This window comes from Phaseolus vulgaris, chromosome 3 (assembly GCF_051622355.1).
Source record: "Phaseolus vulgaris cultivar YP4 chromosome 3, ASM5162235v1, whole genome shotgun sequence".
NCBI classification, from domain to species: domain Eukaryota; kingdom Viridiplantae; phylum Streptophyta; class Magnoliopsida; order Fabales; family Fabaceae; genus Phaseolus; species Phaseolus vulgaris.
The window spans coordinates 34,786,211-34,858,299 of record NC_143500.1 but is presented as its reverse complement, the minus strand read 5'-3'; the positions used below and the strand labels follow the sequence as shown (position 1 = coordinate 34,858,299).

General features: G+C 31.5%; 4 protein-coding genes across 11 annotated transcripts; 1 reads left to right on the top strand and 3 right to left on the bottom strand.

The window, feature by feature from the left end:
* Positions 1–13,181: 13,181 nt before the first annotated feature.
* Positions 13,182–13,919, bottom strand: LOC137805564 (uncharacterized). The gene has a single exon (XM_068605509.1). The coding sequence runs from the start codon at positions 13,917–13,919 to the stop codon at positions 13,182–13,184; it is 738 nt and encodes a 245-aa protein (XP_068461610.1).
* Positions 13,920–16,846: 2,927 nt separating this feature from the next.
* LOC137807179 (growth-regulating factor 1) lies at positions 16,847–20,325 on the bottom strand. 3 transcript variants are annotated; one of them, XM_068607662.2, is made up of 4 exons: positions 18,848–20,323; positions 18,116–18,575; positions 17,264–17,733; positions 16,847–17,151 (listed from the first exon to the last, which is right to left on the bottom strand). In XM_068607662.2, exons 1-4 carry the CDS (start codon positions 19,032–19,034, stop codon positions 17,144–17,146), a joined length of 1,125 nt encoding a protein of 374 aa, XP_068463763.1. In that variant the 5' UTR covers positions 19,035–20,323; the 3' UTR covers positions 16,847–17,143. The 3 variants fall into 3 exon arrangements, with proteins under 3 accessions (XP_068463763.1, XP_090155600.1, XP_068463762.1); XM_090299474.1 differs by lacking the exon at positions 16,847–17,151 and having other exon boundaries at positions 17,250–17,733; positions 18,848–19,521; positions 19,947–20,325; XM_068607661.2 differs by lacking the exon at positions 16,847–17,151 and having other exon boundaries at positions 17,250–17,733; positions 18,848–20,325.
* A 3,480-nt stretch (positions 20,326–23,805) lies between these two features.
* Positions 23,806–38,619, bottom strand: LOC137807178 (uncharacterized). Of its 6 annotated transcripts, none has more exons than XM_068607659.1 (19): positions 38,060–38,619; positions 36,892–37,185; positions 36,400–36,588; positions 36,144–36,227; positions 35,563–35,622; positions 34,174–34,218; positions 33,256–33,455; positions 31,877–32,353; positions 31,434–31,560; positions 31,140–31,337; positions 30,910–30,996; positions 28,833–28,895; positions 28,232–28,306; positions 28,088–28,138; positions 27,668–27,745; positions 25,946–26,080; positions 25,504–25,611; positions 24,998–25,063; positions 23,806–24,171 (listed from the first exon to the last, which is right to left on the bottom strand). In XM_068607659.1, the coding sequence occupies exons 2-19, from the start codon at positions 37,177–37,179 to the stop codon at positions 24,103–24,105; spliced, it is 2,400 nt and encodes a 799-aa protein (XP_068463760.1). In that variant the 5' UTR covers positions 37,180–37,185; positions 38,060–38,619; the 3' UTR covers positions 23,806–24,102. The 6 variants fall into 6 exon arrangements, 5 of the variants coding, with proteins under 5 accessions (XP_068463760.1, XP_068463759.1, XP_068463761.1 ...); XM_068607658.1 differs by having other exon boundaries at positions 36,892–37,179; XM_068607660.1 differs by lacking the exon at positions 38,060–38,619 and adding an exon at positions 37,693–37,841.
* Positions 38,620–62,567: 23,948 nt separating this feature from the next.
* LOC137807177 (12-oxophytodienoate reductase 3) lies at positions 62,568–66,135 on the top strand. Its single transcript, XM_068607657.1, has 5 exons — positions 62,568–62,763; positions 62,889–63,029; positions 63,733–63,863; positions 64,319–64,501; positions 65,236–66,135. Exons 1-5 carry the CDS (start codon positions 62,702–62,704, stop codon positions 65,895–65,897), a joined length of 1,179 nt encoding a protein of 392 aa, XP_068463758.1. The 5' UTR covers positions 62,568–62,701; the 3' UTR covers positions 65,898–66,135.
* Positions 66,136–72,089: the final 5,954 nt, after the last annotated feature.

Sequence of the window (72,089 nt, the reverse complement as noted above, 5' to 3'; positions counted from 1 at the left end):
ATCTGGAACATACTTGTGCACATAAATCTTTATTATCAATTTATATAATTCTTAATTATATAATATATAGATTTGTGTTCCCGTATCTTATATTTTAGAGATTTTATGTATCTCCGTGTTCATGTCCGTGTCGTATCAATATTCGTATTTATGTTACATATCTATTCATTCATTCTAGTTCACGTTCTGTTTATTTGTTTTGTTTAAATTATTAGAATTCTTAGTCTATTAAGTAATTTTTATTAAATACTAATTTTATCAAATTAAATCACTTTCAGGATACCTATATATTTCATTGTTTATGCTCCTTCTTCCTATCTTTATTTGTTTTTTATGTTTTGTGTGACTATCATTTTGATTATTCATCTTTAGTTTATCAGATAATTTATTAAACTTATTTTTTCTCTTTTATTTTATTATTTGTTTCATTTTATTTGATTTTTTCTTTCACTACATAATTTTTTATTTTCGTTATCAACCGTTCAAATTGTTTAGTATCCAATAAATTCATTTACTCAAATTCTCTACATATATTATCCCTATTTACATTTACAAAAAATAATAGATATTAGAGTTTTCAAATTTTTTTAATAATGTGTAATTATTTATTTTATATAATTATTTAATTTTTTTTATTTATTATTTTATTTCAAAATTTACGTAGTTATAATTTTTTTATTGAAACTTAGTATGAAAAAAAAATGTTTTTTAACATTAAAATCTCATGATATATTTTCTTTGATGGATTTTATTGTTTTAAGAAAAATAATATTTAATTAATATTTAAAATAATGTAAAAGTGAGTACAAGTACAAATATTAGTATACCTACTATCCATTAATGACTAAGAAATTTGGTAAAAAAATTATTCCAACAAAAATAAAGATAAAAGAATATAGATTTTAAACCAGAAATAGATGTAATAAAACTCACTCATTCTACCATTATGATTCTTAATCTTGAACAATACCAAAAAGATTAGTCTTAAAAATAATATTGAGAAAAGAAATAAAAAAAAATAGCAATTTTATCCTTGTTGAAAAATAGGAACAAGTCTCCTCCCATCACTTTATTATTAAGACAATAAAATTGAACAATATTTATTGTTGTTAAAGTAAAGTTTACCCTTTTTGGTACCATCTGTTTGACATTATGTTTAAATGGCACAACAAAGTATATAAAGTCAATTAACAAGATCATACTGATAAAAGAAAAACACAAAACTTCTTCACTTAGTCTGCATTAATAGTAGGATTGTGAAGCAGATGAAGCATTAAATTGTATTATTAGAAGAGGATTTGTTTCACCTAACTTGGCCATGAAAGAATTGGGTTAAGGATATTGAAAACACAACACAGATGAGTGAAATCTGAGAGATAAGAAGAAAAAAAATAAAATGAGAATTGAGAAAGAAGAGTTTGATGAATGATTATTATGTTTGAATTAAGAATTAGATGGATGACAGTGAGCATGAGGATGGAGTATGGAAGGTGATTGTTTGAATGTCGGGTAGTGACTGACTGGTGACTGAGGAGAGTCAGAGGAGATGGTTGAATGGAAAGAAAAGGGATAATAAGTGTACCTTTCTTTGCCTCTTTCCCTACTCATTACTGCTCAACTTCTTTCACCTCTCAGCTCACACACCACTCTGCACTCTTCTGAACCCTTCTGCACCTGCACCTGCACCTGCACCCTGCACACACTCTGCACTCTGCACTCTGCACTGCAACACACTATTTACTTGCTTACTTACCCTTTTTTTTTGCACCAATACAACATCACTCTCCCACTCACTCACCCCACCACACATCACAACTCTTTTTTCCTAAAGCTGACTTTCTCCACTTCCTTTCATTTCTCTCACTCCATCACTAACCACCTCATTAACAATCATCACACTCATGCTTCTTTTTTTTCACAACTATATACCATTATATCTGATCAAGATTCCAAATTTTCACTTTCTTATACATACACCTTAATATCTTAATAAGTTAGTATTAGATTATTCAGTCAAAGTATCTTAGATTTGTTAACACATGTGTTTGATGAATATGAATTATGTAGTTTTATTTAGTCCTTTACATGAATAAAAAATTTGCTTTCGTATGACCGAAATGGCAGGGACATAGTAAAGTTAGATTATGTTGTTTGGTGTTGTTACTGATATAGTGAGGAAAAATTCTTCTATCACTTTTTTTTTGGAGAGAAGAGAACGGAATCATCTTTCCCTCATGCACTTTCCAGGGCATTATTAAAAGAGAAAAATTTGTACTTGCTTTGTCACTGGGAATATAGTGCTCAGAAGGGCGTGGAAGAAAATGTCATAGATGGATTATTTATGCTTCTTTTATATACATCCTAAAATTATGGTATGTTAGGAACAGGATTTGACTTTTTTTTTATTTAACCACAAATGTGTGTAATAGGTAATTAGAATTGGGTTTTGTCTAATCATATAATACAAAAGAACAAAAAAGAAAGTGATTTATGGAGTTAGTCCTTTTGGTTAGACAGGTGAATATTTGTAAAGAGTAGGCAGTGTCCAAGCTTCTCCACTGACCCTACTCATGTGGTAGCACTTTTCCAGATATTTATTAATTTAATAAATAAATAAAGAATAATAGAACTTGGAAAGTAGAATATTCTCTTATTTAGCTGTTTCTTTTACCAGAATTGCAAAATATAATGATATTTTTATGCAAACCACCAGTTCTCATATATGAAATTAATGTTTTAAACATGATATTATGATTAAATTTTGGACTAATTTTTTACATTTTAATTGCATGCGTTATTATATGAAATTCCATTCATTCTTTAAGTTTTTTCCCCTCAAACAAAATTAACTATAGTGATAAAAGAGCACCTGTTGGATTATTATTTCCGAATAAAAGCCAACTACAAGTTGATTTGTTGGGTTACTCTAACTATAGTGATAAAAGGAGCACCAATGGATACTTATTCAAATTGTGCACCAATCTCTTTTAGACTTTGTCTTAGACTTTGTCGTGAGAGAGTGGAAAGTTGAGGGTGTGGGAGAGTGGAAGTGTGAAAAAAGTTGAGGTTATTTGGATTGAGGTAGGTTAGATTGGATGTGTAAAGAAAGGAAAAATATTATTTGACACCTACTTTTTGCATTGCTCCAAATTACATCTTCCATATTATAAAGGTTATGTGATGTGAAAGGGTATTTTTGTCAATTAAAAAGGTGTAATTTGGAGCAAGAGGTGTCAAAGTATCATTGCTCGTAAAGAAAATTTATTGAAATATGTAAGTGATTGGATGGTTGTAAGGATATTTTGAATTATTTTTAATTGTATAAATTGTAAGATTACAAATTTACCCTTGTGTATAAAAAATAAAAAATAAATGATAATTACTTTATACACATTTTATTTAATTAAAATAATTTAAGATTTTAACTATAAATAAAAGAATAAAATAATGTAGAATTCAAATAAATAAATAAAATATAAATTTAATTAATAATTAAATTATTTTTCAATTTATTATTTTAATATTTATATTATTAATATTAATAATACTTTTTTAATTATAAATATATTTATATTTTAAGGTATATAAGTATTTTTATTAAAAATATATTTAATATTTTTTTTATTATGAATATATTAATATTTTTTTTGGATATTTACAGTTTAGTTGAAATAAAATCAAATTAAGTAATTTAAATTATTTTCTATTAAAATTGAATTCTATTATTTATATTTTTAGAATTTAAATATTTAAATGGATTTTTTTATTTTCATTAATAAATCAAAATCTAGATTATTATAATATATAATTGAATTCTATTATTTATATACTTTTAGAATTTAAATATATTTTTTATTCTTATTAAGGGTAAAAATGTAAATGCACAAAAGCCTATGTGGCTTTCTCTTCTCCCATTGCACTTTCTCTTCATCCATGAGAGGCACCAAAAAAGCTCTATCTTCTCCTTTCCGCACACCTCCCCCCTCACCCATCATTAGAAACAAACGTGTGGTGCACTCTCACATCTGTCCGCGTGAACAGTGCACCCCTCAATCCAAACAGGGGCTTAGTGTTATAAGAAGCAATTAGTTGTGGCACTATCATCCTGTGAGACAAAGTATATTACTACTTTTTTATGCAGCCTATCAAGCTATTTGGCTTGATTCAATTTTAAAGGAAATGGTAGTAGGCATTGAAAAGCCTATAAAACATTTATAAGGGAGCAAGTTAACAATGGAAGACTGAAATTAGTATATTGTTCTATTGGATTGCAATTAAGTATTAATTCAACCTCTAAAGAGAGACAAGTTTGAAAGACTAGAAGTTGTTGAGTATGCTTCCTAAATATTGATTCCTTGCATATTTATAAAAAAAAAAAACTTATCTTTAAGATCAGACGTTGATAGCAATTAACATTTCAAATCTATTCTTAGCATTCAAATATGTTAAGTGCTTAGAAGTACTTTCTAGTGAAATTTAACATTCTAGATCATGATAAACCAAGTATTACAAAAAAAACAATAGTATCAATAATTATCAAGAACATAATATTATGTTTAGATATCACCTAAATACATAAGAGTTTGAAAAGATTACTCCCAGTTCTAAAGGGTAAAATTAGCCACACATGATGACTGTTACAAGCACGGAGGGCAAGAAAAGAAGATTATGGATGCTTCTCCTTGATGGCTACATCCTCTAAGGTTTTCTAACACCTCCTATTCTCCCAATTGGATTACGATTCACTTAATGGTGTTTTCCTTTCAATCTTGCACCCTAGGGTTGTGCCTCAAGCCTCCTATTTAATCTAATTTGCTTGGGCTTAAGTGACTTCTTGCTCAGGCGTTAATGAGCTTGCTTGGGCGAGTAAAACGTAAAAAGGTCCAATGTTACTAGAGCCATCTTGCTCAAGCGAGATCCACTGGTGATGTGTTGGCTTTTTGCAAGTTTGGGGCAATTTTGGTGAGTGTTTGTGTGTTCCAACTTTCCCTTTTTAGCTTTGTATATTCTCCTTTTGCCCAATCATCTTCATTCTTCCCTAGAATATTGAAATTAACATAAATTTGGGAATAAATCATTCTTATTTAAATTAAAATTACAAAATATGTAAAACTGTATAAATTCATAAATTAGGGGTTATTTTATACTTATTTTAGCAATTAATACCCCATAAGTGCCTATATTTTAATATGAAATATACTGAAATTTGACACTTATCAGTAGAATATGATATCTTTAAGTACTTGAATTAAGGAGAAATATTGTAGTTAATTGAAGTAAAAGTCGGTTAGTTAGTTTGTACACTTAATTACTTTATAAATAGAGTAATGCTGTACAAAATATTCCACATTATTTTATCAAAAATAACAAAAGAAGAATTCTTTCTCTTCTATGTTTTGTTCATTCTTTCCTCCAAGAATATAGAGGTTGGATGAGTTTATAGCCTAACACCAAATAAGATTGGAGATTTGATCCATATGTGAAGAAAGAAAGTATTTAAATTGAAAGGTTCATTTAAGGTCAAGGATTCCTTAGGGTTTAGAGTATCTCGAGGGAGGATAAAATAAAATGTATGTTGGTAAATATTTATTCATCATTTGGAGGATGTAAAAAAGGTAAACTATGGGAGCTATTCTAGAGGCTAAAATATTAAATACTAATAATAGATGTTTTAACTTAATAAAAAAAGGTAGAAAAGAGGAATGGAGTAAGGGCAACAAATTATGGACCATCAAGATATAAAAGTTTAACATCTTTATTGATAGTATGGATGTGTTGGATGCTTCATTAGTGGGAAGAAGATAAACTTAGTATAAACATAATGATACTACTAAAACCAAAATTCTTAGAATTTTGGAGTCAAGAGAATGGTTAAATGTACAATCTAAATCAACAATATGTACTCAATAAAAGTGTTTATGATCATTGTACTTTATTCTTAAAAGCACATACAATGGATTGGAATCCTAAGCTATCTCAAGTGCTTGATGTATAGTTTATAATGATAGTTTTGAGGAACTGGTTAACAAATATTGGAAGATGTATCAAGTTTCATGAGGGGTCATATGTCATCATAGAGAAGATGAAGTTATTAAATTTTTTTTTGACAATATGAAATATGGAGGCCTTTAGAGATGTATCACAAAGGATTAGGTATTTTATTATAAGGATTAGTGAGCTTGATATGCTAGATGAGAATGATAGCCTAGATGAAGTTGGGAAAAAGAAAATGTAATAATTATTCAATGAGCTTAAGAAGATAGTTAAGTACAAGAAAAAAAAAAACAAGATTTGAATAATAGTATTGGGGGATTCAAATACTAGTTATTTTAATCATGGGTTAAGTATGTTTTTCTTCCCTGTATTATAACACGAAATGGATTTTTGTCCCTAGTCCAAACTTTAGACCTCTTAGGTACTTGTAGTAAGAAAACTATTGGATTGGGTCCTTACCAGTGTTTTTCTACGTAAAAATCAAATATCTAGCGTGCACTGTATTATAATATTATAGCATCCACGTGAGCGATGAGTCAACATGAAATATTTTAACATCCTAGTTCTCACTGGAAATAAAAAAAAACTATCAAGAACTCATTTCAATAGTTTCCTTACTACAAGTACCCAAAAGTTCTAAAATTTGGATTAGAGAAGAAAACCAATTTCGCGTGAAAGTACAGGGACGAAAAACATATATATATATATATATATATGTATGTATATATATATATGTATGTATATATGTATGTATGTATGTATATATATATATGTATGTATATATATATATATATATTATAAAAAGTTTTCATGTTAGACATCACTATGCAACTTGACATCTCAGCAAGGCTGACACCTCAAGTAACAACAAACATCTGCCATCACATGAAAAAAAATATTATTAAAAAAAAGAAAAAAGAAAGAAAATACAAAAATATGGGGGGACTAGACCAAAACCCATATGTTAACAAAAACGATACATAGGTAGACTATACCTATTCATAAAGAATTCTAAGAACAGACTATATGGAAGTCTATTATACCAATGAAATGATTCTCTATGAATAAATCCTAAATTAACCAACTTATCAGCACACACATTCCCTTCACGAAAAATATGAGTAACCCTAAACCTGATTGTCCCACGGAAATTAAGACAAGTATTCCTTCGATTACGACGAAACATTCACGAAGCATTAGTCCTAGCAGTAAACGCATCATAAACCAAGGCAGAATCACATTCAAGCCAGACATTAGTAAGCCCCATTTTTTTAGCTTCCTCCATAACATGTATAACTCCATAAAACTCAGCAACCAAAGCAGTCTGAACTTCAAGAAACGCTGAAAAATCACCAATAAATTCTCTCATACTCCCACGAAAAATACCTCCACAAGTAGCAAGACCAGGATACCCCTTAGCAGCCCCATCAATATTAATTTTAACCCAGCCTGGTGAAGGAAATTTCCATCTAACAGGAAGAGGACGAAGAACTTTACCACTACGAGTCTTAATACCAAAAAACTTAATCACGTTGAAATCCAACATATCATTCTTCATTGAAGCTTTAGACGAATTTCCCACTAGACAAGTTAAATCTTTAATTACCGAAATAGCCTTAGAAACCTCAATCTTATCTTGAAATCTAGTATGAGCCATATCATCCATATAGAAAAGGTTATCACAACAAGCTTAATCAATTTAACCAAAGGACTACCATCACTCTTAATAAATAAAAAGATCATCCTTATTAGAGAAATGAGAAGTAAGACAAATTTGTCGAACCCAACTCCAAATATGCAATGCGTTAGAACATTCAAAAAATAGATGTTGAATAGATTCCTCATGCTTTTCACAAAGCGTACACATAGAACATATATGCAAACCCTTATTCTGAATATGTTGATTTGTAGGAAGTCGCCCATGAATTTTTTTCCAGAGTACTATAGTTTTGGAAGGCGGAATAGATGAAGACCAAATAAATATACCCCAACCACATGGAACTCCTGGTTCCAAGAAAAAAGTCCTAGCCGATTTAAGAGTGAAACTACTAGAGTCATCTAAAATCCAATTAGGAATATCCTATTCCTCTCTAACCATGATATGATTAAAAAAATGAGGCATCTGCTATAAAGATAAAGGAATATTCCAATCACAACCTGTCCAAAATTGAGAGACTATATCCAGAATGCTAACATCATCAGATAACCCTGCAATATTTGCTAAAGAAGTAGTAGAACACCATTTATCATTACAGAAATTAATAAAAAAACCTGTACCAACAGTCCAAGAAGTATAGTCAAGTATGGTAGAATAAAATTGCTTAATTCCAAGCCAAAGAGAGGAGGATCTATAAACCGTTCTAAACACGTATTTTGATTTAAGAACCCTGATTTTCAAGAGTAAAGACCAAGGTTTGTTGCTATAAGCAAAGTTCCAAGCAAGCTTAAGAAGATATACATTATTTTCATGATGAAGATTAATAATATTCAAGCCTTCATCCTCAAGAGGTGAACAAATTTTCGTCCAATTAACGGTAGCGATACCTTTTTTCAGAATATCATCAGTCCAAATAAAATTTCGACACCACTGCTCAACTTGCTTAATAAGTGAAACAGGCCATTTATACATATTAAAACTATAAGCCAGAAATCCAATAATCACCGTATTGACCAACTGAATTCGACACATCATGCTAAGAGATTTACCTTTCCAAGATGCTAGCTTCAATTTAACTTTATCAGCCAAAGGTTGAAGAAATTGACACTTTGGAACACCAACAAAGATAAACACTCCTAAATAATTGAAAGGCAAACAACCATGATTACAAGAAAGAATATTTTGAATTTTGGTGACAAATCTTGGAGAATTATCCATGGTGAAGAAACTACTTTTAGAGTTATTAATATATTGACCAGAAAAATCACCATATGTTTTAAGAAAAGTACTCAAATTTCTAAGAGACTTAATATCTCTCCTACAAAAAATAAATATGTCATCAACATACAAAATATGAGAGGGAGTGAGATAACCTTGCAGACTGGCCATATTTAAAATCTTCTTATCATTCACAAGCTTAGAGATACCTCTACTAAGAACTTCCTTTGCAAGACAGAAAAGTAAAGGAGACAATGAATCACCTTGTCTTACACCTCGACTGCAGGGAAAAAAACCCACCAAACTACCACTTCTTCTGATAGAAAGCATAGCTGAACGGAGAATTGTATTAATCCAACCGACAAATGAGGGGTGAAAGCCAAAGCGTTTTAAAACTAATAATAAGAACTTCCAACTCAGAGTGTCAAAAGCTTTATGAATATCAACTTTGTAAGCCACATTACCTCCTCTAACCTTTTTAGAAAGCATGTTAATAGCTTCAGAGCAATACCAATGCAATCCTGAATTTGTCTACCCTACACAAACCCATATTGATTAGGAGAAATGATTATAGCAGCCACAAATGCAAGCCTATCCAGTATCTTGGAAATAATCTTAAATTTGAAATTAGCAACAACAATTGGCCTATGATCTTTAATGGAATCAACACCCTGAACCTTAGGAATAAGATATACCACATTACTGTTCATTTCAGGGAGAACCCAATTTTGTTTAAAAAACTATTGAACAACATTGCAAACATCTGTCCCAATAATTTCCCAGCAAGAATGATAGACAATACCACAAAAACCATTAGGACTAGGAGCACAATTATCGTTAAGATTAAAAACAACATTTTTTATTTCAGAAAAATCAGGACATTTAATAAACATCATATTCCCCTCAGAAGAAACCATCGTAGGAATATAAGTACCAATAAAATCTTCATATTATTATTATCCAGAACATTAGAAATAGACTCAGCATAAAGAGTTTTATAAAAGTCCAAAATATGATCCTCAATGATTTTAGGATCCTCTGTAACCTCATTATCAATCCGTAGACGATGAATCCCACTAGAATTATTTCTCCTTTTGACCACAACATGAAAAAAGCAGTATTTCGATCTCCATCCTTGAACCATAACATCTTAGCTCTTTCTTTCCAAAACAAATATTGACAGTGAAGAGCATGATCTTCTCCTTAGCAATCTTTTCTTGACACATCACTATCAGACAAACTAGCAGTCTCTAAGCTTTTTTGAATACTTAGGAGGATAGCATGCTTAAGAAGAACTACATTGTGAACATTACCAAAAGAATTTTTATTCCAGTCTCGGAGCTCAAGTTTCAACCTTTTTAACTTATGTTGCAAGATAAACATAGGACAACCAACAACCTTATTAGCCCAAGAATCATGAATAAGCTTCAGACACGAAGTGTCCTGAAGCCACATAGAAAAGAAACGAAAATTGCTAACCTTCGGCAAAGAATTACTAGCAAGACTAGCAAGAATAGGAGAATGATCAGAACAATTTTTTAACAAGAACATGATAAGTACAATAATCCTATTCATCCAGACACACTCCATTACATAAAGCCCTATCCAGTCATCTATGTATTATATGCAACCCTCTCCTTCCATTACACCAAGTATAACAAGATCCAGTAAAAGGCATACAAGAAAGGTCATTAGTATTAATCCAATCAAGGAATTCATTACAAGAAACCTGATTAGGAGCTATCCCCCCTTTACAATCATCCGCCGAGAGCACAACATTAAAATCTCCCAGAATACACCAAGGCCCTGTGAAGAAACTAAGATCTCTCCACAAAAATCGTCTAGTCAAGTATGTGTTAGCACCATAAACACCGGCAAAGCTAAAGATTTTATATGCAGAAGACAAGTTACAGAGATAAATTGATCATTAACCAAGAAATTTTGGACAAGGTTAGGAACCGACAAACACCAAATTTTAGCAACTTTATTAATAATAGGAGATGTAGCCACCAAATGCATATTAACATATTTGAAAAGGACGTCGAAAGCATTAATGTACGGTATCATGGGTTCAGCAAGAAAAACCAGGAGGGGTTTATGTAGTTTAAGTAAACTAATCAACATCTCCACAATTTTGTGGTTTCTGAGTCCTCTGACATTCCAGAAAAATGAAGAGACCTTCATTGCGACGTTGTAGAAAGAATTGCCTTAGTAGTTTTCCTGGATTTACCAATCCCCTTAGGTGGTCTCCCTGGTTTTCTTTTAGTGCGAACTGTTTCCTCCCCATTATCACTGGCATCCTCCTCCATCTCATTAGAGTCAGCCCAAAATTTTGAAACAACCTGATTTTCAATATGATCATAATTAATTCCAACAATGGTAGGCGAAATAGTTGATGCTCCAATATGAGAATCACCTCCCACATCTGTAGTTTCCAAACCATCAAGAGAGGAAAAATGATTTTGAAGGACCAACGATATTGCTTTAACATCCCCAAGATATTTAGCCTTCCGAGGGGAGGTATGAGGCGACTGAGATGGTATAGTCACAATAGTAGAGACCTCCACATTAGGAACTGATGCATTAGTATCTGCATGTGATCTAGCCCTCCGAGGAGAGGTAGTACGCAACGGAGATGGTACAATCACAAGAACATATACCTCCACATGATGATCATCAATAAGAGTTGTTGAATTTGACTCTGAGTCCTTGGCTTGCATAAGAACAAGCGAATCCAAAGTGGGAGTGGACAACCCCTGCCTGGGTGAGGACCTATTGATAGCTGTCGTTTTACTGTCAAATTAATATGATTTTAGCGTAGACTTGTCTAACACTAGAGAGATGATAGTATAATTGTGGACAAATGTCCCCAAGTCGTCTCCCAACGAATCCAATAGTAAAATCAGTTGATCAGGGTTTAAAATCTATCTGCAAGCAATAAAAGTTAGCAATAACAATAAAGATAAAAAAGGGGTTTGAGATAGTTGTGCAGAAAATATAAAAGAGGTTAAAATAGCAAATAAAAAGCGGTTGATCCCAAGTTCTTCCACCATTGAATTCTTCACAGGTTCTCTAAAGATTAATCTTTTCTCAATCCTCCAACAGAGCTAAACCAGATTGAACATGCGCCGATCTGATTCAACTGAAACTCACCAGTAAAGCATGCGTCTACTAGTTTAATCAATACCCACTTTGTTCCATGCGTATATTCCATGGGAATGCTTACCTCCTCTCTCTTGAATCATGCGCCCAAGAAATTAATTAGAACGATGCGAACTAACTAAGAAACCAAAGTTTAAGACAAGAAAGACTCTGAATCATGCGTTCAAGTACAACCTCTCACAAAAACTAGTTTTCCTGGAGATTAGACAATAAAAACAACTGCTATAGAGACTTAAAAATCGAAACTTTTATAGAACAAAACCTCAGAACTCAATGGGAAATTACAAAGGAATCAACCAAAAAAGTTTAGCCTTCCATGCGGAGGCAAAACAAAAGAATTATAAAGAAGAAAATAAACTAAGAAAACCCTATGAAACTCTTCTTTTTCTCCTTGATGCTTGTGTCCTTTTATAGGCTTTTCTGCTCCAAGGATCTTGGGAAAATATTGCAGTTTAGATTTTGTAAACAGTTTCCACTTTCCATAATTCTTTTTATTTTGCAGAAGATTTGCTTCCAATTATGTTTCTGGAATCTTGTAGCTTTTATTTTCCCTTTCTTCTCCTCAGAATATTTTTTTCTGTTTTGGTTCAAGAAGCAACTTGGACTTTTTCATATTTGGCTCATTCACAAAGGTAGATGCTTCAGATAATTTACCCTAGAAACACAAAATTACCAAAGATAATAGTTAAGGCCCAAATAAACCCAATTATATGAATATTAATTAAAACAATGAATTTATTTATTATTATAGTCCAATAATCTATGATTAAGGCTATTGTGTGTGAATAAATATATGTTCATCACCTATCATGATCTGAAGCATCCTCAAGAGGAGGCATATATGCAAAATCATCCTCCCCTCCACCTGTTTTATCAAGGTGACCCAAGGGTGACCCTACATTAACCCCACCAGTAGCATCAACTTTCAACTTCTCAATGAGGCCTTCCACGAGTTTCATCTCTGGATCTTTTTTTTTCTATATTCTTTACGTTGTTTAGGAATCATGGTCCTCCCTTGTTCCCGTTCATCGGAAGATGTCTTCTGAGAAGGTTTATGTTGAGGCCCAAGAACACGGCCCTGGTTATGGATCGCCCGACACTAAGCAAGCTCGTGCCCAATCATCTTACAATGAGAGCAAAATGGAGGGAGTCATTCATATTCCTCACCAGCTACAAAAGCAAAGTTTGGACGTTCAACCAAGAGTTGATCGGAAAGAGGGGACAGTAGATCAATATCCACCAGCACTCTAGCAAACATACCCCTATTCTTTCTCATAGTATGCCCATTCAAAGACAAAGGAGTACCAAAGCCTCTAACGATGGAAAATATTGTCCTTGGTTTCCAATACTCCAAAGGCAAATGGTAGATTCTAACCCAGGTATGAGCTTTGGTACTCTTCATGGTAGCTGGGACAAAGTCTTTTGTCCAGGAAAACAATCTCAATAAACCAAGAGATAACTTCAGGAAACCCAACTCGAGGGTCCATCGGATGCCTTCTATAGAAGCGAACTTAAACTCATAGAAACCCTTTCCAAGAGGAATTGCTTTCCATGGTCCAAGAGCTTTCCACACCAGCTGCAACTTTTTAGTTAAATCCAGGTGTGTAAGAGGTTTATCCCCTTTAGATAGAATAACCCGACCATGGAGATGGGTTTTGCAATCCTCAAGACTAGCCAAGTAATCTGCCTCATCAATCCGGACAACAATCATGTCACCCTTAATACAAGGAGTAGGTAGCTGGGACAAAGGAATGTCACATGAATTTCCCAAAGCCTGAGCAAAAGTCTTCCTTTGACCGGATATAGAATATACTTTTTTATCAGGACACACTTCCGGATCCATCAAACAAGCCCATGGAATGAGGAAACCCGCAGAGCCCTCCGTCATTTTAGAAGGCTAACAAGTTGTCACTAAGAACCTCCACAAGACACACGAAATAACGACCGCACCAAACCACCGCGCGAGCTAACCACTCGGCCGCCACGCGAACCACCACCTTTGCAATCACCGGACCTGTAGACGCCGCACACCAGCCCATCAACTGGCGTTGTCGCACAAACGCAAAACCGCACGCTGCCGCACAGGGCTCTAGCACCGCACTGCGTCGTCGTCTACAGCTCTCGCACCCAGCAAACCACCGTGTCGTTTACTGTAGCACCGCCGCACCTCCAGAAACACTATTTCGCTGCCTCCACGCACAGGTAACCCTAGGAGACATTCTGCTGTCGCCCACGAAAAACATATTTAACTCTTTAATTATTTGATAAATTAGAAGTAGGCTAAAAATACATTAAGGAATTATCCATTCAAAAGGAATGAGAATGAGGAAAGATTAAAAAAAGGGTTAATGAGGAAGTAAAAGAATTTCCCATGTAATTTTTTTTTGAAAAGGATGACATTAAACCTACTAGTATAAACCTACTGCTATGTATAATATAACTTTCTTACCAACTAAGTTTGAGGAAGAAGCAGTTAAGATGGAAATGTAGAATTATGAAAATAAGACATGTTTGACTGTAAAAAGATTGGTGATGATTTAGTAAGAGCTGACCACTTCATACTTAAAATCTTCAGTTATACTTTTTGAATTTATATAATATACATTTTGTATAATTATCAAAGTTAAGTGTTAAAAAATATCATTATTTATATAATTATATTATTTTTAAATGAGGGTTGAAAGTAATGTTTTTATAATTTTAAGGGGATTTATAGATTTCAAGATCAAGAAAAAATAATGTTTTAAATTAAAAACATTTTATTTAGTTAATATTTTTTTCTAGTCTTATTTTAAAAATTCTTATGTTTTAATATATGTGACAATATTTTGGTTTAAGTTCTTTCTATTTCCATTTTAAAGTGCCTTAATATTGGAAGAAAATTAATAACAAGAATTAAAACATAATTTTATTTAGAGAAATGATATTTATAAATTATTGTTTATACTCATTTTCTTACTATTTCATCTTTGATGTTTAGTAATAATTTTATATTATAATTTTTAATTGTATTAACTATTTTTCACTGTCATAAAAAATAATTACACCCGTACCAAAAACATTTTATTTAGTTAATATTTTTTTCTAGTCTTATTTTAAAAATTCTTATGTTTTAATATATGTGACAATATTTTGGTTTAAGTTCTTTCTATTTCCATTTTAAAGTGCCTTAATATTGGAAGAAAATTAATAATAAGAATTAAAACATAATTTTATTTAGAGAAATGATATTTATAAATTATTGTTTATACTCATTTTCTTACTATTTCATCTTTGATGTTTAGTAATAATTTTATATTATAATTTTTAATTGTATTAACTATTTTTCACTGTCACAAAAAATAATTACACCCGTACTACAACGAGTGTATTTCAATAAAAAAAGAGTTTGAAAATGAAAATAAAATAAAATATATATAAATATTGACCTACAATTTAACACTTAAGTTAGTGAATTTTTTATGAAAATATTAATTTATTTAATGAAAAAATTGAGTAAGTAGTTATCTAACATATATGACCTTATTATTATTATTATCATCATGTATTTATAAACTTTATAATTCTAAAATAAATATTTAATAATTAAATATAATTAGTTATAAATTCTTGAATATTATATATATCTATATATATATATATATGTGTGTGTATGTGTTATATAGTACTTGGACAATTGTTAATTATAAATAAATATATAATTATTAGTTGTCTATTTAAATAAACTCAGGTATGACACTTTTATGAAAAGATCTTTCACAATTTACTATATCTATATTCTGCTTGGCAGTTATGGATAGAGTGAGCTTGACTTTATTTTTTTCCTTTTTAAATATATCTTACAATCATGAATAATATATAATATATATATATACAATTCCCACTTTAATAAATTAATTTTTTATTTTTTATTTTTTTAATTTAAATTATTATATAATTTATTATAAAGAAATATTTTAATCATTTGTATTTTATTTTTTAATTTAAATAATTATTATATACCGTGTTAAATGCATATTTTTTCTGTATATTATTTCTATTCATGATGTGAAATACACTTTTTTGTATATCTTAACATAAATCTTATTACTAATAATTTCATTATATCTTTTATACATTATTTTTAATCTTTATAGGAAACTAAAATATAAACCTGCTTCTTCTAAACATGCCAATGGACTAATTTTTTTTGTTATTTATTATACACACCCCTTCAAACATTTATATATATATATATATATATATATATATATATATATATATGATCTAATTTATTTATTTTCCCTTTAAACCGTGGATTTTAAAAGTAATTATTATAAAAAAATTAACATTTTTTGACATAACATGTGAATTAAATAATATGAAAAAGCCTATGATAATATTTTGGAGGGAACGAAAATATGCAGAAAATAGAGGAAACATATATGGTAAGCATCTCCAGTGTAGTTTTTTATTTAACTGTCATCTCTCGTCTTACTATTTCATTGGGATGTTGTCCACAGAACTCAGGCACATGCACCCGACCTTAATCATTGAACCCCAGTTCTGCTCCTCAGCCATCAAAACACGAGCCAAATGAATTCAAGAACCACGACAAAATCACTTTTCCCAAACCTTTTCATTTTCTTTCTTCAAACAAACCTTGTTTCTTCATCACAATTAGAGTTAAAACTTTATCTCAATTATATATGTAATGAAAGATTTTGGTTTAGATTGCACAAGGCTACCAACAAGTTTGAAAGAGTTTAGAAGTGACAAACAAGCAAATCCCTGGGACCATAAAGCACCAAAACATTGTACTAAGCCAGAGAATGATGAATAAGCAAAAAAGGATGTGTCTTTGAGAGTTAGCTCAAACCAAGAAAAACAGAAAATGGAGGAGTCAATGAGAGAGAGAAAGAAAAGAAGATGGAAAGCAAATAGCACACAAACACATTGGATCCCTCCATGGAAACACATAAACTTCAACAACATTTGAAAACAGATAAAAAAAGGGGAGCAATTAAAGAGACCTCACAAATCACAACATAATTTGAACCCCACCATGTAAGTACATTATTGGTCTTTGATTCAAGTACAAGGACTGAAGGACCCCACTATTCAAAGCTTCACTCAACCATCTGCAAACACAAAAATGCAACTTATAAACATTTCCGTAGCCACTTATGACCCCATAATGAAAAAGAAAAAGAAAAAGAAAAGCAAGACACAGACTCAGTCATAGTTCATTACCTCGTTGGGTTGTTGAACTGAAAGTTGCAAAATCATGAGACGAAGTGGGAATGGAAATTGAAAGCTGGGTGGTGGATGATTTGTCATCCAAATCTAGCCATGATCCTCTGCTCTTGGGGGGCCATTCATCGAAGAAGCGATGAACAGTTTTCTGAGGTTCTTCTTTCCCAAGTTTCATGAAAGTTTCACACTTGATATCACTGCCAGCTCCTGATATGTAGCAACCCTGATCTTGCTGTGGCTGTTTTGAATTGTTGCCACTGAGGCTCTGAAGTTGCAAGTAGGAGTACTCGTTGTTGTCGTTGGACAAACCAGAGCAACTCCTCTGTTTTGAAGAGGAAGAGCTTATGGTCAGTGGTGTGAGTTGCCACGAATCTTCCATTGAGGAAGCAGAGAAGCTTCTCATTGTTCCAGAAGGTTCCGTGAAGAAGGCATGCTCATCCACTTCCTCTTTCAGTCCATACACATACCTGTTCCTTTTCCAAGAACAAAAGAAGAATCATTCACATATCACTCAATAACTAAGTACTCACATGTTGGTACATATTATAAAGATATAAAATGAATCAAATTTCTTTCTGTATGTTGGTACATTTATCTTAAACAAGGTTTTTTTTATAAGTGTTTGTAAACTAATCAGAAAACGAAGAATCATGTTAGTTTAGCCCAAAAAAATATAAAAACTAAAACTATAAAATTTCTTGGAAAACATGTAACCAAACATGATGATAGATGTTTGATTTATTTTCTGTTTGAAGTAGTTGTTGAGATGTTATGTAAAGAAGAGCTGTGCTATGTATGCATGCAAGTGTGGAGCAGTACAGCTTTTAGTTATCAGAAAAAAGAACCTGCCTGCAGTCAGTGTTGTTATTCTGAGAGCAAGAAGCAGTGTCGAGAAACAAGGGGGCACTGTTGTCTTGAAATGACAAAGCAACACCGGAAGAGGGTCTTGAGGGATGATGATAGAGGAAGGAGTGGGAGGAATGTTGAGGGTTGTGGTGATGGTAAGTGTCATGAGAGGACACGGAGAGAGAATGAGTGGTTGGGGAGAGTGCAGAACTGTTTTTGGTGATTGATAAGATTGTGGGGGTTGAGGCATCTGTGATTGTTGTTACTGTCGTTGGTGTTGTTTTCAAAACTTCCACAGGCTTTCTTGAACGGTTTTTCCCTCTGTGCATGTGCCTCTCGCAGTACTTTGAATCTGGATATGCCTCCTTTGAGCATCTCCATTTCTTCCCATCTGTTCTCCTACATCTCCCTGGCTCAGGGTCTATCTTCCTCCCCAACCCCATTGGCAAATAGTTCCACCCAACTGCATGCACACCAAACAAACTAACTCAAAACTATTCATTCAAAAAACCTCGCACTAACATCTACAAAAAGAAGGTTTTAAGACATCATAGCTGATGTTGCAAGAAATTATAGATAAATACGATTGCAACTGCATGTCTCGAAAACCTTGATGTTGCCACTAAGATGATTCTTTCAAACCTTAAAGTTTGGGGGTTTAAATAGTTTGTGTATGAAAGATTCTAAGTTTAAACTTTGTTAAGACTAATATGCAGAAATGTAAGATGGACTTACAGTGTTGAGACTGGTGAGGCAGGAGCCTTGAGGAGAGAGGAGAGTCCAAGTGGGTTCTTTTGATGGTGAAGAGAAGGTCAGGGGGGATGGAGATACCTGAAGCCATGTATTTGTAGATGAGGGCTTGGTGTTCAAGCTCTTGCCACTGGGAAGGAGTGAAGGGGAACCTGTTCCTTCCATTCATCATCAAGCAGAGGCAATGGGAAAGAACAGGAAAAATGAAAAGAGTAAAAGGGAATCAAAGAGAACAAAGGCTGATGAGTGATAGAAACAAATGAAACAGAAGCTATTCAGACCTCACAGTGTAGTTAAAGTGAGGACAGTTTCAGGTTCAGGCTCAGGTTAGGGAGAAATGTGAGGAGAGGAGATTGTTTCTGGGTTATTGCTTGTTGTTTGTTACATTTGCCCCTTGGTGTAGAGTAGGTATATTTATTTCAGGGACCATTGTGTTACAGTAATAAACTAATGGTTCTGATTACATAGCTGCATGCCAATGCACAAATGCACACACACACTCTCTTTCTCTTTCTCTTTCTCTCTCTCACACACAGCTCCTATTATGACTGCACCTCTCTGTTGCTACTGCTTCTGCGACTAAGCTGCCTCTCTGGCAGCCCTTGTCTCTGACATCTTTACGGAAATCCATAAACTAAAGGAGAGAGAAAGAAAAGGTCCTAAAGACAAAAGAGGAAATAGTTATTATTGGTATTATTGTATATGAAACTATTTAAGCGTTGGTGTCTGAAGCCAATGCCTGTCTGAGAAGATTGTACGGTTGGAGCTTTTACTGCTACTAACTCATTTACTTTTTCTGTTCCTTTACCTCAGACTCAGACCCTCCCACTTACAATTTGACCTTTTTCCATTCGAGAAATGTAGAAAATGAAAGATGCAGAGAGAAAACTAGAGCCCTACTCCTGTAATACTTTTCAATAAAAAAAGAAAACAAAATTGTTACATAGTTCACAGGTGTGTGGATATTGTTTAACTTGGGTTATTTTGTGTTGTCCTTTTGCTAGTTCCGTTGAAACAAGTTGGAGGTTCTGTTAAAGCAAGGGTACTTAGGGAATCCAAGTTCCAAATATTTATTTGTACTTACAGTGGTTAGTGCTCAGATGCTGAGAACTTTATTCGGTGACTTGGTATTAGAACTTGATCCTCCGTTTACCCTGGAAGTTGAAGATCATTCCCATAGAAAATTTACACAGAAAACAAAACACCAAACTTTATATGTTGATCCGTACTCAAAATGAAACGGCCCTCACATGCTTAAATATGCGATATGCCACCTTTTTTTCTGTTTTATGCAAGACAGAAGAAAATGGCAGAAAGGAGGATTGTTTGAGTTTCATCACCAGTATAAATTAATCAATGGAAAATTGTAGAAAACACGTGCTAACTATTTGGCGCTTCTAGTCTAAGCTAAGTACCACTGTGCCCTGATGGTCACTTCTTAAAAATAGCAGAACACTACAATATGAATGTAGATTGCAACGAAAAGCAGGTCAATAGTGTTGGCCTAGCTAGCCAAACATATATGGTCCAGGTCAGAAGGTTTGATGGAGCAAAACCAATCCAACCAAAAAGGGGACACATAACTACGCAACTAAAACTACAGACATAGATTGGCATCACTATTTATGTTGTTTGGTTGCATTAAAACCTTTGGAGCTATTCCTGTGTTGTAAATTTTGCAGTACAATTGCACGATTTTTATCCCCCTTCTAAACACAATTGCCTAAACACATTGTCTCTTCCTTTGTACAACACTTGATTTCAACAACCAAAACAAAAGAAAAATATCAGCATTGTGTGTACCTCTATGTACTTTTCTCTTTCTTGGCAGCCTGTTAACACTCAATTTTACCCCATATACCTTCATTTAACCATCTAAATCTTTTACCTCAATTTCTTTAGGTACTCAAACTTCCTTCAAATTCTAACAAATTTAAGTACTTTACTGGTTAACTGGCATAAATAAACACACCCTCTCAACATTGAGAGCCATATATAATTTATGTTGATGTCAGAAGCATGTTGAAACAAAAGATGATATTGCACATAACAAAATATTGTATTTTGTGTGGGTTAACACTTGCAAAGTGAATGTTGTGAGGTCACTGCTAAACTACACATGTCATGTAATTTTTCATCTTCAAAAAGAGTATTGTTTTGTACCATTAATGCTGTCAAAAGGGTAGAATATCCTTTGATAATTTCATGATATGTTAGAAAAACAGAATTTATTGTCCTCACCAAGAGTTGAAGAAGCTTTATTAATATTAAAATTTGAAATTGATGATGTCAGATAGATGATTCAATCATAACATTTATTAGCAAATATTAATGTAAGTTGCTACCCTTTTGGTTGGAAATAGTTTTCTTTTTGTCAAAATGAACAAGAAAAAAAAGTAAATCCTAACCCCACTCCAACTAACCAACAAATACATGTGTAAATCATTTATCAGAAAAATACTAACCAAAATTTATTAGGTTGTTGGATGTTTGACTCCATCTACCAACTTGCCAAATGTCAAGCGAAGCTTTTCCATTTTTGTTGTTTATATTTGACAGGTGATAACCAAGTGAATTACTAATTTAAGAGGAGGAGTGAACTGTTGGAAGATTTTAATGTTATATATTGCATTATACCCTTTAGTTTTTTTTTCAAACAAAATAACATTACATAGAACATGTTATTGATCAATATAATCTGTATGAGTATTATCTTTGTTTGTGTTAATTTGTACATTTAAGTCAAATAAAGGGGAGGCTTGGATTTGCAAAAGAAATTGTTAAAATATTTGATAAATGAGAAAAAGTGGCAGTGACACCTGTGCTTCTTGCATTATTTGTTTCACTTTATGAAAACAGAGAGGCTGGGTGAGGTCTATAAGCATGGCATGTACTTGTTTATGATATTTTGCACTGATAGTCATAGTCAATAAGTACAAATGCTTAATCAAGGCTCTACAAAACTACCAAGTTACTTGAAACGGTGACACATTTAAGAAGGAAAAGGTCCCAAGCAGGGACACATCAAATGTTTCCATTAATGTAACAGCCAGAAGGGCAAATCCCGGCATCTTTGCTGTAGCATTCTGGTTTAGAATCAAGCACAACTGAACTGCCACATCTTGGACTTGGACCACCCTCTTGCGTCCACACAAACCACGCTTTCTGAATACTGCTCATGTCCCCACTTCCCATTGCATTTCTATCTGTGCATTGCAAATTCAACATTTTTAAATTCTGCTCATTAAGACCTTCAATTTTAATGTAAAACTTTTATCTTCTTCTCATCTCTTTAAAGTTAGCATAAATCAATAGTAAGCAAATATTCTAGAGTAATGATATTCCCAACTAAGTATTCTGGTTTCAAAAATTTAATGTACGAAAAGTATCAGGTTTTATTACCCCCACCTACTTTTCAAACTAGTTTCCTCTCTTGGATTACCATGATTAGTTAAAGGCGTTACTTACAGATATTTATTATTAAGCTGTCTTGTCAAGGAAATCTATTTAGTGCAGTACATTTTATAAAAATATTTTCAAAAGTTTACTCTGTTTCATTTTGCAAGATTTCATCCAAACCAATAAGATCTTGGTAGAGACTGGTATTAGATTTGGATGACGTGATAAAAAAAAGTAAAATTGATTGAATTAAGTGAAAAAATTTAAACAAATATAAATAAGTAAAAAGTTTACATGTTTATATGATTACAATTTTTTCATAGTATCCAGAGATGCTTAGCACATGTATCATAATTGTTTGGAGTTGCTTCAAACAACAACTTTGTCATAGGAGGTAATCCACGTGGTCATTCAAATTGCTTAAATTTGTTTCTAGTTGCTTGTTGAAACAGCCATTATTTATAAATAAAACACACTGGTTTATCCTCTTTCTTGATGAGTCCTTATGAAGAATAATTGAAATGAAACACCAAAAAAATAAATCAAAACATGATGAATACGAGCATATCAAAATTGGAAAAATCATAAATAGATCAAAACCATGTAACAATCAAATCAAAACAAAAATATATATAGAAATGAAAAATCCAAACAAGAAAACTACTCTGGTGTGAAAGTTTGGTGTGAAAATTTAAATAAAAATAACTCCACTAAGGTGTGAAAGTTTGAGAAGATTTGGTGGATTGGATAGCGAGAAAGAAAAGGAGAGAAAGTGGATTGGAAAAAAAAGGAAGAAAGGAAGAGCTTAAAAAATGACTATTGGAGAAAATTAATGTTACAAATGGGTTGTTGGAATATGATAGTACAAAATGATTTCTACTTTACATATTCTCTGCATCTTCTTATGTTTTGTAGTGTGCTATGGATTTGAATCAACTTAATTATCAATATTATTACAATTTATTACAAAATTAATCATCTTCTACCGATAAAAATTCTGAATTGATAAAATTTCCATCATATAATGCAGAACCCATTTTGTCTATATTCCAAAGCGAAGATAGTATCAAACTTGATGGAAGAGGTCAAAATTTATCTATAAACACCTCTTTTAATATTATCACTGCCAAAAAACATAATAGTAATTGAATAATGATTGAATGAATTGAAAAAGTTAATTATTAGAGTTGATTAAAATGATCAGTAATTAATACAATGTTAGAAAACAAACAAAGAAACATACAAGCAATGAATATTTGTTCCAAGAGTACAGTCAAATGTAATATGTTACTTTTGAAGTCCTTTCAATATTAAGCAACTTAAAGATGACAATGGTTTCATTCCATCCCCAAAATAAACTCAAATTATGTCAAGAAAACTATCTCTGTCATCTAAAATCCACATCAATTCATCATCGCAAACGGAAATCTAGTGATCCAAACACACTTAACTCAACCATATTTAGCCAAAGGGCGATAAGATAATAAATTGCTACCTCTGCTATCAAGCTTTTTGCTATAATGCAAAACATTGGTTGCAATAGATTAAAATTTAAAATGAGATCAAACATATAGTATTGGTGTATGACCAAAAATAAACATTACATCACAGAGTAAATCCCCTGTAACCCTTTTAGCTTAAATACAAGAATCAAATTAATATTTACAAGTACCGCAGACGCATAAATAAAGCCTAAGGAAAAGGGCACAGGTACCGTTGTGGGGCCAGGGGCAAGGGAGAAAATTTAACTCAACATAGAAAAATTATACAACACTGAACTTGCGTTCAACCTTGAAGGGAAACAATAATATAATATTACCAAAATATTCTGCATGGCAGCTCTATTCCTTTTGTAAGAAAGAGAGAACAAGATCTGTATGTACAGAAAAAAGCTGTGTATCCACGAAAAGCTGTTTAGCACAAGGCAACAAAGGGGAGAAAATACAAAAACTGAATTAGTAGTCTGAATATAGTATCAAATACAAAAATGTTTATCTACTAAATAACGCAACTATGAGCAAAAAGATTATGCATATATTCATTTGGCTTTTAAAAGAATTGCTTCTCATTAAGCATATTAACTAGTGTTCTCACACGTATTTATGGTTTGTTGCATCAAATAACAAAAAAATAAGGTTTTGTTATTTGCTAGGGACTAGCACAAACCAATTCCCTAAGTAAAAACTGATTGCGCTAGAGATTCTAACCAAATGGTCCTTAGATTTCTACTCAAGGTTTTGAAACTTGCCAATGCAGCATGATTCTGAAGCACTAGAAAAATTGAAAAGAAATATCAGCTAGCAAGCAGGATCAACAGTTGAAAATCAAGTCAGATCCTGTCTGCAATACAACCACTCCCAAGCGTCTGCAACACTGTAGCTGATTAGGGAGGCCTAGCTAGTCCCTTAGATTGATTATTTCAGTTAAACTCACTTAACATATTCTACTTGTTCTTTGCTGAAAGTTAGTGTCTTCTCAACTTAAACCAGACAAATTTTAGCAAAATATCACGTAGACAGTGCAATAGTTGTGATCCAACAAAACAATAATCTGAATGTTTGATTTGAATAATATTTACATACTAAGTGCAAATTTTGGAGTAACGTTCAACGATAAGAAATCAGAGAGAATTTGCAAGTCAGTTCTGATCATTTTGAACTTCTACTAGCAAATTTGACTAAATTTTGCATACATAGTTAGCATAAGGTATGATTGTAAGCTCAAGAAGAAACAAACCTTCATAAAATGCCGATCCCGGTAAGGGAACGAGTCAATGAAACTCTCCTTCAGAAGCAATGATACCTGAAGATACAAACCATCGTTTCAGATCTTCCTAATATTTACTAAAATATGCAATTTTAAAAGAAGGCCAGTGTTTAAATTTCAGTAAAAAAAAATTATATTCTAGGACTTGGGTCATTCATACCAACAACAAAGACTATTATGAGCAAATTAAGGTAGCCATTGGAAACAGTTTCACTAAAAACTGACTATGCTTTCTTAGATCAAAGGAAGAATTATAAGTAAGAATTAACTTAAAAGTTAAAAATTAACCATTTCTTAACAGGAATTAACCACGTAATATATATTTGACCCCTTTTTAAGGCATAAAAGTAAGACCAAGTCCAGGTTGGTTCTAAATTAAAATTCTCAATCAAATCCTTATTTTCAGAGAGATTAAAACAATTAAAATAAATATCAAAATGAATAACTTAATTTGTTGGTGAGACTAAAATACAGACCTTATCGTCATTGGATTGTACATTAGTGATCGTGTGAGAACGGATGTTATAGCAAAGAGAATCTAAGTAAGATCTTAACACCGAAAGGAACCCCTTTGCAGCTTCAATCTGGAGGGAAATTAACACACATGAGAACAGATTAAAATGTTGAGACAGTTTGACATTGCCTAGAGTGACATGTGGAAAAAACCGAAAAATTAGAAATATCTGAGGATGCATAACTAATGCTGAACTGTTAAAAACCTGGATAAATTGTTTATTGCAAAATATTAAGTTGCTTTGACAAAGTACATCTAACCATGACTAATGTCTGTAATAATCATTAATCTAATCATGATACCAAAGGTGATCAAAAGTGGAGAATGAGAAAGGTGGAGAGCAATAAAGAGGAAATCAAGAACAGTAATAATGGATAAAGGTGATTTCATTAAAATGGGCACACCTGCACTTCCGTGCATTCATATACTGGCCTTCTCCTACCCAAGTAACTTTCTCCTACAAGAGTTGAATGATAAGGACGTAAAGAAGAGACTAGCTCTTTCTGTCTTGGCAGTTGTGGTAATGTTGGTGACTTCACCTATTCCAACATAATAGCAGTGTGATAAGAAACCATGTACTGATGTTATCAGATAACCACATGAAAAACAAATAATCGTGCTGTACATGATATAAATGGCTAGCTAGTAGTCTCACAATCATGGAAATAAAATAAAAAATAAAAAAGCAATGAGAAGAACTCTTTCTGTTATCTTCAAACCTGTGACAAATCCTTGGGAGCTTGGGATATAAAATCTGCAATATATCTAATACTTTACCTAAGCAATCCTAAGATTTGACTGTATGTAGCCTCCAATTTTTTAATTCTTTTTCTCCCATTACATGTTCAGCATATGAAGTATCATTTCACTATATCAAACTTGCAAATTAAATCATGAACTTACTAAAATTGAATATTGCCGCAACCAAATCTCATCAACCTAAACGGCACACTACACGGTCTAAGAAAACACAAACTTAAACTCCAAAGATATAAACACAACTTGAATAACGAGTCTTTTATGACCAACAACAGCAATCTAGCCTTCTTCCACTAGGTGGCCTTGCTTACTGGAACAAACAACACAATGATTTACCATACATCATGTCTATTAGAGATCCTTCATCAATAAGAGAAATAGTCAAATTATAATATATAAGTGGGAAGCAATTATCATTTACAAGCCGGTTTTCTGGATTGAGTAAGTCCTAAACTCACATTTTAAGAGAAATAGTCAAATTATAATATATAAGTGGGGAGCAATTCTCACTTACAAGCCAGTTTTCTAGGATTGAGTAAGTCCTAAACTTACATTTTAAGATAGTATCAGAGTCTACCATCACAACTATGGTTGGGTCTATCATGTCACTTGCTATCGAACAGCTACTAGACCACTTATAAAATATCTAGTTTCACACTCAAGATGCCTAGTTCTAAGCATAAGGAGGTGCGTTTAAGATTTCACATCAACTAGAGATATAATAAAATGATGAAATATAAGTGAGGAGTAAGTTTACCTTATAAGTCAATTTTGTGTGTTGAGTTAGCCCTAAACTCACATTCTAAGAATTTTTTTAAGCATTATTGGCCAGTAAATCCTTCTCAATGATTTTACCTATAGTTTGTCATGATCTCCCTTTGCCTCTAGCAATTAAGCTACCCTCCATTTCACTCTCCTCACTAGAGCCTCTACAAATCCCCTCCACACATGCCCAAACCACCAAAGGTGAGTTCTTGTCCATCTTTTCTACCATAAGTGCTACCATATCATATCTATTCTCTAATCCATTTGTAAAGGGAGAGAAATGAGAGACATTTGATGAATTCCATCTATTTGAATTACACAAAAGAACATATATTAATACTAGGTGTCATAAATACAAGGATAATTACAAGAACATACTGTTCTCTAATTAACATATTCTTTCCTATTTACATGATTACACAAAATGTCAATTTGCTACCAGATTTATAAAACTTGTATTTCACAAACAGAAATAAAAAGTGGCACAAAAGTAACAAACAATATATTTTCCTTCATTTCAAAAAATGACTTCATAAATGTAAGAAAAGATTATGCATACTAGTGTATCACAAATTGTTAAGATAAAAAGGATTTATTTTTACCTGGTTTCTATCGGCATCAACTAGAATAACATTGGTAAACTTTGACTGAACTTCACTGGTCTTGTTCCTGATACCAACCTAGAAATTAATTTTGTTGGCAGTCAGAGACATTACAAATGGTAGTATCAATTGAAAGATTAAAATAAAAAAAGAAAGTTCAACTTCAAACAAAATTTGAAAGTGCACTTGTATGGCAAATCTAATGTTTTCTTCCAATGCATAAAAAGCAATACTAAAGTTTGACCAGCTTCAAAGCAATATATCCAATATCAATATCCAAGTAATAAATTGACATGTGCAAGGGCAAGCACTGAGCCTGTATTTCAATGAAGAAAATAATTCAAACGCAAAAGCAACCTCATGGCCTTGCTTCAAGAGGATAATATTCTTATCAGTTAAAGCAAAGAATTGAATACTCACTACATAAGGGACAGGTGCATCTAAAAAGTCAAGCATGTCATTTGGTAAAACCTGGAAGAGCATGTTCTCGTCAAATACCATACGGTGAAATATACAAAGTAATAACTCATTCACTTTAACATGGTAAAGAGAAAGAAATCAAACTGGCATTAGCAGGCTTTGCCACCGGTAAGGCTGGATTAGGGGAATAACTGATAAAACTGAAGCAGATAGGATTCCCTGATCATGAAAGAAAATTTTAAGAATTACAAATCAAGCCAATAAAACTTCTAATATGCAGTAAGAAAGAATATAAATGAGTTTTTCCGTTACATTTACCAAATTGTCTCCCAAAAGATTAAGTGTGAAGCAAAGATGTGCATATTAATCCAGAGAATTATAGACATGCATATTTAATTGTTAGAATGACTAATCAGTAAAACAGGAGGATAAGAATGCTGTTGCAAGATAATCAAATCAAATACAAGACATTAACATTCAAAATAAAATGCAAAATGAGTAACAACTTATGCATAAGAGCTTGCACGCAAAGACAAGAATGAGAAGAAACCAAAATAAAAATATAATTACTACAGTTCCCAATAGACCAGGGACCTATCAACATGGGAACAGTAATGTCACCAAAGGACCAAACATACCCAACCAATAACTCACCACCTTACAGAAGATAATGGTGATGATAATAAAAGAATAGGATAGATTAATCACTGTCACAAGATCATTACAAACTTTAGTACAGACGTACCAAATTAGAACAGACAACAACTATCTGCTTCTCTAGTAGAACTCCTGCAAAGAACGTTAACACCTGCAGAGTGCAGAAGGGACACAAACAATTAAACCAACTCATAATTGTACAACTCAATAAACAAGCATTATGAAACTATTACACTTTGATCACAACATTAAAACTTTAGGAAAGGCATTATTGTGCCTCTAATTTAGCTTATAGTAGAGATGATCAAGCTAACAATTCATACAAGGTTTTAATCTTAAATATGGAAGCAATAGCTATTGACAAAAAGAGGTAACTCCAAAGATAACATATGCTACCGTTCAAAGGATTAATGTTTTGAAAACAGGTAATGGAGGATGAAACCGTTCTAGTACCATGTGAGTGAAATAGAGAAGAAATATAATGAATTTTGTGTTATGCACACATGGATATTTTTATTTAATGAAGTAAAGATATAATAATAAGGAACAAAATAAATATCTAATAATGGAAAATATTTTATAAGATATTTCCCTATCAAATCATATCATATTTCCCTATTTAATGTAATCAAATCATATCTCTAACACTCCCTCTGAAGCTGGAGCATATGTATTATGAGACAATCTTGTTACAAATGTCAGTAACACAATCTTTTGAGAGAATCATGTCAGCCAGTTTGTTGTTGGACTCGATAAGGTAAATAATGACAAATGATATCTTTAACACTTCCCTCAAGATAGAGGATATATATCATGAGTCAAGCCTGTTACACGTGTTAGAGGGCATGGCAATTGCTATTGAACAAAAACTGCTTGGAGACAGTAATGGTTGCAAGAGAGCAAAAATGCTGAGACGGCATAGTGGCTGCCAGGAAACAAAAACATCGACAGTGGCAGGTAGAGAAAGTTTGGCAATAAACAATACTTGCCAGAAAAACATTGGTGGTAAACACTACTCACCAGAAAACATTGGTCATAAACCGTACTCTCTAGAAAAACTAACGGTAAACATTAGTCGCTGCAAAATCATTGACGATAAACAATACTCGCTGAAAACGTCAGCAGTAAATAGTACTGGCCAGAAAAAGTCGGGGGTAGATTGTAACCCTACCTGGAATAATAAAAGTTCATCGGAAAGTTTTCAATGATGAACAATAATGTACGAGGTGAGAGTGTATTTGACATGAACAGTGGCATCAGGGAAAATAACAGAAACTGAGAAAGATACATAGTTTCAAACCATATGAGCAGTGGGCCCACTGGGAAAACACGAATTTGAATTTCCTTCTCGTTAGGCTCTAAATACCATGTTGAAATTATTAGTGACAAAACATGTCATGGAGGATGGTACCGCTATAGTATCATGTTGAGAAGAGACAAACCGAGAAGGAATATAATGAATATTATACTTATTTATAATGATGAAAAGATACAATAATAAGGAATAAAGTCAATATCTAATAATGGGAAATGTTTGGTAAGGATATCTCCATTGCAAGGGTTATACCCATTATCATAAGTCTATGACCTAGTCTCATAAGACCTCATCATTAAAGTATGTTGATATGACATAAAAATTAAGATTCTAGGTCTTAGATAAGACCCTGTATCATAAGAATAAAACACTATTTTGTTGTCTTGGAAACATCAACAACCAAAAAAAAACAGTTAATGTGGATCTAATAAGACTCTTCCATTGAAGTAAAAGTTGCAAGGAAGTCTTAAAAGAGATGTAGCACAATGAGACCCACAGAAAGTAAATTAAAACCTCAAATAATGGCTATTGCAAAGGAGATAGATGACCCAAGATATTTCTCTATCAAATCATATCATACCTTGCTATTTAATGTAATCAAATCATATCTCTAAGAGTTACTTACAAAAGACATATCCACAATTTCCATAAATGCTGAAATAATGATAACTTCTCCCACTCAAAACCATAATGAATCTACCTGCATATAAGCTCAAGCTTGAAATATCCCACCAAATCTATTGCGGAAAAAAAATAATAATCCATATACTTGGAAATCAAGCATGATGATATTTACAATATATGGAAACAAAATAGATTTCAATGTCTTGGACAAAAGCATAAAACATACATTTTCAAGTCTCAATGTACCGCACAAGCAAGCTACAGCCCATTCAGATAATGCATTTGCCTCTTCCACCACGAGAGCAATATGTGCCTGAGATTAACAAACAACAATGAAGTATTGTATCTACAATAAATGTGACTATGAAACAAAATGCTTCTCATAATTCGAAAACATCAAATTTGAAGTGCAATGGAAGCATACTCTTCCACTAAAAAATTATGATGATAACATACATCAACTAATTCCAGACCAGTACTGTGGGTTTTCAAAACAACTGTTGAGCCAGCAAGACGTAGAAATGACTCAGCTGATCTCTTATATTCCAAGGGATGCAAGTGCTCCAAAGGATGAAATGTAAGTGATGAGCCCCTGGCTGGGTAACTTAAACGGTAATACTGACTTATAATTTGCAGTGGTCCATGGTTATTTTTCTGGGAAATTGATAAATTACCATCAGCTACAAAATATAGTAATGAATGGTGACTGAAAAGGCAAAAACAGATATAGGTGCTTGTCAAGCTACAAACCTTTGCCCATTCAAGAATATCATTTAAGTCATTTAAATCCTCTTGGCCAGAGAAAGATGCTTCTTCTGTCTCATTATCATCAACATCACTCCTAAAATTTCTGTCCTCACAAGGTGATCCTTGAAAACTGCATAAAAGGCAGAAGTCAGAATATCTGATTAAGATGAATAACCAAGAATAAAGGGACAATTATTTCATTGACAGAAATTGTCCAATATAAGATAACTTTGCACAAAAAATCACAAGAACAACATATTCAAAGCAAATACACAAATAAGAAAAGAGCACTCGAATCCCTATGCATGTTTGTCAAGGAGGTTCTACAAAGAAACATATGAACAAAACTGGGATTGTGACGGGCATTTCACTCCAACAGAAGAAAAACCACCAGAATTAAGATAGTATATTTCTTAACAGAACAACTAAGCCCCAGTCACATGAACCTGCAGGAAGATTCAGAGCTTTCATACTGGCAATAGCGCAGGAGGGGCAAAATAGCATTAGGTAAATGTTTGTCTTCCGACTGTTTGTTTGTAGAAAAGGCATCTCCATACTGATCATTATTTTCAGAATTTGTAGGGCCAGAATCTTCTTTGGTTGTTGTACTATCTGTTACAGGATTAGCAAGAAAACCATCATCATAATTGATTCTCTCCTTATATGTCTGCAGCTCCCCATCAACCATTAGGTGCTCTGGTTGACCATCATCCACAATGTTTTCAGGTGTAGACTTTACTGCTCTCAATGGAGAAATTCTTGGATTTCCACCAAGTCTATCTTCTAGTGGTCCATCACTCACCAAAGAACTCTCTGAGTAGCCCTCTGAATTTTCTTCCTTAAAGCTATTACCTTCATCATATTCTAAATTTAGATCTCCAACACTTCTTGTCAACCGCTCTAGCCTTTCTTGTGTGAAGATGCTACAAAGATATTAGCACAATGAAATGAGCAAAAATTAATATTTCTCGTAATGTTAGAAAGTAAACAATTTTAAGTATCATGCATAAATAAGAATACAATGTGTGAGCTCACACTATCAATAATTCAAATATTTCAGCCAAATACAGTTTAATAAACAGCATGTCAATCACATGAAAAAGGAAAAAAATATTTCATTCCAACTTCCACCAATATACTGAACCCTCCAAAAGAGTCAGAAATAATGTCAGGCATCCAAAAACTGATGCTAAAGGGAAGGAGCAAGAAAAACAACAAATAAAGCTCCCGAGTCTATAAGTTGAGTCAACATACACAACCAGATTTTTGCCACAACAAACTACATCGTAGCTCTTGGGAAGATTGTACTTTTTAATTACGACCAACCAATACATTATTTGTTTCACCTAATCTTTGGGTATGAATGAAGCAGACTTTTTTTTGTTTTTTTTTTCCTGCAGCAAACCATTTCAAGATGTGTATGAGTATGTGTGCATGTGTATTTGTGCATATTCTGCCCTAGTTGGCAAGTAAATATGCTGAAACTTTTTTAGATATCTTGTTATAAGAGCATAAACTGCCACCCTGTTTTTATAATGCTACTTTAATGAAATGTAAATATTCCTTTAACGTGTGTTTATCTTCATGTTAATATACTCAGTCGATCACCGTGACAACTCAACTTTGCAAATTATACCATATATGGAAGTACTACAGATTAACACTTGACATTTTTTTACTGTTTTGAAGCAGACAAGGAGTGCAAAAAAACCTTACTGCTTTACTGACCATCCTTCCAAAATTTAATAAATTAAGAGCATAAAGAAATTGCAAATATTTTCTACATCTAGGTTCCTTCTGCAGACTCTTAATTACAGATACCTACCTATTCAATACACCAAAGTGCAATTCAAAAGCTGGAAGCCTTGAAAGAATGCAGTAACATCTCTGAGTGGTTAGTATATGTCGTCTCAAAGACGAGTAAGATGGCTGCTTATCAGAAATCAGAGAAAGCAATCCAGAAGGCTTTTCCACTAGTTCTTCAACTAAGACACAACACCCATAAAGTGTTGAGTTGTCAGCACCCTTCGAAGTTAAAGAAACAAAGTAACATTGTGAGATAACTAATACAATTTCAACATAAAAAATAATCAAGGCATTGTTTGGTATGGTAGATTTGGAAAGAAAACAAAGGAAGTGATTCACATAAAGTACAGTCTAGCTTGATTGACAACAAGTTCCTTCAGGAACTACTTGATCCTAGCCTCCTAGGAATTATCCTAGATTACTTTTTGGCATGCACTTTGGCGTACCTCCTCACTCAAGGTCTTAGACCTCAAATTCACATCAAGAAAAAAAGGCTCTAGTCCAAACATATCAATCATATCATTTCCTTTCTTTCCAAATCCACTCCACTAAACAGTGCATGCATTGTTGTAGACATTTAGTAGTCAGGACTGGCAAAGGTAAAGCTTGTTTTTGCATCATATAATGAGGTGGACATCATAACCATCATTTGAATGAATATCAAAGGGATTAAGTCCAAAACTACTTCTGAAGTATCCAAGCTAAAAAGGCTCCAGCAATATAATACAGTAATAAGGAGAGATCCATCCAGAAAAAAAAAATGGAAATATATGCAAAGAGTACATTCCCTCATGTAGTTTTAGAATATAATGTAAAAAATTTGCATGAATTCAAAATCATCCCTGGAATACTTTTTGTCATGAAAAATGGCAAAAGCTGCCATAATGTCGAAAAGAAGAATATGTAACAAAAGTAACAATAAGATTGCTATAGGTACCTGTAACCTGAATACAAATGACAAATCCCTTTGTTTAAGGTGTTCCTGCAATGTACAAATAGACCTTAGTTACCATTATTTATCGACTTGCATATTCAAGATAAGGCATCAAATAAGTAGGGAATGTTTGTAGGCTTTTGCCCAAGGCATTCTGGCTTCTCCGAGTTATTTTAATTTTTTTCTATTCTATCTGTTATTCATATTGTTTCTACCACAGTAATTCTCTATAAAGTATACATTTCGCTTTAATCCTAGTATAAATACATGATCTATCCGGTTCTACCATATAACCTCGACTTTGTCAAATAAGAAGGTTGACAACACTTTGGAGTAAAGAAAAATTTGCTTGCCATCCGTTCACATGGAAAGTTACAGGACTGCAGAAGACAGCCTTTACTGAACTAAAGCATAAATTACTCAAAACCCTGAATCTGAAACATGTATCAACAAACAAAGGAAATACAAAAAATTCAGAAAAAACTATATTAGGGAAACAATATGATAACTTCATGCAAACATGAAACATCTTCCAGAAAGAAACATTATGCTAGAACAAATGCCCCAAAGTGTCCAAGTTTCCATCACTGTCTATTTATTTACCAGATCAAGGAAAATTGAAGTTGCTTGTACAAGACAACCAGATTAACAAAGATGGGTAAGCCAATTTGGATGGAATGTTACTATTCGAATTTGGTACAGGGCCTTGTCTAAAAGTGAGGGACTGTGTGTATCCGTGGGCTAAGCTTAAGCAGCCTATATTTCCAGAAATGCTTCAATACTTTCAACTCATGGCCATCTTAAGTCTATACCCTTTAAGTTGATTCTACCCACCAGTGTATGCGAGACTTGTTTCCAACACTCCCCCTAAAAGTACAATTGACTTGAGCCAGTGTTAATTTGTCTTTTTCAGCCCTGGCTTTGTAATTCAAGCTTGGACCTCAAAAGGATCATAGGTCTTGCTTTCATTTATTATCAGTTTATGCTAATGTTCCTGAACTTTAGAGGCCTCAGTCTATTTCATTTTTTCCCTCTTTTCTAGGGGGGACATTCTTTTGGTCTCACCCATACTTATTCAGGGACTTCTAATTTTTCTTGGCTAGTAGTCTCTTTGCTTTTGGGGTTTAAATTTTCTCTTGGATATGGGTTTCAAACCATATTAGAATTTGCAGGAAATCTCTTGTTCAAGAGTGAAAGAGTATGTATTGGTGGGTTTACTTATAATGACCTTTTCTCTAAAAATACTCTGACATATTGGTTTCGGTAAATAATTAGTTAATCACTGAAGAACGGAAGGAAGATATAATCAAATATTAATCAAATATTAAATTTCAAAAATAATTTTCATAAATAAATATTTATCAAACCTTTAACATTGCAATAAAAAAATACCTGCCCAAAAAGAATTTCATTCAACTCACTCATGGAAGGGGTTCTCTCAACAGCACCGACCTGAAATTACATCCAACAAAAATTAGAACCAGACTAAAAGCTCCACTGAACTTGTTCACATATATGTAAATAAATAAATGAAAGACAGAAAAATAGATGCCTGACCGTAGATGATTCACTATGCAAAGAATTTAAATACAAGCAATATTGTCACCATTGATCACTTCAATTTTTCAGTTGCTATGCTTTATCAATATATTACACAACCCAATGATGTTCCCATACTCACCCTAGCCCCACCCTACCCATTGCCACTTATGTCTTATGCTAAATTCCCAAGCAAGTAAAAGATGGAATCTCCAATATCATTATCACACCGCAGTCTTGCAGATGGGGCCAGTGCCAATGAAGCTACAACAAGCTCATTGACATCTCTCTTTTTTTCCCTCAATTCCAGGGAAAAAAATTCAGGTCATTTATGTTTTCATCTACCTATAGATTTCCTAATTAATAATAAAGATAATATTTTGATATAGAAAATGAAGGCAGAAAAGATTGAAGTTCATTAAGCATACACCTACCTCTAAGCCTCCCGGGAAGCAGAAAGAAAGAAGGTCTTTACATTTAAGAGGCAGCTGTTTTTCTGGAGGGTAAACAAATAAGACCTGAAAAAATTGAATACTGTTCCTGATCAATATATATTTGAAAACAAAACAAATACTACAGACAGTAAAAAATTAAGTTCTAACTTAAATGGTAATACAATTAGCATTAGTACTTGTACCATTTGGTAATAAGAATAATAATTATAAAATTTCAGTATCTGCTGATCACAACCTGAGGTTCAATGTTGGGTTCTACACAAGATTGACTCTGATAACCAAGTGCACTTCTCAATTTAGCAGAGCCTTCAAACTTCCTATCCACATATCGCCTTTGCAGTGCCTGAACATCACAATTAGGATGAAGTCCGACAATCACCATGCTCTCAAATAGTCGTGAGGGCTCCTTCCAAGTCTTATGGTCCTGAGCTCAGATAAGATGGAGTGTATGAGAAATATCAAGGGACAGTATAGTTCATGAGATATGCCCTAAGGCAAGAAGAAAACATATAGATCCTAAAGGCCGATAATGGCATGCAAAGTGAGGTGCTGAAAGTTTAATAAGCAATGGATGCAAGGGCTGAACTTCCAATGAAGAAGACCATTCTATACCAAGTGTTTCATGATGCTACAATAACAAGCAACTTAATCTTTCTTCGTACTTTATACACGGAGGAAAGAAGGAACACATAAATATGGTACATTGAAGTCAAACATTGTACCATACCATATACTGCAACTGAAAGTTTGCAGCCCATTGACGCTTCAGACTAGTCAGGATTTCAGGATTGTAGTTTGTGTTTTCAACATCAGGAGGGTGTGAAAAGCCTTTTAACATTCGAGCAACTTGATACTGAAGCCTTTGAAGTTGGCTACCACTATGATCATCTTTCGATGACATCGGAGAGTTAACAGCAGCAGCAACGGCCCTAGCCACGTCCTCTTTTGTCTGCATAAAAAATGAAGCACCCCAACTAGGACTAGCTGACCCTTCTTCCTTAGATATTCCAGTCATCTGTGCCTTCATGAACATGACATTCAATGACACAAATAAACAAGAGTTTCATGCAAGCAACATGAAGTCAAATAAAGCATCTTTCAAACCTAGAGCTACATTAAATCTAAATGCATTCTGAATGATGAAAATAGTGGAGCATGATTAGAGCTAAGAACAATTATACTGATAATCAAGCCACCAAAAGCTGAAACTTTTGAGCACCGACTATAATATGCTAACTCACAAGGCATCAGGTAGTAAAAGTAAAACTTCAATGTAACTTGCTATTCATGTCAATTGCTAGTCTTGTTGGATCAACCGATGGAGATTTCGCCACCAGGTGTCATAGGTTGGGACGTTAAGTCAATCAAACACTAAGGGGGGCACACTCACCAAATAAAGCCAACAACTCTTAAAAGGCTTACATAACTGATTAAAATGTGATGTTAGCAACCTATTTTATTGCTAGTAACTATACCAACCAACTAAACATACGAGAGCAAACAAGCAAACAAACAAAGAAGCTTATACCGGGTCCACAACAAATCGTGTCAAGTCCCATTTTTCCCATGTCTCCCATACAAGCAAAAGCTTCCGCAGAACAAAGAAGCCCAAGGAACATCAACACATACTAATGCTATCCAAATACCCATAACTCTCTATTTCAATTTTCATGTTCTGTTCGGCCTATCACACTAACTGAGAAACAAAAAGATTAGATAGTAATCAGGACGCGCCAATTGAACAAGACCAACACAGCCAAAACAATAACAGAAAAGAAAAAAAAAACACCTAATCGAATAAAAGCTCGCCGTACAACTCATTAACACAATCCCCCAACAACAAAAATAGAAGAAAGCAGGAAAAAAAATTGGCAAAGAAGAAAAGGAAAATTGACCTCGAAATAGCAGAGGAAAAGAGGAAGGTGAAAAGTAGAGAATTGGGGCGGCCGTTATCGAAGGTAATAAATTGATGAAGTAGTTGTGGTAGTGATGGGTTGCAGGGAGAAAAAGTATATATTTTTATAAATTATATGGGATTTGGAGGTGATGGGTGGAACATAGAGAAGAAGAAAAAGGGAATAAAAAAATGGGGAAAATTGAGAAATGATAAAAGGGTGGAACGAAGGGACAGACAAGTTGTGAAAGTGATGACAGAGGAAGAAGAGAAGAGGAGAAGGTCAGTTTCTTATTTTGCACGCCTCTGTTTGGTATTAGCCGCTTCTGCTTCTTCTGCTTCTTCTGCTGCTTGTGTTACTGCCACCCTTCACTCTGCAACACTTCCATACAAGATTCTCTTTGGTTCCTAACAACCCCATCTAATCAATGCATCTTCTTCTCTCACCTTTCCTCTTCTAAACGAATATCATAACTTTTTCCATTTTTATCTATGCTTATTTAATACTTTTATTTCTTTTCTCACTCATAAATACTCTATCTTCCCACACCTATTCACCATGTTTTGTAAAGAAAACCTATTCACAAATATATGGAAAAAAAAAAACAAATGGAAAATACTTGCTATTGTTATCATAAGAAATTAATTTCTTTTTACAATAAATAATTTTTAAAAAATTAATATAAAGTACAAATTAGTTTCTAAAGTTTAGAGTTTAATAACAGATTTATCATTATAAATTTATATTGGAAATTACAAATTAATTATAAAATTATCCTATAAAAACATTTACATTACACTTTACACTATGTAGGATATTAAAAACAAAATAATAGACAAAACTTAAATATGGGTGTTATTGGTTTTTTAGTCAAAATTACACAATGAAGCATATTGAAGTAAAATAAAATATAATGCCTATGAAACATAATTTCTTACGAAGTTAACAACTTTTAATATTACAATAGTTATTTTATAACGTCTCATATTACTCTTAAAACGTTATAAATGAATTAAAAATTTAAACAACTTACTATAACTTCTAAACATTCTTGGTAAAATGTTTATTTTATCTTCTGAAGTTACAAAGTAGAGAATAACAGTTCTAAATTAGCTAACAATGATGTTAGAAGTCATTGTAAAAGTAAAAGGCATATCTCAATTGTTTCCGTTAAAATCAACTAAAGTATAACGTTCTCATTAATTGCTTAGGGAAAAAACTGATTTAAGCATGTTTACAAATATATAATCAAGTCAAAAATAATTATTTTAATATAATAAATATTTAGGTTTCATTAATTTTTATTCTAAAAATACCTAATTAGCATTTACTTATAATTTATTAACCTGCAGTTAACTATTATATTTTTTATTGGATTTTATGGGAAAATCGAAACTTTGAAAAAAAAATGGTAAATGTGAACACTTTTTTCAACTTAAGCAATCTTTCCATATAAAAAGTAGCACCAGCATGGTTGTGCGGCAATTGCATCTTGACCAGTATTTCATGTGACAAAAAGTGGACCCAACAACGTGTGATGTGTTTGTTTAAGACTGAAAAAATAGTTTTCTAACTACTTACTTTGAGTAGCTTCTGAAAATAATCAATTTATAAAATAAAAGTGCTTTTTAATAATAATTACCAAACAAAAATCATTTCTGTTTTTTTATAAAATCCCTAAAATTATGCCCCTGTAGAAAAATAGTTTTATGTAAAAAGAACCTTCAACCAATAATATGATGATTGCAACCACAAGCAAAAGGACGACGCCGTTTGTGAAAATGCAGCACTATGAAAGGTGGATAAAATTGATAATGGTGTTTTGTGAAATGAAAAATCTGAGAAAAAAATTCACAAACTTATTCTTATATTTTGATTGAAAGTGGTATTATAGTATTTTATATGGATTTGGACTCTCTAATCAATCTCTTATCCAAAATATGAGACTCAAGTTATATAGAAAAATTGTCATATTATCTCTAACTCAAAATTTTAAAAATCTACAAAATAATAGATTTGTAAAAAAAATTAATTTTATTTTTATTTTTATATAATTTTTAAATTTAAATTTCGGATAACTAAAATTAATCATGATTCTAATATTATTGTTAAATATTTTTAAAAAAAATCAATATTAATAAAGTATCAATCAAATATATCACATATTATAACATCACTTTTAATCCAAACTTTTAAAAGGATAAATTTATGATTTTATTTTCTTATATTTATTACTGTATTTTCTATTAAGACTTTGACTATGAATTCATTACATTTCTTTCTATTGAATGAAAAAACTTTATTTATTTAATCATAATTGTGACACCTAAAAAGCGCTAAAAACAAAAGAGGGAAATTAAAGGTAGTTGCAAATGGGTGGTTAATGTTAGTGAATGCGAAGACTTTGGTTGTTTTCCCCAACCAGACAATGTTACGGTCAAACGTGAGCAAATAAATGTCTCATTTTCTTTCTCTTTATTCAATTTTAGCAAAGGATGTTTCTCACATTCATTATTGTAAATTAACAAGGACCAAAATTATTTTCTTCATTGCAAGCTTGCATTGTTGTTGTAATCTTAATGGGTGAAAAGCAAAGTCCAGTTTAGTTAGGATTAGGAATAAAAAAGATGAATGGGTTGAATATGATGAAAGTGACCAAACTAGGTTGGACTTTTCTTTGCAGTGGTGTGCAGTGGTGATGTTGGTGGTGGGCCCCATGGGGATTATCTTCCTCCATGGATGATGGCAAACATAATTGCATGATCTGACAAACAAATGTTAGGAAAACCTTCACTTTCCATTGTACTTTACTGTGCCTCCTGAACATCCTGTTTTTTAAGCCTCTTCACTGTGTTTGGTTGAAATAAAAGGAAGAAAAGGGAAAGATTTTTATACAATCTGGTTCGGGAAGACAAATTAAAGGTTAAAAGTGAAAGGGAATTTTCTTTGATTCCAAAATTTAAAGGAAAAAGAAGAAGTTAAATTTTAGTTTTATCATCTTTCAATTTAAAAGTAGTAGGAGAGTAATACATTAAATTTATTAAAAGGTTTTATATGTTTTTTACTGTATTGAAATTGGTTTTTATTTTTAATCTGAATTTTAGATCTCATATACATATATGTATATAGTAAAGAAATTAATAGATTCAGTTCTTATAAGTAACAAAGGAATTTTATGTTAATTTATCAGTCACGTGAATGTTATAATATTTTCTAAAAAAAATTGTAAAATAAAAACTAATTTTATATATCAAATAATTAGTTAAATAATTAGTTAGTATATTAATTAAATTAAATACAACTTTATAAACTAAAAAATATTGATATCTAAAATATTTTCTATTATTAATAAAAATTTATAAAATAGTTTTAAAATTGGTATCTAGCCACTAAATTTTTATCTACTAATTACTTATATTCTAAATTAGTCTCTATTAGTTCTTTAGAGTCTAATTTAGAATTTAAAATATTAGTACCTAAAACTTTGGTAGCTAATCTAGATATCAATTTAGAAACTATTTTATAAATTTTTATTGATAATAGAAACTACTCTACATACCAATAATTTTTTAGTGTCTAAAATAATATATAATTTAGTTAATATATAGTGACTAATTATTTTTTGTCTATAAATTTAGTTGTTATTTAATGGTTTTCTCGTAGTGATTATAATACAATCCACAATTGGATATATGTTTATCACGTAAAAAAATGACAATGACTCATTTCAATAGTTTTCTTACTACAAATACCTAAAAGATCTAAAGTTTGGAATAAGAATAAAAACAAATTTCGAAGTATAGAAAAAAAAATATTTAACTCATTTATGAAAACTACTAGTGGAAACAAAGGCGTTGTTGCGCCTGTGTATCCACATTTTCCTCTTCTGCTCAACTTCTATGATGATAGAAATTTAACATACATAAATAATTTTAGATGAGTAGAAATTGAAAAGCAAAAAATAATTTGTAAAAGAAAAAATATGAATTGATTAATCAACCTCTTTCTTCTTCTCCTCTGGTTTGAGTTTTTGTTCTTCTTCAAGTTTTTTCTCTTCTTCCATTGGTGGTTTTGGGATCGAAGAGTGTGATGACGTTCATGTAAAGTTAGGATTCACGTGATGATAAATTCAAAAGAATGATGGTTTTACCAAAAAATGGAGTTGTTTGAAATGGAGTGGAGAGAGTGATTAGAAATAAAGATTATTTTATTTTATATGTAAGATTTGGTATGGGAACCGAATGAGGGTATGCTCTTTTTCTTTATGCCTTAAAATGAGGAATTAAAGGAAGAATGATAAGTTAATTTGCATTTAAAAAACTATCTCTTTAACATTAATTGAAAAATAATTTTATTTTTTAAATAATTCATATGAAATGACAAAATACTTCATTGTACTAATAAAATGAGATATATTAAATAAGTGTAGAATCAGAAAATATTTATGTAAAAAAACGATTATAACGAGAAATCCATATATATAAATGTTACCTTTAGAATTGCTTTACGTTTTTATGACAAATTTAACTTTTTTTACAATATGTTTACGAAACTCGATTGTTTACTAAATATATTTGATCTTACTAATTAAAGAAAATATTAGTCATTGTGTTAAAGCATTTTTCCAAATTGTTTTCCATATTAAAGTTGTTTTAAAATTATACACATTATTAAACTTTTAATAGACAATTAATTAAAAGTGGTCTATCCTTTTCTATGATCTGAATTTCGTATTCTTTCAAGTATTTTGTTTTAACTTTTATATCAAAATGATATTTCAATTGTAAAAGAGCTTTTAATTTAAAGTTGAATAGACATCTATGACGAATATAATCATTTATATACTTGCAATTAATTAAAAATATCTTTTGAGTGGTTTTTAAAATGATTGTTATAAAAATAATAAATTTATCCTATGTGAAATTTATAATTAGATAACAATATATATTTATGATGTATTGTTTATTTTTTAAAATTATAGGCAACCTTATTTTAGTATTATTATAAAAATGTTCAAATATCTTTTTAATTCTCTAAATTAGAAGTTCTTTTGTTCATCAATTAAAAGTTTTTTATTTTATAGTCTTTTAATTTTGTTATATGTTAATATTTGTGCATTGGGCATGGAAGTGAAGTTTATGATGTTACTGATGATATAATTGGTCTATTACATGTGAATTTATGTGAGAAACTGAAAAAATATAAATATAAGAGAGATAATTGAATTATGTTTTAGTTAAATTAAATAAAAATTGTAAATATTGCTCGATAAGAAATGTTAGACGGTAGTTTTACAAGTTATTAAACTATAGTGCTTGCATTTAATAGATTTCAAGAAATGTAATTTGGAAAACTTTCACTAAAATATTTGAGTAAGATGTTGTGAATCCGTTTCCTTATATTTAAGGTTAAGGTTAGTGTAGATGAAAATAACATATAATGTAAAAGAAATAAAGAAGAGAGAAATACACATAATGTTTTATATTAACAAGCTACATTAAGTTCTCAATCAACCGATTGAGTTTCACCGGTCAGACTAATATTGTGAAATACACTTCAAGTATTATTTGGACTTGTAGTCATTTTTAGCTAATTTCTTGAGTATTATTTTTATAAGTCACTCATAACTTAACTTGTTATTTCCCAAGCCACTTATGACTCAACGAGTATTCTTTCATATTGCAAACACTCTTGGTTGACTTGTTACAGAGTATTTTTCCAAGTCATTCTTAACTCAACCAACTATTCTTTCAAATTGTAGCTGCTTCTAACTGATCTTGTTAAAAAATATTCTTTCTCAAGCCACTTCAAGCTCGACCAAGTATTATTTTGGATCACATTCACTCTTAGCTGACCCATCAAAGAGTATTTTGTCCCAAACCACGCTTAGCTAAATGAGTATTCCTTGAGTTCATAGTCACTCTTGGGTACCCCCTTGAGTGTTATTTGTGAAATAGTTACTTTTGACTTAGCTAGGGAGCTGGAGTGTTTGTATGATCAACAAATCATTGGGTTTGCATACTAGGGAGTGTTTGTGTCTCATGACGACACAAGTTTTGGGTGTTCTCTCCTAGTACAAATAATTGATTTAGCTTTCTAGATAGGAATTGCGTGTTTAGACGGATACAAAGCTTAAGCGCTTTATCCTGGTTTATTGTATGAAAATTGTCTTCTTCTTTAAGCTTTGTAGGATTCACAAATTTGGAAGAGTTTCTGCTTTATGCACGAGGATTTCTCTTTCTTCTTTTTGATAACTTTAACAGCTGTCAACATCTAAGCAACATTTTTTGCATAATGTATCTTTAGTTTTATTTTCTTATTATTGTTGAAAGACTTTATATAAGTGTTGGAGGGTAAGCGGTAAGCAACTTTAGCTTTCATGTATGTCATTTTTTGTGTCTAACGAGCTTGAATATGAGAGTTGCATTAAATACACCTCATGTAACTTTAAGTGTTCTTCTATTATTTCACCATCCTTGATCGCAGGTAATGTTCATCTCCTTAAGTAGTGTATCCTTTTGCACCAACTTATGATAAAAGTGCACATCATACATGACATATAGTTGAGCCAAAGTTGAAATGTTTTTTGTGTTAGAAAGTTGTTGAAGAAAACAACTCTACCTCGTGCTCCAAGAGGTCTTGTTTTTGACTTGTACCTGAACTTGAACTCATCTCTTTGGTCAGGCGTAAGCAACAAACATTTCCTACAATATAACATAAGTGTACAAATGTTTGAGTAATACAATGTTAACTTAAGTTGTGTGTGTATTGTGTGTGCATCAATTATTCTTATTAGACATAAGAAAGACTGCACAATGTTATTTCGTCTATCAAACGAAACACTATCTTTAACACAATTTATTATTGAAACAAATCGCCTTACAAATGATGCATTATCAATGTTTTATGTTATGTGATTTTTAGAACTTATCCAAAATTATAAGGTGTTAGACTTTTATTCTAACAATTTAATTTAATGACATAACTTTTTTAACATTTATTAAATGTTTAAAAATAGATTTAGTCTTCCGAATCGAGTACACTGCTCTTTATAATCCAAAAATTAAAAAATCTCATTTTTAAGTAGAAAGAATTTGTTTGAATATTAGTTATAGTTTTTGGTCTACTAGTAAGCACTTGATCCAATCATTGGTATCAGAGTCATGTCACGAGTTTAATTTACAATGGGACAATTGGAGGATATTGTTGTTGGTTGCATCAATTGTCTAGTGACAAAGGTCAAACAAGCCAAGTTATAATTGAATAGTTCTATAATCGAATAATGATGTTTGGGTTGTTGTGCTCTTACGTAAAAAGTGTTGGGTCTATTAGTGTCTAAGTTCAAGAGGGGAGGGGTGAATTGAGCTTATAAAATTTTCGCAAGAACACACAATTTTTTAGTATTCCAGAGGCAAAAAGAACAGATTGTTTTTACATGAAACAGATTGATTCTTCATAGCAGTCTTGGCACAATTTGAATTTTGTTCAATGTAAAATTGTGTTCAACAAGAAATATAACAGAACCAGATTAGCTTAATATTGTGAGGATGAAGGATACAACTATGCTTAGAAATCAATCAAAAGCTACACAACACAAGATTTCAAGAAGTATGATCCTTTCTCAGGTTTTAATGAATGATCAGTTTGTTCACAATTCACTTAAGCCATTATATGCAACAACCTTGTTTATGATCAGAAAACTTCAACAAATCAGGAAGAACAGTTTTCACTTAACCCAGAATTAACAAATTCAATTTAAAAAGAACAGATTTAGTTCTTGACAGAATTAAGCAAAAACCAGAAAAGAGTGCAGGGATGAGAATACAAGATACACACGTTTTTATATTGGTTCACTCATACAGAGCTACATTCAGTCTCACCTTACCCCAAGGTGGAATTCACTAAAAACAGTACCAATCACTTACAAAACCAGCAGTTCTTGAACACTACAAGAACAACACACACAATGCTGAAAAACCCTATTTCAGCACACCTTGCACTCCAAGAAATCCTATCAAGGAGTGACTAACACTTACACCTTTACACAACAGAATAAAGGAAAGATTACACCTGAAAAGAAGATGCAAGAACTCAAAACCAGTAGTTCAATTTGCTGCAGAACTGCACCAGCACCTTCACCAAGATTCAAGGTTTCCTAGAACAAGCACACTTGAAAATCTCTTTGGAAAACCTTTCAAAAACTCTTTCAATCCTTCTTCTCACATGGAAATTGTTTGATCTCTGTCAAAAGCGTAATTCCTCAGCACTAATTCATGTGAGATAGACTTTTCTTTATATAGAAAGCAGTTTCTAACTTCTTTTCAAAAAACAGTTGAAAAGCAGTTAAGAAAACAACAGATTCATTTTTGAACTTAACAGATTTATTTTGTGAAAACTGCCAACTCAGCTTAACAGAAATAACTGTCTGAGTGGTACCTTTGGAGCCCTAACTAACTTGTGAAAAACCTTTCAACTCACCAAGGAATAAACCTGTTCTTTCTCAATGAAACAGATTAAAATATAGTACACAGGCCAGCTCAGCTTTAACTGAAATAACTGTCTAAGCTTTGCCTGTGGTGCTCTAACTGAATTTTAGAAAAGCCTTTTAACAGAGAAGAAATAAACAGATTCTTTCTCCATAAAACAGATTTATTTGTGTACTGTTTTAAAACTGTTAAAACCATTTTAAAAAGCTTTTCAAAAACCATTTAACCATATCATGTGCTTGATCTAGACTTGGTCAGGCATCTAGGATAGGTTACACAGCAAAAGGCAATCATACACACTTACAAGCCTAATTACAAATGAATCTAAAAACCTATTACAATCTTCAAAGCACTCAAGCCATTTTCTTCATCAAACACACATCAAGCCTTGGTAGGGAAGAAGCTTCCTCCAGCTTCAACAAAAAGTGTTATACTCTAACAATCTATTTTCCTATTTATCTTTTTTAAGCATCTAATATTTCAAAGATTTTTTCAACTCTTAAACTTGTGTATATTTGGAATGGTAAATCATCCACCTATCTTGTCCCTTTCTATTCATAATGTTGCATTTCTTCCATCATTTTGTCATTCCATTTCTTGCTTTTATTTTGTGTGCTTGCTAAGTTTCCATCTCTTATCTCCTCCCACCCAAAACTAGACAAGACACACCAAAATATCAAGAGAAACATTTGGCCAAATACACCTACATCATAATTCTTCAAAGAAACCATCCTCCACGACTAAACCTAGCTTGTGACCTTTCACATTTTGGCCAAGTTAATTGAAATGTTGATTGAATAATGTAAGTAGTAGCTACGCATACTTGTATAGTAAGAGAGAACTAAGTCGAAAAATGAGAGAGTTATCAGCATATACGTATAAATATAAATATATATGTGGTTCCAACTCACTAAGCTTGAGTGAGAAAACACTTTCGTATACTAAGTTACTTACACTACTCAAGATGGATTTTGACCAGTGTGGTAGTTTCAGAATGTGCTAACTACACTCTCCATGAGAGCACTCTATGGATGCATATAATCATAACTAGAAAAGCATGTGTAGATTTTGATTATTTTCACAACAAAATTGTGTGTATCTTCATCGAGACCATCTCGATCAAGATGATTAACCAAATATCTCTCAAATGACATGATCGATAGGATTTCATAGATCCAACAAACATTTCTTAATATATCATGATTAAGGTAATTATAATACAAAATGTTACTTTAATCTCGAGATTAATCTGACATATTTTAATTTATGTTCAATATCAGATTCTCATCTATACACCAACTAAAATAAAAATACATTAAACAATATTTATTAGTTTCACCTACTTTATCTTCAATTATAATTTATACATCAGTTTATCTTTTTACAGATATCCTATCCTCAAGATAAAAAATCTTACGACATTACTAATTAAGATTAGCGTAACGGGACGAGATAGAGAAACTTTCCTACCTTTTTGTAAGAACATTATATCTAATTAAAGGATTAGTGGCATGTATGCAGCAAAGGTTGAGTTTAGATGAGAACCTGTTATTTTAACCAAATCAATAAGATGATGGGAACATCATTTTAGTTTAACCTCGTCATCATCGAAATCGCACCCGTCCGTACAAATATTGCAAAGATTAGTTAAAAATTACATTCATATAAAAAAATTACATTCATATTTTATATATGTTTTCTAAAATCAACCAGCAAAAACAAACATGGTTTTCTAAAAATAATATTTAAAGAACGGAGAGTGACTTTTCCTAAATGAAAATAAATTCACATTTTTATAAGTAAAACAACTAGCAAACTTCTAAAATATTGTACATTCATCCTTAAATTTTCAAATAAATAAAATAAAAAATTGATTAAAATAAGTAAAAAGATTATGTAACACACCCTGTATCATTTACTCCAAGCGTAGGAATTTAAATTCATTAACTATTAAATATTTACATATAAATTAAAATAAAGTTACTCAATAAATTATTAAATAATAATAAGTTACTAATGCACATAATCTCCATCAAAACTCTGTAGTTAAACATATTTGACCATGATAATACAAAGATGGATAACCTCTTAGAAAGTATTCGTGTTGATTTTTTTAAAAAAATAACAAAAAACTATGATAATGAAATTATGTATATATAATGATTCATCTCCTTTAACCTACATAATTTTCTTCTCATTTACCAACTATAAATAATCATAAAAAATATTACTTAACAATTGAGTTAATATATAATATAATTATAATCATCACAAAATTAATAAAAAAAACTCTATTTAAACCAACCATAAACTAATTTTAAATAAAGAATATAAAATAAATAGTAATATATGTATATCTTTTGAAATATTTATATTAAACATAACTTACTAGAAATCATTTGATTTGTTATAAACACCTTAAATTTATAAATTTTAACTTTATTGGTCGTGATGAATTCATTAAATAACAATGTTATGTTTTGGTGGTGCAAACATTATTTTTAATTTCTCTCCACATGATATATTAATCTATATTATAATTTTAAAAATAATTTAATTTCATAAAATCACATTTGCATCCATTTATATATAATAGTCTGGTTATATATCCAACACACTCTCTCATACTAAAGACATCGAGCATGAAAATAGAGGGAATATAATAATAGTGGTACGATAGACCCAATAAACTTGAGTATAATAAGTTTGAATGACTCTAGTACAATATTAAAAAAATAAAAATAAATAAATAAAATAATTTATTAAATTAAGATAAATTTTACAATTAAGAAAGACTATATATGATACTGGTGTACTAACAAATTGAACGAATATAATATCTAATTATATTTTATCTATATAAATATCTTTTTCCATGTTACATGCTTAATCCTTTGAATAAATAATCGCATCATTATGTCATCTCAAATAAGTGATCCTAAACTATTAAAATCAATATATTATAAATTCAAACATAATTATCATATTCTTGCATATCACATGAATAATCATTTTTAATAGATCCAAAATCATACAAATCAATTGAGTATGCAAATGTAAAGAGAGTAAATTCAATGACCAACATAAAATTCGTTGAACATGTTTAATAAATTATAATTTTTTCTCATTAATCTTGGATTGAAATTAATTAAGTGAATTTAGTAGATCATGAATGACAAAACAGATCAACCTGTCATTATTGACTCTTCAAAAACAGGACAAGCAAGTTAGATGTGATTAAAATTCTAACCTACCAAATTTATTTTATAATTTTTATTTTATTTTAATATAGATGAATTAGATTCCATAACATCTTATATAACTTTTACAATAAAACTCGATAACTTTTTAGATACAATGATTCAAGATTTATTGAAAGCATATTTTGTGAGAACTTGGTCTAAATAGCCAATACCTATTCTTTTCTCTTATAAATGTTTCCCCTTTTCTCCTTCTTCTCTATTTTATTTTCTACATCCATTTTATTTATTTTTTATCTCTAACATTCATCATTGAACAATTTTTTTTAGTGATGGGTTAATAATATACAAAATTATTGACAGTGGTTCAAAGTCAAACTAACAAAATAATCAAAAGTTTATCATTATCATGTTTTTACTTTTATTTTGTTTCGTTATAAATTATAATACCTATTTTGAACGGAAGTATTTTTAAGAATTATTATTTAATGGAAGAGATTTTAGGGAAAAAAAAGCTAATGAACGTTTTTTAGGAATAATATTATACTCTCTTAATCTATCATTTTATATTATTTCAATATTTTAAAAAAGATATAAAAAATTATAATTTTGTATCATAAATTTAAAATATATTATAAAAGATATAACTTTCTATCATAAATTTAAAATATAAATTTTATCGTCACATTATTCTAATTACGAATTTAAGTTAGAATATATTTATATTATAAAATATTTTCTTTTTAAAAATTAGTTACATAAATGAACATTTATTATCTACTTTGTTTAACTTATAAAAACATATTTGTTTACACATTTAATAGTATGTTTATGTTTACTCTATACAATATAGGTTTAGTAACATTTTTAGTCCTGATATTTTTCTAAATATTCAATTTATTAAGTTTTTTACTCTACGTAGTGTTTAATTTTATTAAAATGACTTAATGTAATTTTTTCCATTGAGGTTTACTATTATACCACCACACCAAATCACTTATTAATAATATTGTTAAATTTATTATAATTATTATAATAATAATAATCAGCATTTACTGGTATAATATCTAGATAGTAACTCCTTTTACCGGCTTCTTGTTCTTCTGTTGCAATATATTGATAACAACTTTATTCTTATATTATATAACCATGCTTTAAAGTGAGTTATTTAGTTTATAAACCATATTTAATATATATTAATTAAAACAATATTATCAGATTTATCGCGTGTTATTATATTTATAGGATATTATTGTTATGTATCTCTTTATTTTATCTTAATATATTGAATCTATCCGATCAGTCAATATCGAGTGATGTGGTCCCTCAACTCCGATCAATACAATTAAAATTACAATAATAATAATTATTACTATTTTTTCAATTATGCTTAAAATATTATTCTGCTCAACAATATTTGAAGTAAATACATATGATGTATATTACTCTCCCATAGTATTGATTGAGGTTAGATTTAAGAATTAATTAAAGAAAATTGACTACGTTAAGTTGTTTTAATAAAATTGGGAACAAGATAGACTGAGTGATATTAAACTTATATATTATACTACTGAAAGGCCATTTTGTAGTTTTTGAATTAACCTTTCTTTTTGTCTTCTCTCTTTGAAGGAAACTTACTCACTTTCTTTTTTAAGTTTCGCATTTTTAAAAAAACATTCTTCTTATTTAACTGTAATTTTTAAAAAATTTTAAAAATATTAATTATTCTTTTAATATTTTTATTCATACTTTTCATATATATATATATATGTGAGAGATATTAAAATAAAAAATATTATAAATAGTTTATTAAAATCGAGAAAAATTATTGTACTTTTTTATAATAACCTTTAAACGATATTTAAGAAGTAAGAGAGAAAGTAAAAAGATGAAAGTTTTAAATTTTAACTAAAAAATTTAGAATACATTAGACACATAATATATTGAATCATACTGTCACTTTACAGTATGATTTACGGTTTAGGATTTTGTACAATTTAATGTCATATTTCATGTATTCCATAATTTCAAATGCACTTCCATTTATTATATTTTAAAATAACTGTTTTACTCTTTGTAAATGTGACTTTTGAATTTTTTTTTCTGAAAATCTTTCAAAACAAATTTTCTAGATTTTTTCGAACATGATTTCTCGAACATAATTATTAGATTAAATTTTTTAGAAGAAGTTTTTCACAATGAAATGCAAAATAAACTTTTCATAAAAAAATTTCTAGAATAATTTTTCTGGAATATATTAAATATTTTTGAGAATAAAGTTTTTGCAACAGAACTTCCAGAACAAACAAATGTATTTTGACACAAAGTTTTTGGAATAAATTTTCGACTAAACGTACCATTTTACTGTCTCTCTCTTCATCTTCTTTCTCCAAAAAGAGAAGCCATTATGATGACGCCGTTGTGATGGCAGCAACAACGGTGACATGAAGCAAAAGGAAAGTACTTTGGTCTTTTTGCTCATAGAGGGTGTAGTTAGTAATAGTGGGGTGCAAGAAAAATACCTAAATTAAAGCATGAGACCAAAAATAAATAGATTTTTTTTTCTATAACCCTATTATTACTAACTACACCTTATATTAATAGAATAATAGTAAAGTACACTTCTCTTACACCACCATGCCACCGCTGCAGATGAAGAATAAGAAAGAATGCTTCGAACTATGGGGGTGCGCCAAAACATTATTGGGGTGCAAGAAGAAAAAGACTAAATTGAATTTAGTACATTTCGCACTTGGTAAATGCTACCTGCACCATATCAATTTCAACATGTACCCAACATGGTATTTAAAATGACAAAAATGTCCTTAAAAAATGACGAAAATAACTTTAAAAAAAAGAAGGGTGTAAATAAAAATTACTTTTGGATACTTTTATCTGGAAATATTTCGGATTTAGATATCCAGAACATATTTTTGAATTCCGGAAATATTTATCCGTAATGCATTTTTAATTTTATGTTTTGAATTTTTTTATCCAGAATTTTTTATTTTTTTATTTTTACTATTCTGGATTTTTAAATCCAGAATAAAAGTAATTTTGGAAATTTCAGAAAAGGATAGGGTGCAGGTTAGAATTGATATGTTACAGTAAGAAATTGCCTTCACACTTTTTGGGTCCATGAGTTGTTGAGCCCACACTGGTAATTGAAGCCCAACTCAATATAATTATTCTTAATATTATTTTTTAGTTGCAATATTTAAAAGTTGAAATGGAATCTATCCTAAACTGAAAAAGTGAAGATTCTCATTCAAAATGTAATAATTCAACCAAAATTTTCACAATCGGATTAGATTGTTTGGTCCCATTGAATCATCTTTAGTCTGATTCAATTGAGAGGCTAAATTGGTAGTGCACAAAGTTCATAAAATTTATTTAATAAATTATATATTTTCTTTAAAAAAATAAAAAATTAGTACTTGTACATATAAATTTATTATTGTTAATAAATATTAACGTATATTATTGAAATTTCAATTTAATATGATATAGAAAATTTATTATAAACATATATATTATTTAAAGGTTAAGAATCTATAAATTTCTTATTTATTTTAGATAGTCAAACATCATGAAATTATGATATTATATATTTTAATATTATTTTGTACTTTTAGTCATCAACAATATTTTTATTAATATCCAATTTGACCTTAATTAAATCATTAAATTTTAAAGTAGTAATTTGACTAATTCAGGAATCAGTCCAATTTTAAAAACATTGAATTCAACCATCGTGGAATCGATATTAATAATATTATTATTCTAACTAAATAATATTAAAAATAATATAATAATTTCATAATTTTATGGTGGTAAAAACTATAATAAAACATACATTTATAAGTTTTTAATGTTTAAAATATTTATAAAAATTAAGATTAAAATATGCTATTATATTTAAAGTAAAATTTTAATAATATTTATCCATATTTATTATTAATATTAACAAAACACACCGGCATCACTACAAGAAAATCATCAAATAGAAATCAATTTTTAGAAACCAAAATAATTAGTTGCAATAGTAACTAAATTAGAGACCATTTTAAAAACTAAAACAAAAATTGGTTTCTAAATTAGTTTATATTATTGTTAAATAGTTTCTAAATTAGTATCTAATTAGCAACCAAGGTTTTAACTACCAATTATTTAGTTTCTAAATTTAGTCTCTAAAATCTTGGTGGCTAATTAGATACTAATTTAGAAACTATTTAACAATAATATAAACTAATTTAGAAATCAATTTTTGTTTTAGTTTTTAAAATGGTCTCTAATTTAGTTACTATTGCAACTAATTATTTTGGTTTCTAAAAATTGGTTTCTATTTGATGATTTTCTTGTAGTGCATGAACATGTCTATCCTCATTTTTTATTTTTTAAAAAATAATATATGTTTTTTTTATTAAATATTTTAGTTAGAAAGATTAAAAAAAAAAAATATTTTAAAGTATATTATCTACTTTTTCTGTGTGATTTTTTGGATGGCATGATTATAGAAAAGTTAGTGATTTTTTGATGGCATGATTATAAAAAAATCTATTTAATTAGTAAATTTATTGTGTGTTATTTTTAGTTAAGTAATTTTACTAATTTATTTGAATATTGTACTTGATGAAAATATGTGAATAATTGATAATGGTGTTAGAATGCATCATATAGTCAAGAAGAATTTATTATTGTGCTAAGAAAGTTATCGGGGTTGGTGATGTGTGCTTATAAATCAACATAAGAATTATTGTTTAGAGGAGTTAATCATGTTCTAAATGTTTTAATTTGATTTTTGTGAAAATACTTTAAGAAAATGATCATGATAATCATTTTGGGGTTTGGAAACGGGAACTCATAAAAAGTAACTTGATTATAGATAAATATAGATTTTTTTTTAAATTGTATTGAATTAAAGTGAATATTATGAATATGGAGACATCTTTATGACTTTGATCATGTCAATGAAAAGAGATTGAATTATTTAGAAAAAAATATGTTCTATTTTAAGGATAGTAAAATGGTAGATTGAAGAAATGTTATTATTGTATGATTGTAAGTAGTCATGATATTATCTAAGAAGTATAGTTCTTCCAATAAATTTGAATTGTTCAAAATGGTGTATTAAGATATTTATGATCCATTGAAGGTAAAACTATTGAATGGTGCATTTTATCTGGTTTAAATTATTAACAAAGGATATAGATACACGACTTTTAGAAGGAAACTAATATTAATTTTGTCTTTTCTAATTTTGAGCGGTCTCTTTTTGTACTTATGTCTAGTCTTTAATTTATCTTTTCTTATTCTAGTATTTATTTACTTTTATTTTATATTATGTCTATTTAACTAGATCTAGAATGAGTGTAATGTTTGTATATATTTAGACTCTTTTCTTTGATCTAAGCAAGGAAAAGAAGATAGAAGAAATACTCATTCTCATATCCTTTCCCTTTTTTTTTTTTGCTTTTTTTTTTATCTCAGTTCTTTATTTATAATATGATATCAGAGCTTTGAAGAGAGAGTTGTGGTAGTTACATTTACTCAAGGGTGAAGTTGTTGATCCCTCACAAAATTTTTGTTCTCCTTACCATGTTAGTTCAAAGACAAAACTATAGTCTCAACAAATTGGTTTTACTCCTGAGTAGTATCAAACATTGTTAACTCTCTTACAAAAGTCAAAGTCCAGTGACAATATTTCTAATGAAGTCTCTATTATTCCTTCCAACATGACAACATGCAATATTTCTAATCAAGTCTCTATTATTCCTTCCAACAAGACAACACAATCTGGTAATAAATTTCTTTATTCCTTCAGTTCTTGGATTCTTGATAGTGGTACTGACCACATTTGTTCATCCTTAACTCATTTCACTTCATATCATCCAATTAATCCTATTTATGTCAAATTCCCAAATGTCAATCAAGTCATCTCAATCAAAATAATGTCATAGACAATTTTCTATATATTCCTTGTTTCAATTTTAATCTTCTTTCAGTAGCAAAATTGATTGATAATTTATCTTGTGTTCTTACTTTTGACTCTAATGGTTGTCACATTCAGGACAAGAACTCCTTAAAAATAATTGGTTCAGCTAAGATGCAAGATAAAATTTTTATACTCAGGATCTCATCCTATAAAAAACTTTAAATCAAACTCATCAAATATGCACATGCCATCATTACTGTTAATGTCATGCTAGTGATATGAAAACCCTTTGCCATTTTCGATTAGGACATGTTTCTAACAAATGTATTGATATTATAATGACTAAATTTCCTTTTGTTAAATATAACAAATCAATTGTTTGTGATGTTTTTCATTTTGCAAAACAAAAAAGACTTTCATTTCCTATTAGTACATCTAAATAAAAAAATTCTTTTGAATTGATTCATGTAGGTGTATGAGGACCATACTCAATACCATCAATTCATGGTCATAAATATTTATTGACCATAGTTGATGACTATTCGAGGTACACATGAATTTTTCTTTTAAAACAAAAATCTGAAGTTGAAAAGACTTTGGAAAGTTTTGTTGTTTTTGTTCAAACACAATTTGAGACAACAATAAAAATAATAAGAAGTGATAATGAGACTGAATTTTTCATGACTAATTCATTTGTTAACAAAGGAATAGTGCATCAAACATCATGTGTCAATACTCCACAATAAAATATCATAGTTGAAAGGAAACATGGTCATATATTAAATGTAGCAAAAACTCTCATGATACAATCTCATTTATCCAAAAATTTATTGGTCATACTCTGTGATACATGTTGCGCATATTATAAACATGCTTCCAACACCTGTTTTAAATTATTCCTCTCCTCATGAAATGCTTTACAAAACTACACCAGATTTTAATGGATTAAAGGTGTTTGGATCTTTGTGCTATGCTAGCACTTTGTCAACAAACAAACAAAAATTGATCCAAGGGCATCAAAATGTGTTTTTATTGGTTTTAAAAGGGGGACAAAAGGATGTGTTTTGTTGAATATTCAATCTAGAAATTTTTGTGTGTCTAGATATGTTGTCTTTTATGAAAAAAAAATTCCATATCAAAGAGTTCAAGATACTAGCAATGAAACTAATAGTCCTAACATTCATGATCAAATTTTATTTACTGGAGATCAACCTATCTTGAGTCAGGCATTACAATTCATTCTTGCACCTTGTGATAATGCTGAAAATAATAGTAATAATAACTGTGAGTCAAACATCGAGGTTCCAGAAGAATTTTGTTCCCATATAAACCAAAACCTTAATGAAGATCATGACACCAAACAAAATTTTAAATCGGATCAATCTGTCGGAATGAGTACCAGAATAAAAAAACCACTATGAGTATCTAAAGGACTATCATTGTAATCTTAATGTTTCCAATACATCTTCAAGAGTTAAATATCCTTTGAATTTTGTTTTGTCTTATGACAATTTATCACCTTCTTAGACATCTTTTGTTATGTCTCTTTCTTCACATGTTGAGTCAAACACTTATTCTGAAACTGTGAAACATGACTGTTGGAGAAAAGTTATACAATGTGAGATATCTGCTTTGGAGTCAAATCAAACATGGGAGACTGCTCTTTTGCCTAAAGAAAAAACAACCATAGGTTGCAAATGGATATTCAAAATAAAATATAAGGCTAATGGAACAATTGAAAGGTATAAAGCAAGGCTAGTAGCAAAGGGATACACAGACATAAGACATTAACTATCTTGATACTTTCTCTACAATAGCAAAGATGATCACATAAGGTTGCTTATTCTCTAGCTTCTATCTATAATTGGGAATTGAAACAATTAGACATAAACAATGCATTTTTACATGGAGAGTTGAAAGAAGATGTATACATGGTTGCTCCTCCTAGATTGACTTCTATTTAACCAGGACAAGTTTGTAAATTAAAAAAGGCTTTATATGGCCTTAAGCAAGCCAGCAGAGAGTGGTTTGTCAAATTTTCATCCTTTTTTGCTTTCAATGGGATATACTAAATCTATGAATGATCATTCATTGTTCATTAATTTCAATATGTAGTACTTGGTCTCTGATGTTGTGCACATCAATTTCAATGTTTTGGATCGAGTATGCATAACTGGATTTGAAGCTAGTGCCTTGACACTCAAGTTATCACACCACAATGTTGGTTTTCTTGGCAGAGGGAGTTTCAATTCATCAAGAAGTGAACGGGTCCATGCTATTTAAGTAGTTAAGTCAGCCAATAGTCTATATTTTAACTCTGTACTAGATCTTGAGACTACCTTTTGCTTGCTCAAAGACCAAGAAACAAGTGTTTCACCAAGGAAGATACATTGACCATCCATGGATTTTCTATCATCCATACTTGTTGCCCAGTCTGCATCTGAGAATCCTACTAAGTCCAAGTCAGTGGATGGTTTAATGTGTAGACAATGTTGAATGGTACCTTGAAGATATCTCAGTATTCTTTTTATGCCTCTTCAATGATCTATAGTGGGAGAGCTTATGAATTGTCTGAGCTTGTTAACTGAGAATGCTATATTGGGTCTTGTGTTTGTTAAGTATTGCAAAGATCCTATAGCTTGTCTGAACACGGTTGGGTCTTGTAATTTCCCCCCTTTACCTATAAACTGCTTGCCAGTTATCATAGGTGTTGGACAAGATGAAGTATTTTCCGTTTTGAATTTTCTCAGGATGTCCCCTATGTATTTTGATTGCTTTAGGTACATACCAGATGCATCTTTTTGAACTTTTATGCCTAAGAAGTTGTGTAGTGGACCAAGATCCTTAAGTGAAAACACACCATTGAGTTGTTTGATGAAGGATTCCAAGAACTTGGTGTTGTTACCTGTGACAATTATATCATCCACATATATAAGTAGGAAGGTAATGTGATTTGTACCTCTTAGAGTGAATAATGAGGAATCACTTTTTGTGTTCTTGAAACCCTAGCTGACTAAGGCATTTTTGAGATTGTCAAACCAAACTCTTCGGGTCTGTTTCAATCCATAAATTGTCTTGGATAACTTGCAAACATGTTCAGATTTAGTTGAATGTACAAATCCTTCTGGTTGAGGCATAAACACAGTTTCTTTGAGATAGCCATTAAGAAATGCATTGTTTATGTCCAATTGTTTGACCTCCCAATTGAGGTGCACTGCAATTGAGAGTATGATTCGAATTGTACTGGCCTTGATAAATGGACTGAAGGTCTCTTCATAGTCCAATCCAACTGTTTGTTGAAATCCTTTTGCTACTAGTCTTGCCTTTCTCCTTTCAATTGTTCCATCAGCTTTGTACTTGGTCTTGAATACCCATTTAGAATCAATGATGTTTTCTTGGCCTTGATATGCTATCAAGAGCCAGGTTTGATTTGACATGAGTGCCTGATACTCTTTTTTCATAGCTTCTTTCCATTGTGGTCTTGTAAGTGCTTTTGTGACATTTTCTGGTTCCTTTTCATCTGTGATAGTTTCAACGAACCCAACATATGGCTTCTTTGGCTTGTGAATTCTAGCCTTGCTCCTGGTCCAATGAGTGATAGTGTCTGTGTTTGGTTCAACAAGATTTTGGTGATCTCCAACAATTGTTTCTGTGAGATCAGAAATTGGAATGTTGTTTGGTGAATTATTTTCAAAAATTGGACTAATGCTTGGTGAATTATTTTCAAAAATTGGACTGCTCTTTGTTGAATCATTTGCAACCTAATCTCTTCTAAGATTAAATGCAACACTCTTAGTTGGATTGACTGGTTCTTGTTCGTCACCAAGATTGTTATTATCTAGAAGTGTGGTTGCTCCAATATGTGAGTGTTTCAAGGGACTTCTTGGATTGAGAAAGCCATCATGGAATAGAAAATGTTCTTCATTGAAAACAACATGTCTTGAAGTGAATATTCTTCCATGAGAATTTATGCATTTGTATCCTTTGTGAGAGTTACTATACCCCAAGAACACACATATGGTTGTGTGGAATTATAGTTTGTGTTGGTTATAGGGCTTGAGACAAGGATAACCCGCACACCCAAAGGGTTTTAAGGAATTGTAGTAAGCTTCCTTTCGAAAAAGCAATGAGTAAGGGCTTTCATTTTGAGTGACTAGAGAGGGCGTCTGTTTATGAGATAAACTGCTGTGGAGAAAGCTTCCACAAAAAATGTAAGGGCATTTTGGCTTGTGCTAGCAATGTCAAGCCAAATTCAGCAATATGCATGCGTTTTCTTTCAGTCCTACCATTTTGTTGTGATGTGTAAGGGCATGACATTCTAAATTGTATCCCTGTTTCCATTGCATGGTTTTGCACAACTTTATATTCACCACCACCATCACATTGGATTGTCTTAATTCTCTTGTTAAACAAATTTTATGCCATGTTTTTAAACTAAATAAAGGCTTGTGCAATATTTGATTTATGTTTTAGAGGATAAATCCAAGTAAATCTACTAAAATCATCAATGAAGTGAACATAATATTTGAAACCAGAAGAAGATATTATTGGTGCAGGACCCCAAACATCAGTATGGACTAATTCAAGGATTTCCTTAGCATGAGAGGAAGATGTTTTGAAGGGTAAAAAATGCATTTTGCCATATTGACAGGCCTCAGAAAAGTTAAAATGATCTTTAGATGATAGTTTCACATTACAAATTTTCAAGACTCTATCTAGGACTGTATTATTTGGATGACCATGCCTTCTATGCCAGCTTTCCTTGACAGAAACATAAGCATACGAGTCCCTTTCAGTCCTTAAGAGCCGATACAAGCCATCTTTAAGTGTCCCTTTTAGAATTGCCTTCCTTGTTAACTTGTCTTGCACAAAGCAACAATTTGCATCAAACTCAACAAGAATGTTATTGTCAACAATTAATTTTGACACACTTAATAGCTTTTTGGTAATGTTGGGCACATATAAGACATCAAGTAAGTTGAGTGAGTTTAGTTTTGAGGAACCTGTGGCAGCAATCTGCAATTTCTCACCACTTCCAACTATTAATGAGAGTTCTTACCATGATGTTTTGCTAATTCCTCAAATTTTTTAGTTTGGTGTGTCACATGATTGCTTGCACCACTGTCAAAGTACCAATCATAATCTTGAACATAGCTTTGTGAGGCTAGGAAGGCATTGTGTGCTCCTTGTTTGTCACTGATGAATCATTTGAGTTTGAATAAGACTTATCAAACCTGTTGTAGCAATTTACTGTTATGTACCCAACCTTGTTGCAAACTTGGCATGTTGGTTTAGGCATTCTTCCTCTTCCTCTGCCTCTCCAACTTCTGAAGTTATAGCCACTCTAGTTATTGTTTGTTTTGAATTTTTTTACCTTTGTAATCAGTTTTATTGGCAACATTTGCTGATGCATTAAGAGTGAGTTTGGTAAGACTATTCAGTTGATAAAGTCTACTCTCAAAGATCAATAATTGGGCCTACAGATCAACCCAAGTGAGACTAGTTTGACCACCACAGGATTGTATAAAAATATTTTATTTAATTTGATGATTACATCATACATATATAGTAAAACCTAACAGTATATAATCCTACAACTAATGGCTAATATCACGATACTAAAACAAATAAGGTAACAATCAATGTTGACAACCATTGATTAATAATTACATTACAAGGATTGACACAATCAAAGACAATCATAAGAATCCACACATTAAGGGATCTTGTCTTTAATTATACCAAAGCCTTAAGGCCTCAATCTTTCAAGAGTATTTGTTACAAGCTCTCTCTCATCAATATTTTTTTCCTCAGCTTGTGGGGGGCTAACAAAGGATATGGATACAAGGCTTCTAGAAGGAAACTATAATATTAATTTTGTCTTTTCTAGTTCTGAACAGTTTCTTTTTGTACTTATGTCTAGCTTTTAATTTGTCTTTTCTTATTCTAGTTTTTATTGGATTTTATTTTATATTATGTCTCTTTAACTAGACCTAGAATGAGTGTATTGTTTGTATATATTCAGACTCTTTGCTTTGATCCAAACAAGGAAAATAAAATAGAAAAAATATTCATTCTCATATCTTTTATTCTCTTTTTTCTTCTTCTTTGTTTTATTTCTGTTCTTTATTTATAATAATTATTTTTATTTACTATTGTTACATGAAGTTTGACTTTATACTTTGAAAACAAAAGGCTGGGTGTTAAGATAAAATATTTTATAGTATAATTCTATTTTGAGAAATTTCATTTTTTTGGTTGTTTGTGAACATTATTGTCTAGTTTGCTTTGACTGATTATATGAATTGGATTTACTCTTTAGTAATCATAGCAGATATGTTTCGTTAATATAAAGAACTCATGATTTTTATCCTTAAATTTTTTCCTAGTCTTTTGTATATGATGTACCATTATTCTCTTATAATGTTGTATCTTCTTTTATGCTCATCATAATTTTTCGCAAACAAATTGAGAAAATTTCAATTCATCATCATCATTATTATATATAAGATGTTATTTGGACTTATTTTCTCATTGACCCTAATTAAAAAGTTTTCATTATGAAATAAATACATTCAAAACATCATAAGAATAAGAATATCCCCAAAACTTGGGACAAACAAGAGGCAACGGGAGTAGAGTGAGAATGTTGGTGTTGGACATAAGAAAATGGGTACCAATCTTCCATTCTTTTCACTAATGGAGAACCACACCCACGCCAACATCATTTTCATCATCATTCTCAACCTCAACTCCATTACCAGATCCATTCAGGCATCACCGTCCAAAATTCAACCCTAAAATAATATCTTAAATCAACGTCACTAATAATAAATCAGAGATTAAGCACGTGCAAAACAGACCATGGACAGGATTAAGCACGTGCAACATTCAAACCAATTGAAGCATATAACAGAACACCATTGATCCTTCAATAATTGAACATCAACACCAACTCCTTCACTCCCTGCTTTCACTCCTTTTCTATTCTAAAGCAAGATCATCGCCACCGCTTCCAACTATGGCAGAAAACTCCTCCCTATTTTCTCCTTACAGCATGGCCAAATTCAACCTCTCTCACAGGTCACTCTCACACTTTTCATCACTTCCTTAATTCTCTTCATACCTACAATTAATTTTCTTTAAATCTCTTCTTTTTCGTCAACAAAACATGGGGGATCTGGCCATCTGAGTTGGGTTTTGTGCAGGGTAGTATTGGCTCCCATGACCAGATGCAGAGCGTTGAAGGAGATTCCAAACGCAGCACTTGCTGAGTACTACACTCAAAGATCAACACCAGGTGGACTTCTCATCACCGAAGGCACCTCGATCTCCCCCACTGCTCCTGGGTACTCCACTATTCTCTTCCTATTCCTATTTCTCTTCATCAGATTCTTAAATTCCACTCACATTTTTTTATGTGTATAAACACAACTATGATCCCTCCTTTTCATGTCAAAATATATTTTTCTTCATATTTAATTAGTTTTTTAAGATAAATTAGTTCGTGACTTATATCATAATGTTAAATAATATATTCATTTTAACTTACATGTTGAAGATATTATTGATTATAAGACTCTGTAACTCCAGTCAAATTAACAAACATTTATTCCTTGTTTCAATGCAAAACTGTTTGTTTTTTACTAATTTTTGTTCAATTCAAATACGGGCCCTCAATACTTGAACTGTCAACCAACGAGTCCTAGGGTGGTGCCCCTTGGGGTTGGTGGTCAGAGTAAATAATGGGGTCTGTTTTTAATCTTCTCTTTTTAACAACTTTTTGTTTATTTTATAAAAATTATAATTTTTATAATATATTTACCTGGTAATCTTTTTATAATTCAGAAAAATATTGACAATATTAATTTTTTTTATTTTCAATAAAAATTAATTTTCATGGTTATTCAATAAAAAGTTATCGATAAATCAGTAAAAAAAAAAGGGAAATTTGTACTTCTGCAATACGATATCTTTGTAATTAATTTTCTTCTTTTTTTGAACGTGTGATTAGTAAGTAGTAGTAGTAGATAAGTTGTGGTGTTGATGCAGGTTTCCCCATGTGCCTGGGATATATTCAGATGAACAAGTGGATGCATGGAGAGATATAGTGGATGCTGTGCATGACAAAGGCAGCATTATCTTCTGTCAACTTTGGCATGTTGGTCGTGCGTCTCATCCAGGTAAAGTGCCCCTCATTCTCATCCACCAATTTAATTAGTGCTCATTTTGGGTCCTAATCCTTCAGAGTCATCAATTAGCCTTTAAATTATTGATTAGGTTTCCTCTAATAATGAGAGATTACAGTAATTTGTATATGATCCCAGACTTAAATTTTATGGTCACTAACTTTAAGCGAATTTTTTTAGAAGTTTTTGGTTTGAATTGTGATTAGAGTTTTGCTTGGATCATCTGTGTTAATTTTTAATGAAATGCATCTAATTTTGTTCTTTACTTAACTCACTCTACGCATGTCCAATAGTTAATATTTTCAGATTTTGACATAACTGATTCTAATGAAGCGCAGGGAAAATTATGATTTGTTATTTTCTCCGTGTTACATTTACTCTTCAGTTATCTGTTTCTTGAGTTGTTAGCTCATTTTGCACTTTCATCGACTGATTTACCTGTGAAACAGTGTATCAGCCTGGTGAGGCTCCACCCATTTCGTCCACCTCCAAGCCCCTATCGGCGAGGTGGAGGATTCTCCTTCCCGATGGGTCCTATGGCGTTTACCCAGAGCCTCGTGCACTTAGCACTTCTGAGATACCTGAAATTGTGCAGCATTATCGCGAAGCAGCAATTAATGCAATTCGAGCAGGTTAGTTTCTTAAAATCAGCAACAACCAATGGTTTTTTGATACTAAATGTAGTCGTCTCAATTAAGATATTACAGTATGTTAATGTATGTGTTCAAGTGCAAGTGTCTCTTTAGTATTTAGCTGTCATTAATGATGACATTGCATGCATGTATACACACCATCTGTTTCCCTCATCTGATCTATTTTTCTTGTAACTCTGAAGAAAATAAAAGGAAGAGGTGATGATATGCAGCATTTTAATTCTATTTTCAATAATAGATTCCAATTCCAAGTGAAAGAAGAGCAAAGTTGACTCTAGTGGGTTAAAGTTAGCCTGTGGATGCGTCTTAGTGTTATGTTATTTATAGGCACAAAATGTTACGCAGTGTTTTAATGAGCTTAACAACAAGGAGAATTAACTCACCATACTTCAAAAGCTACAAGATTACAGATTTCTATGCCAAAAATTTGAGGTGTTGATTAGTTTTTGTGATACTTCTTAGAGGGGTTTGCCCCTCTAAAAAGTTGTGGAAGCTGCGAAATAATTGCCTACCGATTGTAATAAGCTAATGCTTTCTTTAAATTTCTCCGGTAGTTTCATTGATCTATTATATACAAATGAAGATTAATTACTCTTGATCTATTGCTATGGATTCTTTACATTTCTAGCTCGTGCATTGTGGGTTTGTTAAATAGAACACAATCAAATAGAACATAATTATCAAGGTATATGATGAAATGCGACATATGTCAGGTTTTGATGGAATTGAGATTCACGGGGCACATGGATATCTCATTGATCAATTCTTAAAGGATGGAATCAATGATCGAACTGATGAATATGGCGGATCACTAGCAAACCGGTGCAGGTTCCTAATGCAGGTGGTTCAAGCTGTTGTTTCTGCCATTGGGGCAGAAAGGGTTGCTGTCAGAATTTCGCCTGCCATTGATCACCTTGATGCCATTGACTCTGACCCACTTGGACTGGGCTTAGCAGTGGTTGAGAGACTCAACAATTTCCAGAAAGAGCTGGGCAGAAAAATCACTTATCTTCATGTTACTCAGCCTCGATACACAGCTTATGGGCAAACTGAGTCAGGTAGACCTGGCAGTGAAGATGAGGAAGCTCATTTGATGCAGAACTTGAGAAAGGCTTATGAGGGAACATTCATGTGTAGTGGTGGTTTTACTAGGAAGTTAGGAATGGAAGCTGTAGCTGAAGGCCATGCTGACTTAGTATCCTATGGTCGTCTTTTCATTTCCAATCCAGACTTGGTTTTAAGGCTCAAGCTTAATGCACCTCTAACCAAGTATAACAGGAAGACGTTTTACACTCAGGATCCTGTTATAGGATACACAGATTATCCTTTCATGAGCAAAGAAAGTGAAGCAAAGGACCCAAGGGCACGCCTTTAACTGTAATGGATTTTGGCTTTTATAATTTTGATAGTCATATTTATAATTGGAATGTCTCAATATCAAGTGAATGTCTTTGTTTTGAAAATTTGCCTGACATAATTTCTTTGGCCTGTATAGTCATCTATATTGCCTGGAAGTTGCTTCTCTGTATTTATTGTTGGATTACTGTGTATAATAATTTTAATCTAATATTTGCCAGTCCCTTCTTAATATAGTGAACTATCTTCTTTTTTCAGCTTGAGATTGATCATATAACCAATGAAACCTTGGAAGAATATAATGCTATTAATTTGACAGCTTTTCTATAACTGCCAGGGCCCTCCCTACGAAATTAGGACTTAGTACATATTTTTGTTTATATTTAATATAATTATTATTTTTAATTCCTTTAATATCTCTTGTTACTAGTATATTTATTGCATTACTTTTTAGTACCTATGCATGCAAACAGTGAAAGTAAGGTTTTTTTAAAAATATCTTAGACACATATTACGTTGATTTGATATTAAAAAGTATTATTTTATTATAATATAATATTTTATTTTAAAAAATAATTGTGAAATAGTTGTTTTTTACTATTTACATTGTTAAACAAACTTTATTATTTTTAAATGCTCTTTGTAGAATATAAACTTAGACTTTAAAAAACCATAAAAAGTACATGCCATTTACCATTTTGTCAAATTTAGGAAAAAGTTCTTATAATTAAAAGATTACTAAAAAAAAATTTAATGCCCGAGACATCATGGATTGCGTCTTATTAAATAATTCTGATAATTTGAATATTATAGTATAGTCAGAATGAATTATTAAGTAATAATTATATTAATTGACAAGGTTTTTTAAGAAATAAAATCATTTTTCAATGATTTATAATTAGTTCTGATATTTCATTTTCGAGGTTGAATTTATTTATATTTTTTAACTATAGCAACTATTATCATCTATATTTTTTACTACATTCCGAAAAGAATGCAAAAATATGTTCTAATATTTTCTATCAAAGAGCCAATTTCTTATTTAAACATTTCTCAATATTTTCAATTTTAAAAGTAAATGAAAATTAATATTAGAATATTTCTAAATATGTTTTTTTTTTCAAAATTAACACAATATGTTTTTTTTTTATAAAAATTGTTCTAAACGTTTAACGTGAGTTCTTAATATTTGAAAATCCATGAAAGATCAGAATAATTAATAATATTTTTAATTTCTCCATGTGTACTTACATACATTATAATGTCATAATAAAAAAATAACTAAACATATATACAATTTTAATTTTATTTTCGACTTACGTATATGTTGAATTAGATCCACGAAAACCACCTTTATCATATTATTTTTGGTATGTTATTCTCATTACAACATAACTACATAAATAAGAATTTAGTCCACTTATATAACAGGTACATTCCTATGACCTAATAGACTAGTTTTCTTTTTTACATGACATAACACATATTATGTCATATGAATCTCTCTCGACTCCAACCACCTAATAATTATTTTCTATGAGATTTCAATATCAGTATAGTCAAGATTGTTAGAATATATGACCTTAAACGAAAGGGGGTGAATTGTTTAAGAGGGGTTTTTGAAAACTTTTTCAGCTAGAACAAAATCCTTTGTATGAAACTAAATCAGAAATTCAGTTAGCCAAGAAATTAAGCACAAAAAAGCAAAACACCAAAAAAACAATCGGTTGTTTCTGCGAAACAATCGGTTGTTTATACCAGTAAAGCAATAACAACTGAATTTAAATGAGTTTAAGGGAAGAAAGAGATACACAAACAATTTATACTGGTTCACTCTTAAACCAAGAGCTACATCCAGTCCTCAGAAGCCACTGGGCAATCCACTAAGCAATCAAAACAGATTACACACAAACCACCAAAGAAGTGACCTTGAACCCTTCAAGAAACACACTCTCTTTGGCACAACACACACCAAGAATGTTGATCTTGACCACCTCAAGAGCACACAACACTCCTTGGCAACAACACCAGAATTTACAGAATATTTAGAACGAATTACACTTGTTTATAGAACAACCTGAAATCAATACAGATGTAATCCTATTCCACTCTTTCTTGAGAAAACCCAAAGCTTTATGTGAATGTTCAAAACTTCAAAGCAATCTTTCACAACTGAAAAAATAAAATCTATTTTTCTTGTTTGTTATAAAACATAAACAAACTATTTATATCCTTCAAAGATTCGTCAAAGCATTTAATAGAGGAGCGTATTTAGTTGGAAATCATTTAAAGCACACTCAACTAACAAAACATAATTGTTAGGATTTTCAAAGAAACAATCGATTGAAACCACGAAACAATCGATTGTTATGGTTTGACAGCAAGTCAACCAACCAAAACAGTTTTCAACCTTTTCAAAAACACCTAAGAGTAAAACAATCGATTGTTTTGACAAAACAACAAGTTGTTTTTCACTTTGTTTGAAAAACACTTTAAACTCAAAAAGGTTTAAAACACATTAGCTTTAGATTCAACAAAGAGTGGATTACACATTTAAACTACCCAGATCCTATCCTAAACACAACAGCAATTCCAGCCTTGCATCAAACACTTGGATTTGGATTCTTCAAAGCCTTTGATCACTCTTGATCAACAATCTCCCCCTATTTGATGAAGACAGATCCATGGTTGCTTGTGTTGGACTTTGTTTGAATCTGAAGCAGTTCCTGGAAAACAAAACTTATGTAATACAAAGCATCTATAGCAGTAGGTTCGAATATCATATTAGCTTGTTTTCTGCATAACCATTACAGCAGAGAAAACCAGCCAAAAAGGCTAACCATATTCAAACTATAAAACATCAGCAGCAGCAGCAGAATAAAAACCACTTAAGTAGATAGAGTTTGCAGAGTTTTAAGACTACACAACACCAAATTCTCCCCCTATTTGTCTTCACAAATAGACTTTAGGAAGAGATAAAACAAAAATTGTTCCAAATAAAATAGAATATGAAAAGAAAGAGTAGTAAAGCTTCTACAGAGCAGAAACAATCGGTTGTCCCGAGCATTCAACCAGTTGTTTTTCCTTCAGTCATCCTTGCCATATTGCAGCTCAAAGATCTTATTATGAACAACTTTAATCTGTTCATCAAGGGTCTGAAAGTGAGTGTCCATGCTCTGGAATCTGTTGTCAATGTTCTGGAAATTTGTAGCATAAAGATCATGGAGATTTCTTTGATTTTTCGCAAAGCCATCAAGTATATCCACCATGTATCTCTCAAATGAAGACATTGAGGGAATCCCATCCCCTTGATGTCCAGCACTTGTTCCAGCATCAAAGTCAGTTGCAAGTTGTTCTTCATTGTGAATATTCATATCAACAACTTGATCTTCTTCATCAAAATCAGCAGCTGCAGCACTTGAGGAACCACCATGATCACCATCTTTGCTTACCCATCTTCCATTGATCTTGGTGAAACCCATTTTGCTTAGTGAACCATTGTTCACTTCTTGTGTTGATTTTACCAACTCAGAGGTTTCATCTTCAAGATTCACTTTAAAATAGAGTAGAAATTTAGAAATTAAAACAACATAGGGGTAATGGTAGTCACTTAACCTCATGGACTTTTGCATATGCTCTTTGATGATATGAATCTAATTGATCTTGACTTTCTTCATGATGCAATAGATATAGACAAGATCTTCTTCTATTAAGACAAAATGGTTACTCCCCCTTGGATTTAGAATCCAAGTGACAATGAGAGCTAACACCCTCTCATCTAATTCCAGCCCTCCAACTGAACAAGTTCTTACTTGAGCTTGTGGATTCTTCAAACAACTTTTGTAGTATTGAATCTTGTTGAAATCTTCCACTACACCAATGTTTCCTTTATTGATTCTAAGACTAACATACTTCAAACCAGTTATAGCAGCCCATAAATCATGGGTAATCTCCATGTCTACACCCTTAACATGTGAAACAAGATTGTTTCCTTCAAACTTCAAGTTTGTGTAGAACACCCGAATTAGATTCGAATATATGTTCCCCTTCATCTCCAAGAACCTCTTCAACAACTGTTCATTGAAAAGCCTTCTCACATTGTCCAACTTTTGGCTTTTCAACAAATCAAAGGAGACAACTTTTGAATTATTTATCACTTTTGTACTTGTCTCAAAGCGATACCTCTAAATTAATTCATTATCTCCTGAAAACCAGACCTCAAGCCTTCCTTCTGACCTCACAGCCCTAGTTTTGATCCTCTTGGATGTAAGTGGAGTAGAGTCCATGAAAGCAAAATGAGACAAAGACACACACACAAGGAGAGAAAGAGATGTTGCAAGAGATGAACCAATGGGTTGTTTTTGTGATGGAAAACAGTTGCAACAGATTTTATAGCAAGGAAAAAACCTTCTTTAATCCTTTGGTAATAGTGGGTTTCAGTCTTCAAGATAGAAAACTGGTCCAAGCTCTACACAGAAAACGTCAGCATAGAGCAGAAAAACACATGGTCAGCACATGTGACTTTTGACTAGACATAAAGGCTCTTGAATTTCCAAGATATGGAATATATTCCTTTATGACAACTTGTAACTTCCTCTAGAACCAAATCAGGCTTTCAAGACTGCTTTATTGACTCAAGATCCCTTTATTATTGAGATCTGCAACAGACAGAATGTATAGAGAAATTAAATCAATTCTTCACAGTGTTGTCATAGAAGAAACAATCGGTTGTTTCGAGGAAACAATCAGTTGCTTTTTTGCAGCAATTTAACAGAATGTGAATTTCAAGCATAAACCGAGAAAGGTTCAAAACAGATGTAATTGTTCATTTGAAAAAGGAGAAATTAATCATGAATCAGTGATTATGAAGTCCCTTCAATGAGTCATTGTTTGTGATCAAGAATGCTTCTTTTGACTTTTGAAACAGCTTGGACTAGTATACACCCTTAATTCAGTTCTAGTCACATTTCTTTTCTTCCAAGAACTTGATCAGATAACTCAGGACTTCATGTTTCTCTAGTATCCCTGCATCAAAATGAATTCAAGCAACAAGATTTGGTCCCCTTACCAATGTGGGTCCATTTGATTTATTTTTTTGATTTGAAACCTCACAACCTTTGGGAATCCATTTCATGAAACCTCTGGGAACAAAATATTTCCTTATTTTACAGAATCTGACTGAATGGCCTCTTTTCATGCAATAAAAGCATGTAACTGTTGGGTCTATTAGTGTCTAAGTTCAAGAGGGGAGGGGTGAATTGAGCTTATAAAATTTTCGCAAGAACACACAATTTTCAGTATACCAGAGGCAAAAAGAACAGATTGTTTTTACATGAAACAGATTGATTCTTCAGAGAAGTCTAGCACAATTTGAATTTGTTTAATATAAAATTGTGATCAACAGAGAATTATACCAAAATCAGATTAGCTGAATATTATGAGGATGAAGGATACAACTATGCTTATAAATCAAACAAATTTACTCAACACAAGGTTTTAAGGAGAATGATTCTTTCTCAGATTTTAATGATTAGACTGTTTGTTCACAGATCACTTAAACCATCATATACAACTGTCTTGTTTGTGATTAGAGAACTTTAACAAATCAGGAAGAACAATTTTTACTTAAACCCAGAATTAACAGATTCAATTTCAAAAGAACAGATTTAGTTCTTGACAGAATTAAGCAAAACCAGAAATGAGTGCAGGGATTTAAAGAAAAGGCACACAAGTTTTTATACTGGTTCACTCATACAGAGCTACGTCCAGTCTCACCTTACCCCAAGGTGGAATCCACTAGAAACAGTACCAATTACTTACAAACACAGCAGTTCTTGAACACTACAAGAACAACACAATCAATGCTGAAAAACCCTATTTCAGCACACCTTGCACTCCAAGAAACCCTATCAAGGAGTGACTAACACTTACACCTTTACAAACCAGAATAAAGGAAAGATTACACCTGAAAAGAAGATGCAAGAACTCAAAACCAGTAGTTCAATTTGCTGCAGAACTGCACCAGCACCTTCACCAAGATCAAAGGTTTCCTAGAACAAGCACACTTGAAAATCTCTTTGGAAAACCTTTCAATCCTTCTTCTCACATGGAAATTGTTTGATCTTTGTCAAAAACGTAATTTCTCAGCACCTTTTCATGTGAGAGAGACTTTTCTTTATATAGAAAACAGTTTCTAACTTCTTTTAACAAA

Bases quoted from the DNA above. Each gene is read 5' to 3' on its own strand.
- LOC137805564 (XM_068605509.1), bottom strand. From the start codon at position 13,919: ATGACGGAGGGCTCTGCGGGTTTCCTCATTCCATGGGCTTGTTTGATG.
- LOC137807179 (XM_068607661.2), bottom strand. From the start codon at position 19,034: ATGATGAATGGAAGGAACAGGTTCCCCTTCACTCCTTCCCAGTGGCAA. The intron at 18,576-18,847 runs GTAAGTCCATCT...GTGTGCATGCAG, and splicing joins GCCTCACCAGTCTCAACACT to TTGGGTGGAACTATTTGCCA. The intron at 17,734-18,115 runs GCAGGTTCTTTT...GAAAAGGAACAG, and splicing joins AATAACAACACTGACTGCAG to GTATGTGTATGGACTGAAAG.
- LOC137807178 (XM_068607659.1), bottom strand. From the start codon at position 37,179: ATGACTGGAATATCTAAGGAAGAAGGGTCAGCTAGTCCTAGTTGGGGT. The intron at 36,589-36,891 runs GTATGGTACAAT...ATCTGAGCTCAG, and splicing joins ACTTTCAGTTGCAGTATATG to GACCATAAGACTTGGAAGGA. The intron at 27,746-28,087 runs GTGAGTATTCAA...ATTAATTTCTAG, and splicing joins ATGCACCTGTCCCTTATGTA to GTTGGTATCAGGAACAAGAC.
- LOC137807177 (XM_068607657.1), top strand. From the start codon at position 62,702: ATGGCAGAAAACTCCTCCCTATTTTCTCCTTACAGCATGGCCAAATTC. The intron at 62,764-62,888 runs GTCACTCTCACA...GGTTTTGTGCAG, and splicing joins AAATTCAACCTCTCTCACAG to GGTAGTATTGGCTCCCATGA. The intron at 63,030-63,732 runs GTACTCCACTAT...GTGTTGATGCAG, and splicing joins ATCTCCCCCACTGCTCCTGG to GTTTCCCCATGTGCCTGGGA.